This window comes from Nicotiana sylvestris, chromosome 1, assembly GCF_000393655.2.
Source record: "Nicotiana sylvestris chromosome 1, ASM39365v2, whole genome shotgun sequence".
In the NCBI taxonomy this organism is placed as follows: domain Eukaryota; kingdom Viridiplantae; phylum Streptophyta; class Magnoliopsida; order Solanales; family Solanaceae; genus Nicotiana; species Nicotiana sylvestris.
This window is the reverse complement of record NC_091057.1, coordinates 127762600-127834688: the sequence shown is the minus strand read 5'-3', so window position 1 is coordinate 127834688 and position 72089 is coordinate 127762600. Positions and strand designations below refer to the sequence as shown.

Sequence of the window (72089 nt, the reverse complement as noted above, 5' to 3'; positions counted from 1 at the left end):
GCTAAATCTTGTTATCTAAGAAGGTCTTACAACTACATCTCATTATCCAGGAGAGTCCTAAAATCAAGACTCAAGTCTTATATTAAGAGTGACAACTTTTACGGCTGAATTATACTTCCCTACGACAGAACTCTTACGGCTGAATTATACTTCACTACAACAGATCTTATGCTAAATCTTGTTATCTAATGGAAATCTTAAAGATAGGTCTCATTATCCAGGAGGGTCCTGAAAACTCCTAATTGAGTCCTATCTCAAGCGTGCAAACTTTAAAGCCAACTTATATTCTTTTGGGGTACAATAATGCTAGATCTTGCTACTCATGACTGTTTTGAATTTTAAACTAGATCCCATTTTCTAGGAGGGTCCAGAGAATTTACGGTCAAACCTGTCTGGTGCTTGCCTTTCCTTACGGAGGGTTTCTCCGAAACAAACGAAATTTTCTACCCCTGTTTCAATCAAAGAAAAATCTTGTCAGTTTAAAAATATGGTGGTTGGTTTGTGGCCTTGACTTTGAGGGCGATTGCTCCTTCACTTCCCATGATAACTTTGATTTCCACTCGAAGACCTTGCTTGTTTATTGACTAACCACTTTCTTTGTCAATCTTATCACAGAAAAATACCTTTGATTCGTTCACCTAACACCCTGCATCTATTGCATTATTCATGAATTGATATATACCAAACCTTTGTATTTCACATGGATCCCAAAGCATGTTAATTGTTACCAACTCAGTGCGCTTGTTGTTCTTTCTTGACTTATGACACTTTGATGTGCTAGCCAGATCCCGTTTTGTGCAATTGGAAAGCTGATGGAAAATTTTGAAGGCATTTCTCACTTATTTTGACCAAACAGACTTAAGAAGAGGAAGTGAACAAGACAAAAGGAACAGGGTAAAGGACAAAGGAAAGAGATGATTCCTAACAAGAAAACTATAAAGTAGAAACTTATCAGATGTGGATACCAACTCTAATGACCATGACATGCACCTGCGGCCTATTCTGTTGAGCAAGTCTGATGTCCAACTCCTGTTATACCCCTAAACCATGAAATTAGGCTTCAATGCTCCGATAATCCAATCTGATTCACAATCCTTATTCGACTTGTAGTGCCGGAAGGATTTTCACCATCAAGCCTCTCTCATTTTGTTGTTTCTCTCAACTTATCGTCGCCTTACGGTGCCCGCGAGGGTTTTCACTAATAAAACTCTCTCATTTTTGATTTCTCTCAGCTCCCGTCGCCTTACGATGCCCGTGAGGGTTTTCACCAATAAGACTCTCTTATTTTCATTTTTTTTCTACTTGGACCAGAGTGTTGCCCCTTATATGAATAACCTCTCCTTGCTTGACTTGGCATCTCTCGAAGACTGATCGGAAGGTCTTTCTCTGGACCGTAATGCGGGCTTTTGGATAGGGTTAAAAAAGAAAGGATATCAAAGGCTCAAAACAATTCACTTGGGTTCAAAATTACAACTTTCGGAATCAGATTTATTACAACAACCACAACTTTTGCCCCAGTTTCTTGCTTGGGGACTTTTGGATTTTTATTTTGATGGGACCGAACCATGAGGTTGCCTACGTATCCTTTAAAGGAATCAGGTCGAACGTAGTTCATGTCATAGGAATTACTTTGTTGTTATGATTTTCTTTCCTTTTTCTTCCTCTTTCTCTTCTTTTCTTTTCTTTCTTCTTTTTCTGTTTTTGTTGTTTTGTTTTTTTTCTTTTTCTTCTTTTTTTTACTTATCTTTTACGCTTGTGTTTCTGATATTTGCCACTGATTCCGAAAGAGGGGTATGAAAGAAAATAAATAAGGCTCAAAGGGGTAACAAAGGATAAAGTGTTTAGATAGCAGGACAAAATGTCTTCGTCATTCCAATCTCCAAAATATGCCAAGTACAATCAACACAATTAAACAAACCAAGGAAAACATTTATAACATCTTTTGATTGTACCAGACTTGATAACCATATCCACACGTTCACCTTTTACATCTGTTAACTACAAAGCACCATTGGACAACACCCTCACTCTCATTACCACGAACGGTCCTTGTTAGTTCGGGCAAACTTGCCTTTCGCTTTAACCCGATGTGGCGTGATTCATTTCAATAGGGTTTCTTTATGATCTATCTGCCCCAGTTTCACACAATTCGGGTTTGAAATGATCTCAAAATGCCTTTACTTATTTCCCTCAAATGTCCCCATCATCTTCAAAATTGTTCCATTGCTTCATTACTAGACTGACTTTTAAGACCAGGCCTAGAATTTTGCATGCATGTCATGTCACTAGAGTCAACAGTAAAAGAACTATAAAAAAATAGAACTAAACAAAAATGACTAGCAGTTACAGAAAATAGAAAATTGCATTAGACAGCTGGTGAAAGAATTTGAACAACAAAACAAGCAAACTAAACTGGGGTTACAAACCTAGAACAAACATATACAACACTAAACGATCTGCTACGACTAAACAACTAGGCAAAATAAAAGGATAGAAGGGTTTGAGTCACAAGACAATATCCGGTTTACAACCCTGGACAACAGAAATGACAACAAAATAAACTACCAAAACTCCTCCCTGGATAACCAAGAAAAGAGCGTCTTTCCAATCACCAAACTCAGCATCTTAGCCATTGACTTCTGCATCAACAATACTAGGACCTTCACAAGTCTCCATCACATTGTTCTTCAAATTGCTTTAGGGTTCCCTGTGCCTACTCGTTCTTAGGATCAACCTCTGATAACGCTGAAAGCTTTGTAGTGCGTGGACCTCCGAGGATCTCATAAAAATTCTCATATTCCTTTTCAAAATAAATCATACCCACCATATGCGTCTCATTACGCACAGGCGGTGGCCCTTGGCTAGTGTCTGTTGCATCTGGATTTTGCATGACAATGTCACCTGCATCAATAAGCTTCTAAATTGCTTTCTTCAGATGCCAACACTTCTCTATGTCATGCCCCAGGGCATCTGAGCAATATGCGCACCTTTGAGAAAAATCAAACTTCTTTGGAAGAGAATTTGGCATTTTTATCTGAATCGGCTTCAACATGTCCAATTTCCCTAGCCTCTGGAACAGACTGGCATATGACTCTCCCAATGGAGTGAAGGTTTTCTTTCTTTGCAACCTCTTATTTTTAAATGCCTGATTAGGCCGGGAACCTGATCCAGAAGAGTTTCGGTAGGCTCGTGGGGGCGGATAAGACATTTGGGGAAGTGGTGTGGACCATCGCGGGCCTTGTGGGTGTGGAGCATATGGTGGTACATTGTGGACAAGGTACTGGGAAAGTGATGTACGACTTTGGGAGTTCTGTAGAGAGAAGTAGCATTGGGGAGGGTCATCTGGTGCACAAAGATATCCACGGGGACGATGTCGAGGCTGGAAGTGTTGAGCAGGAAGGCCCATCAGATCATCTTTTCTATTTCTCTTTCTTCCACCCAAACTTACTAGGATGTTCTGAATGTCTTTTGTAGTATCTTTCAATGCCAAATAACTCATGATTTTGCCTGACTTGATTCCCTCTTCTACCATCTCTCCCATTTTTAACACATCATTGAAAGGCTTACCCAAGGCCGGGATCAAATGACTGAAGTAGGTGGGCCCCTGGGCTTGTAGGAAAAGCTCAACCATTTCTTTTTCAACAATCGGGGTACTGACTTGAGCAGCTTGCTCCCTCCATCTGAGCCCAAACTCCCTAAAGCTTTCCTCCGACTTCTTTTTTATTCTAGATAGGGAAGAGCGGTCTGGGGTAACGCTTAATTTGTATTTAAAGTATCGAACAAAATCTTGAGCCATGTCACCCAATGTATGCAACTTACCAACATCTTGACTATTATGCCATTCCAAAGCTGCCGCAGTCAAGCTCTCACCAAAATACGCCATCAACAAATCATCTTTCTCGCCAACACATCTCATTTTACTGCAAAAAACCCTCAAATGGTCTACCGGATCCCCACGCCCATCATACAAGTTAAATTTTGGCACTTTAAATCCCGCGGAAAGGCGAACGTCAGGGGACACAGACAGTTCTTTGTAAGCCATGCTACCCTGGTCTCCCATTCCTTGCTTGTTCTCTAAGGACTGTTCTATGCCTTTTAGCCTCCTGGGTATCTCATCTCGCCCTTCTCTTCCTGTGAACGTTTCATTTTCAACATGAGGCTCATCCCGCGGGCCCTGCTTGTATGAGTTGGGGACCTTGTAGGCAACCTCTGAGGGGTAATGTTGGGCATCATGAGCTTTGAGTGGGTGTTCATTGTCGGGAATAGTGGATGTGACAGAAGGGCACTTTTGGGAAAAGATAGTTGGAGGACGAGCGATGGAGCTACTAGGGTGGTTGGGAAAGCTGTGATAAGCGGGTGGATCTGGAGAGTATGGAGGATCATCTGACATTGGGTCCGGAGTTTGGGTAAGGGCAGCATCTAGGAAGCTAGGTGGTGGCGGGGGTGGTACCTTCCCAGTCATCCAAGCCTGATACATGTCCGCCATGTGTTGTCTTAACATCTTTACCTCTTCAACAAACCCATTATCCTGTTCAAACAACTGCTTCCGGGCACTGGTATCAACCAACTCAGTTCTGTTGTTGTCTGCCATTGCCTTTTGACTTTATGTTGTAGAGAAGAGTTACCACTTTAAAAATCACAAACCAACCACCCTTCTGCTACGAATATAACCAAATGAAGTCATCACGTTAGTGTTAGGGCATTTAACATAAGATAATCTCACTTTATGTGCAATGCACCTAGCCACAGTTATCGGTTCTAAAATGACTTCGAGGGTACGAATGTCAGTTGGCATTATCCCAATTTGTTCATTTCAATCCTCTCTTTTCTTTGCTTTTCTAGCACTTTCTTGATCATTTCCCTTCCTCTTTTTCTTATTTCACTCTTTTCTTTCCCTCATTTCTCACATTCCATAATTTCATCTCTTTTTTTCTCTTTTTTTTCCTTTTTCCTTTTTTTTCTTTTCTTTTAACAGTAAAAAAAATGATTCGATCGAACCCTATGTAGGTTGCCTACGTATCATGACGCCGCATGAATCAGATCTTTGCGTAGTTCTGGAAGAACGAAAATAAAGTAAACAAACTAACGTTCTTTTTTTACCTTAAGGACTATTCTTATAAGAAAAGAGGAATAAAAGAAGCAAATCTTTTTTTTTTAATTTTCTAGACTTAATGTTCTATAACCTATTGCAAACTCAAGCTTAACGAGCATATATTTTTTGCTTTTTTTTTTCTTTTTGAAACAAACAATCTATGGAAAATTATTAAGAAAACCCCTAGAAGAGAAAAAAATATTTTTTGATTCTTGTTTTTTTTAGGAAGAAGATCGAAAGAATAAACTACAGAAAAATATTTTGAATTTTCATTTGATATCCTGATGCAGGATTTTGAAACAAGCAATGAAAAAGATAAAACAACATGTTTTTGGATTTCAATTTGATTGCCTAAAGGAAGAAACTTTAAACAAAAGATAAAGTATGTTCTTTTTTCTTCTATGTACAATATCCTAAAGTTCTTGGGAAAATAAAAGAATATTTTTTTTTTATTTTTCATTTATTTCCTAAAAAAGAACCTCAAAAGAAATTTTTTTTGGATTTTTGAGATTAATGCCTTAAAGAAAACTTTTAAAAAGGTATTAAAAGAATTTTTTTTTCTTTGAATTTTGGTCCTAATATAGCAAAGGGAATATAAAAATAATTTTTATTCAAGTCCTAGATATTAATTGCCTAAAAGAAAAACCACCTCCAAAATACTTTTTTTTCATTCCTACAATTAGTATTCTAAAGAAAATTCCTAACGGAAATATAAAATGCAAGAAATTTGTTTTGTTTAGATTTTTGATTCATTACACACCCTTTCAAATGCAAAATAGAAAGTACAATAATAATAATAATAAAACTCGACATTACTATACAAAACTAAAAGGTAAAAAACGACATAAAAATAAAAAAAATAAAAAAACAGACTCAAAACATAAAAAGAAAAGAAAATCTTCTTTTAATGCACTCCTAAATGAGCGATCCTGACTAGATGTCCTGAGGCTCTATCATGCGCAAACTCCGATAAGTAAATCGGATCATGTATGAGAAAATTAAAATCAAATAGGTTAAAGACCTAGAGCGCTATGTGAGACAATAACCCTTCCTGTTGGAAACATGCAAGACATAATTTAGGTTATTTTTGCAAAATGACTTATTTGGCCAAAAGATGGCTAGAAGTGCAAAATTTGGCTAAGACCCTGCAAAGCCAAGAACCTAAGATTTACTAGGAAGATCGGACCCTATGTGGGTTGCCTACGTATCACGCCCCGAAAGACGAGAATCAGGTATGCGTAGTTCGGGCAGATTGGATACGGGCGAGAATTAAAAAAAACACTAATTTGAAAAACAATATTTTTTTTATCTTTTTTTTTTTTTGAAAAATGATGGAACATGTTAACTCTTTTTGGATTTTTTTTTTTGATTTCCTGATTTTCGGAAAATGATGAAAGAGTGCAAAATCGTTTTTTGAATTTTCAAGCTCTTTTTCCTTAAAAAGAAATGTGACAGAAAACATAATCGGGACCCACTCTCTTCACACTTCACCTTTTTTTTTTCATTTGCCCTCAACTATCATTAGTCCGCAAAATGACCCTTTTACCCTCGAAGAAATGCAACATGTAAACGGATAAAGCCAAATACAACAATTCATCTAAGCTCGAATTCTGAACCCTAAACCAGAGATTTCGGGTTTTCCCCAGCAGAGTCGCCAGAGCTGTCACACCTCCTTTTTCCTACACCCGCAAGGGTATAAGAGAGTTTTTTTCAATTTAAGTGACAATCGAAACGGGATCATTTTATTAAAAAAAAATTCAGAATCGCCACTTGGGATAATTCATGGTGTCCCAAGTCACCAGTTCAAATCCCGAATCGAGGAAAAGATTGACTCTGTTTTAGATTTCGCGAATCAGAAATCCGGGTAAGGAATTTTATTAACCCGGGAGAAGGTGTTAGGCATTCTCGGATTCCGTGGTTCTAGCATAATCGCTCAACTGTTATAATTGACCTATTATCTAATTTTAAAACACTTTTAAACCTATGTGTATTTCAACTTTAAACCGCTTTTAATTATTTTAAGAAAGATTTTAACGTCATCTAAAACACGTCTTTGGACCATGCCACATGAAATGCACCCACAGTCGAGACACATTTTATTTAACGTTGTTAAGATTTGGATTTGAGTCAAATGAAATGCACATTCGAGTTTAGGAAAGTAATTTTTAAAATAGCGCGCCTAAAGCAACTATGCACTTTCAAGTTTGCGGGGTCCATGGAAGTTCAACTAAATGGCATGCCTCGATTTCTAAGGATAAAAATAGTAATTAAGTGAGGGTCATGCGTTTTGAGATTTTATTTGGCATGGCACGCCTCAAATTATTAATAATCTAAAAGCAGGTCCTTAGTTATTTCAAAGTAGATGGGCCAACAACCTATTATCCTGTTCATTTAAGCTTTTGAGAATCAACAACCGCTTCCAATAACTTGTATATGCCAACCAAAATATTCCAAATACAAATGGCAATTGATGGGCTATAATCCCAGCAGCCCATAATTTTTGAAATCCTTACTAATATCAAATCCACCACCAAACTGATATATGTGCAAAAAATTGTTGTAAGCATACAACACAAGTTATTCATCAAATATGGATTTTAAACCATTTGCCAGAATACAGTACTATATTTCTAAAGTAATTTCCTAAAAATCAAACCAATACACAACACATAGAACAATCAACAATATCAAGTTAAAAATGAATAATCATGGTCCAACGAATCACTGCGACAAGAAACATCATAGCTACTGTAATGAGATAGTAAAATAGATGAGAAGGCAACAAAATAGAAAAACAATCCAAACACTCTACTGTAAATGTTTGGTCCATAGAATCCGAAAAGTTACGACTATTACCCAAACGAACAATTGGAGAAACATTTTATTGCCTGATGAAACAATAACAAATAACCAAATGAAGCTAAACCCAGCTTCTGAATCCAACAAAAAAAATAAAAACCAATTCGCAGAGAAAGAAACCAATTGACCAGATCAGAACCTTACCGATGACCTCGGATCTTCTAACGAAAAGTTGGTCGACTCGACCAAGACCAGACCGGAGAGCCTAAACGACGACCTCGAACAGACCTCAAATTAGAAGTTTCGAACGGATCTCACCGGATTCAACTCGACTGAGATTGGACGACGATTTTGGATGTCACAAGGGATATTTTATGCTGGATTTCAATCTTTGGCTATTGTTTGGTAGTATGCCGGATTTCTCGCCGGATCCATCACCTTCCGGCACAGCAGTAACGGTCTGAAATCGCTTGACAGAGGAGCTTCGTTTGGGTGGTGGATGGCTGGTCTAGATTAGAAATGGAGAGGGTGGAAATGGTTTGAAGAAGGAGAAAGGTTGCTGGTTTGGTTTTTGTCCAGCTGATGAAGAATGACTGCTTCTCAGGCGTTGGAGATGGATCGTTTGGGGTGGGGTGGTGAAGGAGACGATCCGAAGGGGGGGGGTCGTTTGTGAAAAGCTGCGCAGTTTTTGTCTTTTCCCCAGCCTTCTCCTCTTTCTTTTTTTAGATTTTAAGCATTACTTTATATATAGAGTCTAGGTTTAGGTGTATTTTTATGTATTTTGCCAATTAATCTCTAGGTCTTTTTGTGTTAAGTCCTTAGAGTCTTTTTATTTATTTTTTGTTCTAAAGAAGAGTCTAGAAGGGTCCATAGGATTAGCTTAATGGGTATTGGATATTGAGCTTAAGGAATGTGCTAAAAACTCGGGCCTTTATGACTAGCTATGTTTAAAATTAGCTTAATTAACTAAAAGTATTATCAAAAATATTAATTAGCTCTACTTAAGTAAAAATAATTATTAAAATAAGACTGATGAATAAAACAAAACTATTTTTTTGGTAATTTTTTCAAGATTAAAAATGACTACAAAATATTAATGAGTCTATTTTTGTAATTTTTATTTTCGTGTAATAAAATAAAAGTAAAAGAGTAAAAATTAGTTGAAATAGTTATATTATGCCTAAATTAAATATTTACATGCTAAACTATAAAATTCTTGGGGAGGGTCAAAAATCACATGTCTACAATATTAATTTTTTCTAGTGATTTTTCTTACTTTATTGACGGCTAGACTGGAGGGGAGCCTTGACATAATTGGTAAAGTTACTGTCATGGCGGGTTCAAGTTGTAAAAATAGCATTTTTGCAAAAATGTAAGATTAGACTGCGCACAATTAATCCTTGTGATTCAATCCTTTTCTAGAACCAGCACATAGGAAAAACTTAGTGCACCGGACGGTCCTTTATCAACAGCTAGACTACAGCTAACTCTTTTCCACCTTCTTGATCCAATACTATAGTAGTAAATTTTACTTCCGTAAAACAATGCGCATTTGAGTCTTATCTTCTTAAGAAAGTTCTTTTCAAATATGCATGCATCTCGTTTTCCACTTATTTCAACTTCCCACATAGAAAAAAATACCAAAAAAGAAGGGTAAGTGATGATGTATTTCTCCTTTGGCTTTTACAATGGCAGCTCTCCCCAAGTTTACACTAAAAAATTACAGAAACGTTTTAAAAAAACCTAGATTCATGTGCAAACTTCCAAGAGTAATTAATGCAGGAAACCTGCCAAATTGAACTAACAGTTGGCATCAAGCTTTTCTTGATTCTTCAGCTTTTACAACTAATTAATCACTTATCAATTCTGCATAATGACATTCCATCTATGATTAAATAATCACCACAACTACCCTTTAGGGACCTGATTTTTATGGGAACTACAAAATTTCTTGAAATAAAATTAGTCAAATGTAAACACAAAAGTCCATAATTTTAGGTTAGGAAAATTGTTAATATACATACCTTATGCAAATGAGCATCTAAAGCAAGCTTACTATTACGAGTTTACAACCTAATTTCAGTTCCCATTCAAAATTATGTAATATCATCCCAAAAACGAAACTGTGCTAATGTTAATGTATTAACAGATGATTTGTAAACCACAAAAAGTATTACGTACATTTATTATTTGTGGCCCCAGAGTGTTAGGCATTTCAGTAGATTTCAGATTCTTCTCATTCTTTACCTACTTTTTTCAAGTTATTTCGCTATAATTAATGGTATCATCTGCCAGAGCAACCAACACTGCTATAGAACAATATATGTACCCAAGAATTAATTCTACTCATCGATTCCTCATATTATTCTAACACACCAAAGACCAAATTATTCACTTCTTGAGTCTCCAATCTGAATAAAACTCTGAATTTATTACTAGAATCAGTATCCAAAAAAGTTGTCTAGAACAGAAAAAAAACATCAAAATAGAGCTGAGATACCATCACTTTGACTAGACTAATGAAATATATGTATACATACGTAGAAAGTAATTAACTGGAGAAAAACAAAATCAGCAGAGAACTTCCATTTATTTTTTCTCCTTCAGTACTAAAGTCTAAACACACCCAATTTACTACTACTTAAATCCCAAATAAACCAAAAGAACACTAAAAATAAATATTAAAAAAAAGTTTATCCTACCAGAAACAAGAAGATGAACACCCAGTAGTATAACAATTATAACTGGAATTGTGAAGTCGGCGAAAAACCCTTCTTCTTCTATAGCCAAAGATACCATATTTGAGCCTCAACCAAACCAATTTTCTGATTTTTCTTGCTGATTTGAGCTTTACCCATATCACCCTTTTCACTCTAAAGAAAGAATTTCTCATCTTCTCAGTAACACTCTGCTTCCTGCTGAATTGGTAGCTTCTCAAGAAAAGTTGCCTCTTTTCTAAATCAGTGTACCCTGTTTCTGTTCTGAACATGTTTACTGCCCCATAAGATATCTGTTTTACAGCCATATTGTCCATAGAATACATATATTGATGTACTGATCTTCTGTATATATATGTTGAGAGAGAAAGCAAGAGAGAGAAATAGGAGTTTAATTTGCAGTGGGAGAAAGAATTATAGGGTTAGCGGTATATAATGGTCGTGATATATAGGTGAAGAGAGAGGGTTAGTTGGAGTCTGAATGCTCTTTATATTTTAGGCCATGCTCCGTATTAATTAATTTAATGCCATCGTGGGGATGTGCCTAGATTTTAAATGTATTCGACTTTTTTTCTCCTTTTTTTCTTTCTTTCCTTTTCTTCTTCTTTCTTTCCTCTCGTGATTGAATTTTTAACAAGGGAATGGTGACATATTTTTAATCGGCTTAGAATCTCCCCAACAATTCTTTTTGATTCTACTTTAACTCTTTTTAGTGTCTAATAATATTATTTATCAAGATTTAAACAAATGAAAAATCGCCGTATGTTTTTAAATTAGAATTTGAACTCTAGCCTTACATGATTTTCGACCATTTCATCATTAGGTCCTACACAGGTTCAAATTAGAGGGTATTTGGCTAAGCTTATAAGCTTGTCAAACTGGCTTATAAGTACCTTTTTGCTTATCTACACGTTTGATAAACACTCAAAGTGCTTATAAGCTAAAATCAATCATTTTATAAGCACTTTTAGTTTGACCAATACTTTTATTAGTTTATAATTAATAATATTTTCTAATTCACAAAATATTTTCCCCAAAATAAATTTATTGACTTTCTCTTCATTTCTTATTCGTTGTTAATGCTTTTCTTTACAAAGAAATTTTTTAATTTATAATCTTTGGAAAAATATTCAAAGGTATTTTAGTCATTTTAACAAATATTTTTAATCAAACACATCAACTGCTTATTATCAGTTTCAGCACTTTTATCCAAATGTGTAAATACTTATTTTAAAAATTAATTTTAGCACTTAAAAAACTTTTCAGCATTTCAAGTTTATCAGCTCTTTACAATCAGCTAATCCAAACGGGCTCTTATCTCTTAGTCTTCTTTTTTCCTTTTTTTTAATTACTATATTTTTGCCCCTTGTTTTAAGTGGTCACGTGAATTTGTGGGTGTCGTGAGAAATTGGAGCAAGTTTTGGAGAGAGAATCGCGTGACTTGGAAGTAGGGCCACTTATCGGGCGGATTGAGCGGTTATTTACTCTTAACGGTTTGACTTATCGGTTATCGGCTTTTAAATGTATTAATCTGCTAGCCACCTGATAAGGTATCGGGCGAATTGGTATCGATTTAGCTTTTATCGGGCGGTTTATCGGCCTAGCAAAATTATCAATGATTCTAGATTTATAAAACTGAAAATAAGTACTAATTATCATTCGTCTCTCCCCCTACCAAATGCTAACGCCCATTCATCTCCTGCTCGCTGCCGTCCTAATTGCTTGGGAGCAAGAGGGAAATTAAAAGTGACCAACCGCCACTTCAGCCTTGTAATAGAATGAGTGCCTCCCCTAATTCGGCTTTAATATATCTTCTTAATTATTTTTTGGTGCATGCGAGATTCTTGTAAGTTATCATTTACATATACAGTACGGGAAATCATGCATAATGTACGCAATGCCTTCCTGATGTTCTTTGGAAGGGCAACGTAAGGCTAAGCAACCGATGTCAGTGCGGTTGTTGTCCGCCAATGAGGTCCCCTCCGCACGCTAGACTAGATTGTCAGTGCCGTGCGGGAAAACCAATGTCATGAGCAATTGCGGAAGCTGAGAGAGAATTGGGTTTTGAATGATGATGATGATTTTATTGATGAATGAAAATGCTGATTACAAAGATGCGGTGTCGAGGGGGAGAGACACCAGAAAATGCTTGCTTGAAAATGTTTGATTGTTTGGTCCCCCTTAATAATGCTTAAAAAAAATAAACCAACATTACATGACTAGTCCTAATAAAGCTGTAGAAGCACACTGAAATGGAAATGATGTAAACTAGCCTATGATTACAATGAAAAGGACTTAGATTATTACAAGGTAGAACTAAGTCCGATGGCAGCAACTTTGTCTTGCGGGTCAGGGTCTGCGCGCGCGTTGCTGTGGGCGCGCGCGACACTTGATGTGTTGGCCTGAGGTTGGGCATTGGCGCTTGGCATCAGGGTCTGTGCGCGAGGCGCTGCTGGAATGGGCCTGCAGCTGGGCGCTGGCGAGGCATCAAGATCTGTGTGCGCGGTATTGTTAGGGCGCGCGACGCTGTTGTCATTGGCCAGCCCTTGGGCGCTGGCGAGAGGCATCGGTGGGGCGACAGAGGCGCATGTGCGCTTGTCACTTGGCGCAGCCAAGACCACGGGGGCGACCATGGCGCTAGGCATTGTGAGGTTTGTTAGGCCGCCATAGGGCACGACCAAGTGGTCATGGGGCGTGTCTGGAAAGCAGCCCATGACATTCTCCCCCACCTGAGTTGGCGCCGTCCTCGGAGCCTTATGATGATGATGCTGATGATTCTGATGGTTGTTGGATTGGAGGTCTGCGCCCCTCTGTTCTGTGAGCTTGCTGTTGTGGCGACGCAATGATTTTATGCGGCTTACATGGAAGACTGGATGGATCTTCCACCAGGATGGAGTTTTTACCTGGTATGTGGACTTCCCAATGCGTCTTTCAATGGGCAGGGGCCCGATGTATTTTTGTTGTAGGCGAGAGTCATGAGTCCTTTCTGCAAACAAGTACCGTTTTGGGATGCATAGCATTACTTTGTCCCCTGGTTGATGTTGGGCAAAGCAAAGCTTTTGTTCGGTGAACCTTTTTGCCCGCTCTTGGGCTTTGACGAGATAGCTCTGCATTATCCCCATGTTGCGCTTCCATTCGCTCGAGAAGTTGGCAGCTCGAGGAGATTTCGGCATGGTTGATGCATTCACCGTTTGCGGGAGAAGCGGTTGTTGTCCGGTAACAATTTCAAAAGGGCTCTTGTTTGTAGGATGGCTCTTTTGAGAATTGAAACACAGTTGAGCAGCATCCAAGAGCTTCACCCAATGCTTATGTGATCCGGTTGCAAAGTTCCGGAGATATTCCTCCAGCATGTCATCGAACCGGTCTGTCTGGCCATCCGATAGTGGATGGATGTCTGAGTTGTGACTCAATGTTGACCCAAAGCACCTGAAGAGATGGGTCCAAAAGTTGCTAGTGAAGCGTGAGTCGCGCCTACTAACAATGTCTTTGGGCAGGCCCCAATGTTTGACAATGTGCGAGAAGAAGAGTCGAGCTGTATCTTCTGCTGATGCATTTTGCGGGGCTGCTATGAAGGTTGCATAGTTTGAAAAGTGATCTATGACAACCATGATGGATGCAAGATTACCGACTTGGGGCAATCCCGTGATGAATCTGAGGAAACACTTTCCCATGGTCTCTGAGGGACATGTAATGGCTGCGAGGGTCCCGTCTGTGATGAGTGATCCGACTTGTCCTTGTGGCATGGCTGACAAGTCTTCACACGATGATGAGCGTCACCAGTCTTTTGAGGCCGATGACATGATGACTGATTGTTGCTGCGAAGGGTAGCCTGAACCTGAGGTTCATGTCTGTTGACTACCTTCTCCAACTGCATGGCCGAGATGTTTTCAGCGGCCATCTTTATGGGAAAGCATGGTATGGTGCAGGGCTTGGCCCCGTTTTCTCCCATCATCAGGAGCATGTTGGCATATGGTACCGGTATGGTGTTGGTTTGCCTCATGAACTCCAAACCCACTATGATGTCGAAGTCATCTATGATTGCGATGCGCAGGTCGATGCTTCCTTTGTATGGGCCAAGTTTCACTGGGACATTTGTAGCTATTCCACCCAATGTCTGAGGTGGTGAGTTGATAGCCTTGACACGGCCTTTGCTCTTTTGCACAACAAGACCTAGGCGCTCTACTTGCGTTGACGACAAGTAGTTGTGGTTGGCACCCGTGTCTATCAAGGCGTGAAGGGGCTTGCCGTTCATTTTCAATTCGACGAACATTAGGGTCCTCGCTTGTTTAGGAGGCCTCTCGTCCATCTTTTCCTTCCCTTTCTTGGTGATTGGGACTGATGTTTTCTTAGGAGGACATGCACTGGTCCCCGCTAAGGCATGCGGGATAGAGCCAACAATTGCATTGAAGGCGCCTACCTGGTTGTCTTCTGATGTGTCTGATGCGTCTGCCTCATCCTCGACAGTCTGATGAGCATTGACCTTTATGTTTGGGCATTCATTGTTCCAATGTGCCCCGCCGCAATGACGGCATTCTGAGGGAGGCTTTCTCCCCTGATTGTTGTTGATGGATGCAGCACTGTTGCTGTTGGAGGGAGGAGTCTTAGTTTTGGATGCACTCCGATCTCCCCCACTTTTGCTTGGGCCACCATTGCTGGGATGGTGCCCGTTGAATCCCCCTCGGACAGACGGCTGGGGCCTGTCGTTCTGAGTTCCCAAATGATAATCGCCAAGGCATTCTGCAGCTTGAATGGCCTTGGGCAGGGTGTCTACCCGTTGTCGCTGTAGTTCCATACGGGCATGAGGTTTCAAACCTTCTATGAATGCGAAGAGTTTGTCTTTGTCCCCCATGTCGCGTATGTTTAGCATGAGTGCGGAGAATTCGCGCACGTACTCCCTCACTGATCTGGTGTGGCGGAGGTCCCGTAGCTTTCTCCTTGCATTGTATTCCATATTTTCGGGGAAGAACTGCAGTCGTATGGCTACCTTCAATTCGTCCCATGTCTGAAGAGTATCTTCACCGGCCTTGATGGCTTCGTATTTGACCCGCCACCAAAGTTTGGCATCGCCCTGAAGATACATGGCAGCAGTCGCTACCTTTTTGGATTCCTCCAAATGGCCCACGGCATCGAAGTATTGTTCGATGTCGAAGATGAAGTTTTCCACTTCTTTAGCATCCCGGGATCCGTCGTATGGCTTTGGCTCCGGTATCTTAAGCTTTTGTGGAATGGGGGTGAGGTTTGCTGCACCCCTGATGTGATGGTCGCCTTCTCGAAGTAGGCTCTGTAAGGCAGCATTGACAACGTTGAGCTTGTCAGTCAAGTCGTTTATGGTTTGCTGCATGGCAGTTAGTCTGTCTGCCTCATGTTGCTGATGGGCTAAATCGTCGGCACGCTCCTGTTGGAGGTCCTCAAATTTGCCATGAATATTGGCAGTTTCGATGGCTGCCGTTTGTCGGTCCTCGTCGGAGTCACGACTGATGTTTGCAATGTCATTTTCGGCCTGCCGCATTCGGCGGTCCAGGTCGTCCAACCTTTGCACTAGGTTGTTGCTTTGATCAGGCACCGTTTCTACGATGGGTCGTAATCGGTCAACCGTCTCTTCTAGGGATGCTAGACGCTCCCCATGATTCACCATGGTCAGAAATGGTGATGATGGCAAATGTTTTCCCTCGTCCGATGTCGAGCCTAGGCTCTGATACCAACTGTTACGCAACGCCTTCCTGATGATCTTTGGAAGGGCAACGTAAGGCTAAGCAACCGATGTCAGTGCGGTTGCTGTCCGCCAATGAGGTCCTCGCCGCACGCTAGACTAGATTGTCAGTGCCGTGCGGGAAAACCAATGTCGTGGGCAATTGCGGAAGCTTGAGAGAGAGAATTGAGTTTTGAATGATGATGATGATTTTATTGCTGAATGAAAATGATGATTACAATGATGCGGTGTCGAGGGGGAGAGACACCAGAAAATGCTTGCTTGAAAATGTTTGATTGTTTGGTCCCCCTTAATAATGCTTAAAAAAAATAAACCAACATTACAAGACTAGTCCTAATAAAGCTGTAGAAGCACACTGAAATGAAAATGATGAAAACTAGTCTATGATTACAATGAAAAGGACTTAGATTATTACAAGGAAAAACTAAGTCCGATGGCAGCATCTTTGTCTTGCGGGTCTGCGCGCGCGTTGCTGTGGGCGCGCGCGACACTTGATGTGCTGGCCTGAGGCTGGGCACTGGTGCTTGGCATCAGGGTCTGTGCGCGAGGCGCTGCTGGAATGGGCCTGCAGCTGGGCGCTGGCGAGGCATCAGGATCTGCGCGCGCGGCATTGTCAGGGCGCGCGGCGCTGTTGTCATTGGCCAGCCCTTGGGCGCTGGCGAGAGGCATCGGTGGGGCGACAGAGGCACATGCGCGCTTGTCACTTGGCGCAGCCAAGACCACGGGGCCGACCATGGCGCTAGGCATTGTGAGGCTTGCTAGGCCGCCATGGGGCGCGGCCAAGGGGTCATGGGGCATGTCTGGAAAGCAGCCCATGACAGTAAGTATGAACAAATTCAGACTGTGAAACTGCGAATGGCTCATTAAATCAGTTATAGTTTGTTTGATGGTATCTACTACTCGGATAACCGTAGTAATTCTAGAGCTAATACGTGCAACAAACCCCGACTTCTGGAAGGGATGCATTTATTAGATAAAAGGTCGACGCGGGCTTTGCCCGTTGCTGCGATGATTCATGATAACTCGACGGATCGCACGGCCATCGTGCCGGCGACGCATCATTCAAATTTCTGCCCTATCAACTTTCGATGGTAGGATAGTGGCCTACTGTTAGACCCCCAAAAATGGAACTCGAATAAAAAAATTTTAATCCGTTCCCCGTCCGTTAAACCGTTACCAGTAAACCATTAAGCTTCGGTTCGATTCGATTCGATTTTCGGTTTTGGATCGGTTTTGAACACCCCCGCTTGGAAGGGGTTGTTTTTGCAAGTTTTTGCATGCTTGGCAAACCGAGCAGTTAGGATCTGTTTTTTCTATTTGAGACGTGGAATGACTCACCCATGTCAGTTATTTTTGACTTCTTAATTTTGCATTTTCTTCTTTTCCCTTTTTTATATTTTTTTATAAAAAATGTAAATTCTGAGTATATATTTTCCTTATTTTGATTTATTGCAAGAGTAATGAAAGCATGATATATAGGATCTTCTCTCATTTAAGTTTTTTTCATTCATCATTTATTCAAGCATGCAATTTGAGGATGGCACACGATTTATTTGTTAGACAATAAATGTTTTAGTCTTCCAAATTAAGTCTCTATTTTCTTTTTTATATGATATATTTAAACTTTGACTTTTGCGGATAGATTCTTTATTTTTCGATTAAGTACGAACAAATATGCCATGTTATTTATTGTCAATAACTTGAAGTACTTATGACAGCAAATTAAGATCTCCCCCGTATTATAATAATCTAAATCCAATAAAACTAGTACATCGGCATCATATTCGCTTAAATATTGATATAGAAAATAAGATATAATTTAAAAACAAATTAAATTTCGATGGAGGATTACCTTAATTGTTTACACTAAGGACTGTTTAACCAAAAAGTTGAACTTCGGTCAAAACTTTAATTTAGAAGAACTCGGGTTACTGATAATCAGAAATGAATTAGGGAAATTGATTTTGCTAACAACAAAGTAAACCAGTATATTAAGATGATTTCTCGTGTCCTTACAAATGATCAATTCTCTCATTTTTATAGCTATCTCAAAAATATACGTTTTGCATTTGTCATAATAAGACCATTATAGACAATTAAAGGCATTAAATGCTACGTTACATAATTATTGTAATTTAATACAGTTTCTCTAACGTTTTTAGTATTTAATGCTTATTAAATACTGTATCTGTACTCTCTTGTGCTGTCAGATTCATTTTCCTTGATTTTTGGGTATAAATAGGTACGAACGTTGAGTCTTTTGAATAACTGCTCGTGCCTCTACTTGTACCTCTGCTCGTATCTATTGCAACTCGTGCCTCCTTGCCAATCATCACTCTTTGACCAGCCTTCGTGTCATGACACGTCATCTTCCAATCACTTCAATATGTAAACTCAATTTTCCCAATACAAGGACCTTAAAGAATTAAACAAGAAATAACTTAATTTATGATACTAAGTTTTGCTAGCGAACCAAATTCTACTTACAAAGTTCAAGCATTACATGCAGAATTCCAGACATAAAACTCCTAAACTACATCAAATTTATCTCAAACAATTAGTCACATAAAGTATAAACCAAACCATATAATTTCGTCCTATAAATAACTTTCACCAAGTCAATTGTATAAATTACATAGTCATAGGGCCTTAGATAATCCAATTAGGATAAGAAGACGAATCTTAAGGAAGAATGAGAGACAAAGGGATTCCTTAAACACACTGAACTAAGTTTCTTCCAATATAATCTAACATAAAGATAAGGTGGCGCCAGGAAATGCCATTAATTATCTTAATACGAATTACATAGAAATTCAAGAAAGACAGGTTGGAAAAATAAAGAAGTCAAATGTTAGCAATGAAAATAAATCAGAGAATTCAGATTTTATCACAATAGGTGTAACAAATCCCGTACATTTGTGTATATCTTCCAATACAAGTATTTACAATTACAGCAAACAAATTACTAACTTCTACACCAAGAATTGCAGGCGACCGCTTACCCTAAATTATTGGAGTATAGCTAAAGAGAGAAAAACTATCAAATAATGATTTATCTTCTATTAAATTAATTTCTAATTAATCTCCACCTTAATACTATAAACAAACCGGCATTTATCCATAATAATTATTTTACTATATTAGCTACATGCTGTTCCGTTCTCAACTTCTAAGAATATCTTCTTCAATTAAATTTACCTTCTTTAATATAAAAATATCCATAATTTTCTTGATGTTCCCAGTTGAATTTAAATTAAAAGACATCATAGTTTTGTTGATCCTAAACCTGAGCAAGCACTTCATGCATAGTCCTCCAACCCTTAATTATTACCATCCACATTGTCCATTAATTTGTAGAATCAAGATTGAGATTAACTTAATTATATTATATCTATTAATAAAATCTAATTATAATAAGAGTATTGAGATCTCAAGTTAGAGCTTCCTTAAGCGTGAACCATACGATTGCGAATAAAAAGTTAAAAGAAGATATCTTGAGTTATTCATTAATATTGACTAATTGAAAAATCACAAGTGGCAAATGGGCGGGTATGGCTGAATTTGGGCGGGTCAAGATGAGTTAGGTCAATAAATGGGTCATTGCCTAACCCAGCCCAAAGTGTACTTGGGCTAAGATGAGCTGAGTCAAGATGGGTTAAACAATGGGTCATAACCCAATCCGCCCAACTTGATCCATCTTTTAGAATCATGCTCATCTTGCATAAAAAAAGTCTTTTACCTTAAAATGTGTAAGTCAAAAAATTTTTTGGGGGTGGGGGAGGGGGAGGGGGTGTGGAGAGCGGGTGATGCAGAAAAAAACAGAAAATAGAAAATTAAAAATTAAAAAAAAAAAAGATTTTTCTTTTTGAAATACAAAAAAAAAGTAATTTTTTGCGGGTTGGGTGGGGGATACAAAAAAAAAAAACAGAAAATTAAAAATACAAAAAAAAAGTAAATTTTTTTTTTAGGGGTTTTGCGGGGTAGGGGGTAGGGGTAGTGTGAACTAAAAATACAAAAAAAAAGTTTTTTTTGAGGGAAGGGGAGTTTTGCGAGAAGGGAGGGAGGGGAGGACAGGGTGGGTGGATGGTGCAGAAAAACAAAAGAACATAAAATTAAAAATACAAAAAAAAAGAAGTAAAATTTGGGCAACTAAATAAATTTCTATATAAGTTGGGTTGAGATACTTTTTGTTTTGGGTGAGTTTCATGAGTTGTATTTGGGTTGCTTAATGGGTCAGGATGAGCTATAAAATATAATGGGTTAACTTGGGTTCAACCCAAATTGACCAATGAGCTAAAATATTTGTAACTCAACCCATTAATCTCTGGACGGGTTGGGCGGGTTTGGGCTCAAATTGCCACCCCTAAGTAGGGATAATCATCTAATGATTAAAGGTAGGGGTGTACAAAGGAAACCGACAAACCGCACCAACCCGATAATCCGAGTCAAACCGAGAAAAAAACCCGACTATGGTTTTGTTTGGTATTGGAAAAAAAAACCCGACCATAATTGGTTTGGTTTGATTTTAACTAAAGAAAGTCAAACCGAAACCAAACCAACCCGACATTACATATATAGAAATTTTAGATATATTTAATATATAAATATACTTATTGTGATGTAATTTATAAATATTTCTTAAAAGATTTCATAATTTTATCTTTTTGAGGTATTATTTCAAGGTTGGACTTAGAACTTTTGAATGTTCAAATAAGTTTTATAGCCATTAACATTAGTAAATTAAATAGTACTAACAAAAGCCCAAACCAAAATCAAATCAATACTAATACTAACAAAAGACATTCAATTTAATACTACGAACGAGAATGTATTGAATATTTTTTTTGTTTTGCAATAATTTAGATAAAAATGCATAACCTATTTTTATTTTTTCTTTAGCGTTTGGTCATGTAATTAATACTTCTTTATTAGTCTACTTATTTTAGCATAATTTAGTACTTTTAGATTATGTTAATTTTTATTATGGCTTTTTAATTAGCAATATTTATATTACATAATTTTATTGTTTTTATTGTTGAATATTTTAGGATAATGTCATGACATATATCATATTTTGTATTATTTTCTTGGAAAATACTTTATATAGTTATATCTTACTAGGACTAAAGAAATATTTTGAGCACAATTTATATGTTTTGTTCTACGGAAATTTTACCGGAAAAAACCGAATAACCCAAAAATTCGAGAAAACCCGAGAAAAACGAGAGTGAAAAATCCGAATTTTATTGGTTTGGTTTGATCTTTAGATTTAATAACCCGACATAATTGGTTTGGTTTGATAATTGTAAAATCTGAACCAATCTGACCTACGTAGGCCCTAATTAAAGGTATGACTAATGACTTGTTCTGGTTTATTTGTCAGTCTTTTGGTCAACCAAAATTCAAGGTGATTTATTTTTCCCAAGTGTAGAAAAACTCCACAGCACAACAATCGAAGATATATAAAATACTTTCATAATCTTTTCTCGTGCTAGAGTGGTATCTTCTAACTTATTTTTTTCACAAAAATAATATATCTTTGATTTGAAGTCCTGTACAGAACCAAATAAATAAAACAGATAAATCATCTTGAATAGATACGCGGAATGAAACTGTTGGTCAAACAAAGAGAACGAGGGAAACAAAAACGACCTATCGCATTTAAAATATGTATTTTCCGTCCTTCCCTTTTTGTTTTGTTTTTCCCTTATCTTATTTCACCTATAAAAACAAAATGTTTCGTGATTTCCCACCTTATAAATGGCCCATCATAGACGTGAAAATAAAATAAAATATATACACCTGATGACCAATATTTTTGATATATGACAACTACAAAAACAAAGGGACAACGCTTAATTCAGTGTCAATGTAAACATATAACCCTTGTTACTTTGATACGCGCGGTGAGACCTCCAACAGACGTGTTTGGCTGCACCTAAAATACAAACATTAAAATAGCAAATAAAAGACGTACGTGGGTAGAACGCGCAAGTGTGTGTATATATATATATATGGCGTTTGAGTTATATTAATCATGTTTCTAATGGCGTATGTTTTATTTTAATCATGTTTCCGATGGCATATGTTTTACATTAATCACGTTTCTGAAAAGTTTTTCGTACATGCCTCACACCTTTCATGTATCAGTTAATTAGCGCACGCCTAGCATTAGAATGAACAAAGTGCAGTAATAGTTCTTAAGAATAAATCAAAATTTCACCTTCAAAAAATCCATCTCCCTAAGATAGAATAACCCTTTTAACTAATGATTGCGATGACAACCAATAAGAGCTAATCATTATGAACACCTAATATTTTACCACACTCTGAGTTTTTTATAAGTAATATTTTTAGTGCTTAACATTTTCTAAGCTTAATTTTGATATTTTAGCTCTAATGTTTTTTACTAGGCTTTATTAGAGAATACATAATATTTTTAACACAGTCTACTAGCCCATAGAAATCATAAGCCTTTATTTTAAACATGGATAAAATTTTAATCTTGTCTCACCTGCACTCACTACACTATTCACTTGTCACATCTCATTCCCCTAATTTCACTATTTCCTTGCCCCATCACTCCATTCCCTACGCTCTTCCTCTCTTCTTTCTTTTATTATAGAGTACATAAGCTCACACACATACAACTAGACCTACACATGTATATCTTCTTCCACTGACACAATGGTTAAAGAGAAGAAGTGAGTAGACAAAAGAAGAAGACCCTCATCCATGAAATACACTAAGCTTTTCATGCCTGACTCATAAAAGATGGAGTAGCATTTTTCTTCTAGTTCCCATTGGTATTTCATGCCACTAAAGAGCATCAAATAGTAGCAGCACTTTATTTATAAAGAACACACATTTAGCCATAGAAGCTTTCATAAACTTCGGCTTCAACCGAAACACCATCTTTCATTTCCAAGAGTTCTTTCATACCGGATAGCTCTTTTTCGACATGAGTTTTACGGGAAACGGGGACGAGTTTGAGAGTTTCCGTCGATGTCACCGGTTTGGCTAAGTTCTCGTTCATCATGCTACTACGGTTGTAACGGAAGAAGCTTTTGCTGCAATAAAGGTCCAATTTTTTAAACATTTTTTGTCCATTTCATTCCCTTTTAACTTTGATATGTGATTAATTTGGTGTATGATTTTGATGTTATGTATAAGTATTAATCAGTGTGTTTTGTTAGATGATATTATCCGTTTCTCACTTTTTCAATTACCTAATGCAAGATTTTATTTAAATTTTTGGTATATATTTTCTATTTGAATGGAACTCATTCAATTTGCATTTGAATTAGTGATGTTTCGTCTCTTGTTTTATTAGTTCTTCGTAATACTAGTTAGTTTATTTGATGGGCTTTTAGTACGTGATAAAATATCAAAAGACAAATTATCTATTTGTTTGCTTGTTTATTATTTTTGTTTGTGAGTTATTAATTTATATTTGACTTAGACAAATTTATATTTAATTTATCAAAAGGCTTGGTTGATGATTGATATGGCCTTGACATGAAATAAGAAAATGGGCCGTGAAATTTTATGGTTAAAACAGAAAGGCAATTATCAGACCCAATGTAATAAAGTAGCTGGCCACTTTTGTTCCATAAACAAAGGTTGTAATATAAATAATTTACTTTAAAGTTTAGATAATTAGATGCATTTCAAATGCTAGCCCAAGTTTAATTGTTATATGTTAGTGAAGTAAAATTTAATAACATTATAGAAAATAAATTAGTCGAGAAAATAAAATCAAGACCGAAAATATTGCGACAATCGTAATATTTGATTTCAATAATATGAGTGCACAATCTCTATGAATCTTCCGATTCTTCTTTCCAATAGTAAATAAATTCAAGGGCCCTTGAGCATGATCTTGAATCTATACTTGTTGCCACGAATAATGATCTTGGATTCAACTAGTACGAACTTTGATTTGAACTCGTACTCCTTGAATCTTGATTTGTTCTTCGTTCTTGAGCTTGAACTTGATTTCTTGAACTTGAACTTGATTGCTTGAAACTTGTAGAGAAATTTGCAGCGTTTGATCCACGAGCTCTCTTTTGCTTCTTGTTATAACTTTTGGTCCATTTTCTAAGTTATGAAGACCTTATTTATAGTTGTAGAAAAAAAAGAGTTGTGATGAGAACAAACTCTTTCCGACCAATCAGAATGAAGCGTGACAAGGCCATATTTGATTGGCCAGAACATGTCACTTGCACATGTGACGCTGTTTCATTGGCCTTTTAATTTGACTTGGCAGCCTCCTAAAAGATTATAATCGTCCCATTGAAGATAACAATTTACAACAGGGGCTTGCCCCCTTTAAGTCAAATGGGATCCAAAGTTCAACAGAAGAATGGTGTTTCAGCTTGATTATTTTAAGTGCCGATTAAATGGATTGCATCTCATCATACTTCATTCGAATGACGATTGGGTCTATGTATCTTTTGAACTGATGCGTCTGAATTTAGAATGAAACTCTAAGCTGCCTACGTACTTCGGTGAGGAGGATCAAGTCATACTTTAGTTTAGAATGGGTGAGTTTTTTTTTCGTCCTAATTTTTGCCTAGGCCGCCTCTTTCGGGACTTTTTGTTTAGGGGGTCGTACATAATTTATACTCTTACGGGCCAAGAGTAACGAGCAGTTTATGCTCTTGCGTTAAGGACTATTGCAACTTCAAGGATAATACTTCTTTAAGAATTTGACATTGTTGGGTTGATTATCATGCCATCTGCATCAACCAGCTTGTAAGCCCCACTTGAATAAGCTTCTTGCACGATATATGGCCCATCCCATTTTGAAGTGAAATTCCCTACAGGTTTATGAGGAAGTAATAATGGGTCTTCGTATAACAAGGACTTGATCTCTTATTTGAAAGGATCCTAGGCAAACTCTTTTATTGAGGGCGCGAGACACACGAGCTTGATAGCATTCAAAACTCTGTTGAACTTCTAATCTCTTCTCATCAAGAGCCTCCAACTCTGCCAATCGAAGTCGAGCATTTTCTTCATCAGTGATCCCTTCTTGAATAGCTAATCGCAGTGAAGGTATTTGACGCTCGAGTGGCAAAATGTTTCGAATCCATAGACATGTGAATAAGGGGTCGCTTGTGTTGGCATGCGGTGAGTTGTCCTGTATACCCACTGAGCTTCTTCTATACGGTCATGCCAATCTCGTTTGGATTTGGAGACAAATTTCTTTAACAAGTCGCATATAGTCTTGTTGAATGGATCAGCTAGACCATTGGCGACAGTATTGTACATTGAAGAGTTGCGTTGCTTGAAACCAAGGAGATCACAAATCTTGTTCATCAACCTATTGTCGAATGGCTTGCCATTATCTATTATAATGTAACGAGGAATGCAAAAGCAATAGATTATGTTTACTCGGATGAAACTTGTAACATTTTCCTTCTTTACTTCCTTAAAAGAAATAGCTTCATCCCATTTTGAGAAGTAGTCAGCTGTAACCGAGATGTACAGGTGCCCACTAGAGGACTTTGTTAGTGGTCCAACAACATCCAATCCCTAAGCGTCAAAAAGCCAGGAGGCAACAGTGGGGTGCAATACTTCAGGAGGCTGATGAATAAATTCACATGGAATTGACAAGCCTTACATCTTCGAGCATAGTCCAAAAAATCTTTTACCATCGTTGACCAATAATATCCAATCTTTTTTATATGAAAGTGGAGCTTTGGTCCAGACTGGTGTGACCCACATACCCCAGAATGTGCTTCTTACAAAGCTTGGAGTGTTTTATCTTCCCCTAAGCATCACAAGAGTACTCCCTTGAATGACCTTCTGTATAGAGTATCTTTGTAGTAAAGGAAGCGCGATGCACTATGACGGATTTCAGTCCTTCTCCTCGGATTTTCTGGAAGTATCCTATAGCTTAAGTAGTCAATAATGGATTGTCGCCATTCTTCCTTCTCAGCTTCAGAAACCGCGACCAGATGCTCGAGTTCATTTTCTTCACTTTCCTCCTTGTTTGGTGGATGTACTTGTTGCTCTCAAACGCACATGCAAGTATGCATGATCGTACAAGTAATAAAATGATAAGTTGAGTGTCAAACCCACAAAGACTTGTATTAACTACCCACTAAATTCACCAAGATTGTTATTCAATAGAGCCAATTCGAGTTCAAAAGTGTAATTATATTAAACAATAATTCTAACTAGAAACTAAATTATCAAGCAACCAAAATGATTGTTGTGTATTCAGTAGAGACAAATATTCCAATGTCTTTCCGCAATCATCTTTACACACTCAGCTTGAAACACCACCTCGTGTAACTCAGTTGTCCCATGTGGATCACTATAATTTACATATGGCCTTTGCTCTATCCCCTTCAATTCTACCACGGTAATCATGCACAAGTCCTCATAATGCTTAGGGAGTTTAAGTGGCTTGTACACATTAAAAGTGATTTCCCCATCATTAACTCTCATCTTCAACTTCCCTTCCCTCACATCAATAATTGCTCCATCAATAGCTAAGAATGGTCGCCCCAAAATAATGGGCACTTTCTCATCTGCCTCGTAATCAAGAATAATAAAATAAGTAGGAAGAATAAACTTTCCCACTTGAACTAACACGTCCTCAATAATTCCTTCAAGCTTAACTAGTAATCTATCTGCTAACTGTAAATTGATTATAGTAGGTCTAAGCACCCCCAATCCGAGTTGCTTAAACAAAGAGGATGGCATCAAATTTATACTAGCTCCTAAATCACACAGGGCTCTACCAACCTCTTATTTTCCAAGAGATAGAGGAATTGTGAAACTCCCAGGATACTTTGAAATCTAGCACTGCACGCTTCAGTAAGTGCAAACTATTTCAAACTCTGTATGTCCTCGCTTGTTCGCCACAATATCTCTGAGATACCTTGCATACTTAGGCACTTCCTGCAAAATTTCCACCAGAGGCAAATTCACACGCACTTGGCTCTGATCCTTTGCTCTCTTTCTCATTCTCTTCAACTAGCTTGGGAACTAATTCTCATTTAGGACTAGTTGTATACTTCTTTTTCTTTTGAACCTAGGATTAGGCTCAGTTTCACTAGGAAGGGTCCCAACTGGTCAAGTATTTTGGGCACTAGCAAGTTGTCCCATTCGTCGCTCCAAATTTCTCATTGCTACTTCTTGGCCTGCTGGTCAACCATTAATTTCTTCATCATCTCCTCAAGGTGACTTGTCGAGTTTGCATTTTGTTCAGCCTGATGTGGTCTATATTGTTGTTGAGGTGCTTGTGGACTGTACTGATTCTGAGCACCTTGGTTTCCACCCTAAGAGAAGTATGAGTTGTTCCTCCAGTTAGGATTGTAAGTGTTCCCATACTGGTTTGTCTGGCCCCTATTTGCATTACCCATAAAACAGACAGACTCTGGATTAACTGGGCATAAATCGCTCGTGTGACCCTCTCTACATACTTCACAAAATAATTGAACCTGGTGCACTGGCTGGGCTTGTTAATAATTAAGGTCATCTGATTGATTTGGTTGGTCAATGTAGAAATTTGCGCTAATAATACAGAGATGACATCTAACTCCAGAACCCCTGTAGATTTTTGCATTATGTCTCTGCCCATCTCTCCTTGCCAATCAGGATTGCTTTTGGAGAATTTATTCAATAATGCATATATCTCATCAAAGTTTTTCTCCAACACTTGACCTCCAACTACAACATCTACCACAATCTCTGTCTCGGGATGTAGCCCTTCTATGAAAGTGTGAGCTAACACTTTGTTTGTCTGATTGTGATGAGGAAAGTCTCTGAGAAGCCCATTGAATCTCTCCCAAGCTAAGTATAAAAATTCCCCTGATTTCTATTTGAAGGTGACTATCTCACTTCTCATCTTTGCAGTTTTTCCTGAAGGACAGAACCTTACCAAAAATTTCCTTTCCAGATCATTCCATGATGTAATAGAATTAGTTGGTTCTGCCTTCAGCTGTCGCTTTGCTTCGCCTAACAAAGAGAACAGGAATAGTGTGAGCCTCACATAGTTTGGAGTTACTCTGTTAGTGATATATGTATCACTAATCTCCAAGAAGTTCCGGATAAGATGTTGTGGATCCTCGTGTGGAAGACCCATGAACTTCCCATTCACATGTAGTAGCTGGACCACGCTTTGTTTTAGTTAAAAGTGCCAAGTGATTTTGTGCTTCACAATGTTGGAGGTAACATTTGCAATGCTGGGCATCGTCACCTCCTGAACCGCCATATGTTGCTCATCTTCCAGGCCCATAGGAAATTGAACAAGTGCCTGAAGATTATTTGTGTCCCATGCGTCCCTCAACCTCATGTAAAATGTTCTCTCAAGTTCGAGGTTAAAGCCTTAAATTCTATCCTGTCTTCTGACCCTTTGCATCCAATCAAGGTTCCTGGGAGCAGAGCAACAATTAAGTAACATTAAACTTGACAAAATAAACAATCAATATTCACCTTCATCATTCTTCTTTCTAAGGACATATTGGAGCGTATAAGTTACTTTCTTGCCATGAGACAAAATGTTCCCTTTATGAGATTTTTTGGGGTTAGGGTGTACCTCCTCAATAACAACTTTGGTTTTGTCGACAACCACCTTAGCTCTCTTAGTCGTGGACTCATCATTCTTGCCATTCATGACATCATCAGGTTTTAGCTCCTTCACAATGCGGTTCTTCAAGTAGAACTTTGCATCGATGAAGTGTGACTCAGTCTCGGTGAATGGCTCGTTATCATCAACTATCTTCTTCTCGGCTTCGCCCTAGTAGTACTTCAAATATTAATGGTAGGTAGATGGAACCACTTTATTCTCATGTATCCAAGGCCTTCCAAGTAAGACGTTGTATGAAGTCTTTGCATCGATCACATGAAGCTATGCACTTGATTGCATATCTTCAATGGTGATCCCTAACCTGATCACGACTATGCATCTTTGCCCCCTTTGGTTGAATCTTTGATCACATGACTTTCCGAGAGTTCGTTCATAGGAATGCCATGTTCTTTCATAGTGCGAATTGGCAAGATGTTCATTGAGGATCCTCCATCAACCTAAATTCAATTTACTCTTTCATCGCGCATATAGCCAACTAGGTACAACGGGCGGTTATGAGGAGTGTCACCTATTAGAAGATCGTTGTTTGTGAACGTAACTTTTTCCTCACAAGTATTAACTTCTTTAGGAATGGACTCGATGAGATTTTCCGAAGATGGTGTCAATGGTAATTCATCTCTCTTTTCTTCCCCTTTGTCAGTATGGCAACAAGAGGCATCAATACCCTCATGGGAAATCTTCGTGTGGAACCAACTTGGTAAGAACTCCTCCAAGTTCACTGGATATCGTGGCTTTCGAGGGTGGTGCACCTCCATTTTTGCTTTCTTCAAATGCTTAACTGGATTCCATTTCCTTGGTCTTTTCACCATTATTTTCCTTGTTGGTTGTTCTATTAATCCTTTCTGTGGGCTTCTTTTGTGGCGTTGACGAGTCACCAACATCCAACCTTCATCATCATCAGGTTGATCGTCTTCATTTTTGTTGTTCTTCAGTAATTCTTCATCTTTATTTTCTTTAAAACTACATAATTCACCTAGACTAAATGAGCCAAAGGTAATATAGACTTGGTTTGCGCTTGCTTTCTCATCTTCAAGCATGATCTTCTTTTCACAAGCCAAGTCCATAAATTTGTCCTTGAAGACAAAGCATTTCTCCAGAGGGTGGCTCACAAGTTGATGGTATTAGCAGTATTTTGGGTCATTTGTTTTCCCAGTTTTATTTGTCCGTTCCATCTCTGGAAGCTCAATGAGATTTAACTTGAGGAGTTCTTCAAATATTGTTGGTATATCAGAATTCAGAAATGGGTACTCCTTCTTTTGAATTTCTTTTAGAGTCAACTTTCCACTTGATTTATCTTGAAAAGAAGTGGATTTCGTACTCTGCTTCTTGCTCACCTTCGTTGTGAACTTCAAATGTGATATGTTGACATTCGTAGCTTCTTTGTTTTCAGACTTGGGTACAAACTTGCTCCATTTCCTGACTTATTTCTTGTCGTTCCCTTTGCGAGGCTCATAGATAGGCAGCCTTTCGTTTCCAGCGGAGGCCATGATCAACTCTATATCATGGGCACGAGTCGCAAGTTATTCAAATGTGCTAGGCTTGATACCTTGCAAGATGTAGTATTGTCCCCAATGCATACCTTGGATGCATATCTCTATGCCAGAAACTTCACTAAGCCTCTCTTTGCAGTTGAGGCTTGCATTCCTCCAACGATTGATAAAGTCGATAACAGGCTCACCCTTTCCTTGACGAGTATTTGTAAGTTCTATCATGCTAACAGTATGTCTCGTTCTATAAAATTGATTGAGTAACTCTTGCCCTAGTTGATTGCACCTATCAATAGATCCAGCCTCGAGGTCTGTGTACCCGTCAAAAACATTTCCTTTTAGCGAGCGGACAAACTACTTGACAAGGTAATCTCTATAAGTCCAAGCATTATTGCATGTCTCAACGAAGTGCGCCACATGTTGCTTTGGATTACCTTTACCATCAAACTATTAAATTTTCGGAGGTTGATAGCCAACGAGCATCTTCAACATATCGACCCTTGCAGTGTACAACTTTGTGTATGTAAGGGAGGACTTGGCATCAACTTCATACTTGTTCTTAATAGTTCCTTCAATGAACTCCTTCAGTTGATCGATTGGAACCGTCCCTTCAGATGAGACATGGATAGCCTTAGCGGATGCTACTTGTCTTGGGGGAGAATCACTCTCTAGAACTTCTGGGAGCTTGCCAGGTGCGTGGGTGGATTCTTCTTCCATCAAGATTCCCACCCTATATGTTGTCTTGTTGATTCTAGTATCTTGATTTTGCATGCACTTGGTCAAGCCAGTGATTGTTTCCATCAAGTTTTCCAACTGCTCCTCCACAGATAACTGTTTGTCACCATGGCTTGCATGATTGTTGTGGACGATGGATAGTAGCATGGATTGTCACACAGATTGATCCTCGATTGGCTCACGCTACGTGGTGTAAGTGGGGAGGATCCATCACTTGAAATATCATCATTTTCTTTCACAACAAAATTCTTGGATCCGGAGAGGTTAAACAGAGCTAGAGTTTTCTTAATCTTTTCAGCAACATCGCTTCCTTCTTCAGGTGTGTTTGTAGAAGATCTTGCTCCTTTTGAGGACAAAGATCCAAAAATAAGGGTTGATGCGGACGTCACTTGGGGTGCTTGTTGTCCTAATGAGCTTGCTTTGCTCCTCGTAACTGGTCCAAAACTTCCAAAGATAATTGTCACGACCCAATTCCATCATAGGCCGTGATGGCACCCAACACCATTGCTAGGCAAGCCAATACTAATCGAACTAATGATTTCCCATTTAATTAAATTACTAAGTGGATAATAATTCTTCATTTCTTAAAAGATTTAAAAGTTTACCAATGGAACAAAGTTAAACGGAAGCAACGAATACATGCCGTAATCATGTACACAATACCAAAATCATAAATCTACTAGTGTGTGTGCCAAGACCTGGTGTCACAAGTAGTAAAATGTATAAAAGAACACTACCCTAATGTCTGAAAGAAAATAGATAGAAAGATAAAGCATAAGAGAGACTCCAGCTGTTGTAGAACGGCTCAGAAGGAAGCTCATCGTGAAGTCTCGGGATAGGGATCAAATCTGCACGCCGGACTGGTAGCCAGATGCACCTTCCTCAAAGCATGTACAATTAAGTACAGAAGTGTAGCTTGAGTACATAAAAATATGTACCCAGTAAATATCTAGTCTAACCTCAAAGAAGTAGTGACGAGGGGTCGACTCCGACACTTACTAGGGCTAACAATATAATAATATGAAATTCTAATTAAACAAAATATATATAGAGATAGAAATAGAACTCAGAACAGGAAATAACTGAACAATTCCTTCATCTTATTTAAGAACCCAAAACACTTCCTTCATTTAAAACAAATGATCTCTCAATGATGAACTTATACAAGTTATAAAAGGGACTTCCAGTTCTATTATCACACACAAATTTCACCGAGGACGTTCGGCCCGATCCAACATAAATGTAAAATGTGCACTGTCGAGGGTCGTACGACCCGAACCATAAATACATCTATTAACATGCCGAGGCGAGCAACCCGCTCCCATGAGAGTAGTGGAAATAGTCACCCCCCTCGCAGAATATACTTGCGACACGGTTAAATATAAATATAATGTAATTTTTCTCAATTACTTTCAAAATAAGAATTTACTTAAAACCTTTGAAATCTTAACATCCTCAACTGTCACGACCCGGATTTTTCACCGTTGTGATCATGATGGCGCCTAACCTTTCAATTGCTAGGCAAGCCAGGATATAGAAATTAAATACGCTAACCCGTTAAGAAATTCACTAGATGACAATAATCTAAAACATAACAAATTAATAAAGTGCGGAAGTTTATAATTAACTAAATATTTATATACGACTACCCAAAAGCTGGTGTCACAATTCACGAACTTCTAAGATTCACTACAAATATTGGCTGAAAGGAAATACAACTATCTTTGAATTAAAGTGAACCAGTAAACTGGGATAATTGGAAGGGGACTCAAGGATCTGCGAACGCCGGCAGATCTACCTTGGGTATATTGTAGGACTGAAGGCAACATCTCAACTCGGGCCGGTACCAAAATCTGCAGAGAAAGTGCAAAGTGCAGTATCAGTACAACCGACCCCATGTACTGATAAGTGCCGAGCCTAACCTCGTCGAAGTAGTGACGAGGCTAGGACACGACAATAACATGAACCTATGTAGTCAAATCATATACGAGAAAATAACAACAAATGGAAATTAAGCAAATAATAACGGGAAGGAGGAAAAACATGCTGAGGGGAATATCAAATCCTGAAAATAGTACAGTAAAGGAATGCAGTAAATAACATGCTTTGTACCAACGAATGTAATAACATAGCAAACAAGCACACGACATCACCCTTCGTGCTTTTACTCCTGTCCTCACCATAAGAAACAATATAAACGGCATGACATCACCCTTCGTACATTAACTCTCTCATAACATGGCACGACATCACCCTTCGTGCATTATCACTTGTAGAATATGGCACGACATCACCCTTCATGCATTATCACTCACAAAATATGGCACGACATCACCCTTCGTGCATTATCACTCACTTACAAAACATTGCACGGCATCACCCTTCGTGCTTTAACACTCCCCTTACCAAAATAATGAACAATAACAACAAGGAGATAGAAATATTAAGAACCAGTCTTACTTCAACATTTAATTCCACAATACCAGTCTCAACTCTGAGTCAATACTCAATCAGTACCAAATCCGTAAAACATGATAAGAGTTGCTCAACACATGGAATAACAAGTCTAACATGAAATGTATGATCAAAGAGTACAACAGTTACAAGAATAAGACTAACTCGCACGCTATGACTCGACAACAATACATAAGTACTCGTCACCTTACCTATTCATTGTACTCAATATCAAAACACGTAGAAAATAGGCAAGTAATACATAATCCCTCAAGCTAGGGTTAGACCCAACACTTACCTCACCTCCGCAGGCCACTCAAAGCTCAAACACAGCTTTTCCTTCTACCCAAGCCTCCAGACCAATAGAATCTAGCAAATTACCAACCAAACAATTCAATTTAAGCCTTAGGAACTACCCCCGACAGAAAGGAATTCAATTTAGGCCATTTTTGAAAAAGTCAACAAATGTCAACACCCAGGCTCACTTGGTCTAACACACGAGATTCGGACCAAAAATCGATTACCCATCCACCCCCGAGCTCGGATATACAACTGGTTTTGGAATCCGACTTTAATTTGAGGTCTAAATCCCCAAATTTTAAAATTCCTAAGTTCTACCCAAAATCCCCAATTCCACAATAAAAATCCTAAATTTTAGGATGAAATCTTGTAAAAAGAAGTAAAAGAGTGAAAGAAATGAGTTAAGAATCACTTACTTATGATTTGGGGAAGAAGAAATATTTGGAAAATCGCCTCTTATGTTTTAGGGTTTGAAAAATTGAAGAATGAATAAAAAATCCCACTTATATAGCACCCTCTGATCCTCACTACGCGATCCGCGAAATTGCAAGTGCGGCCACAAATCTCCACCACAGTCCGCAAAATTCCCATCGCAGCCCCTTTCTCTACCGCAGTCCGTAAATTTCCTACCACGACTGCACTTCCAAGATCCGAGACCTGCAACTTTGGAACTATCCATCACAAGATTTTTCTAAGTCTAGACATCCCGTAGCCTATCTGGAACTCACCCGTTCCCTTGAGGCTCCAAACCAAACACGCACACAACTCTTAACACATCATATGAACTTGCTCAGGTGATCAACTTGCCAAATTAATACCTATAGCTATGAATTTAGCACCAAATTGCATGAAAATTTCAAGAAAGTTTCAAAACTTCTATTTTCTCAATCAAAGGTCCAAATCACGTCAAATCAGTCCTGTTTCTCACCAAATTTCACAGATAAGGTATAAATATCATAACGGACCTGTACCGGGCTCCGGAACTAAAATACGGACCCGATACCAACAAGATCAAATTCTTTGAATTATTACATTTTCAGCCTTTTCAATTCTCTTCAAAAATTCATTTCTCGAGCTAGGGACCTCGGAATTTGATTCCGGGCTTACGCCCTGGTCCCATATTTTCCTATGGACCCATCGGGATCGTCAAAATACGGGTCAGGGTCTGTTTACCCAAAACGTTGACCGAAGTCAACTAAAATCACCTTTTAAGCCAAAAATTATTATTTCCTCAAATTTTCATATAAAAGCTTTCCGGATATACGCCCGGACTGTGCACACAAATCAAAAAGAGATAAAATGAGGTTTTTAAGGCCCTAGAAAACGGAATCAAGTTCCAATACAGAACCACTATAAAATAATCGTTCGTCCTCAAACGGACATAGAAAAGTACCTGAGCCGGAGAAAAGATGGGGATATTTGCTCTGCAAATCAGACTCGGACTCCCAGGTAGCTGCCTCAATAGGCTGACCTCTCTACTGCACACGAACCGAAGGATAACTCTTCAATCTCAACTGATGAACCTGCCGGTCTAGAATAACTACAGGCTCCTCCTCGTAGGTCAAATCCTTGTCCAGCTGGACAGTGCTGAAATCTAACACATGGGACGGACCGCCGTGATACTTCCGAAGCATGGACACGTGAAACACTGGGGGCACTACTGATAAACCATGTGGTAATGCAAGTCTGTAGGCCACCTCTCCTACTCAATCAAGGATCTTAAAAGGCCTGATGAACCTAGGGCTTAACTTGCCCTTCTTCCCAAATCTCATTACGCCCTTCATGGGAGACACCCGAAGAAACACTCTCTCTCCGGCCATGATTGCTACATCACGAACCCTACGGTCAGCATAACCCTTTTGTATGGACTGCACTGTACGAAGTCTATCCTAGATGATCTTAACCTTATCCAAGGCATCCCATACTAAATTTGTACCCAACAACTGAGCCTCCCCTAGATCAAACCACCCAACCAGCGATCAACACCGTCTACCATACAATGCCTCATATGGAGCCATCTGGATGCTCGACTGATAACTGTTATTGTAGGCAAACTCCGCTAACGGCAAGAACTGATACTAAGAATCTCCAAAGTCAATAACACAAACGTGGAGCATATCCGCCGAAATCTGAATAGTACGCTCGGACTGTCCGTCCGTCTGAGGATAAAATGTTGTGCTTAACTCGACCCACGTAGCCAACTCAAGCTGTACTACCTTCCAAAAATGTGAGGTAAACTGCGTACCTCGATTATAAATGGTAGATACGGACACACCATGAAGACGAACGATCTTACGGATATAAATCTCCGCCAATCGCTGCGAAGAATAAGACACTGCCATAGGAATGAAATGTGCTGACTTAGTTAGCCTATCCACAATAATCCATACTGCGTTAAATTTCCTTTGAGTCCGTGGGAGCCCAACAACGAAATCCATAGTGATACGCTCCCACTTCCACTCAAGCATCTCAATCTTCCGAAGCAAACCACCAGGTCTTTGATGCTCGTACTTTACTTGCTAACAATTTAAACATCAAGCTACATACACAACAATATCCTTCTTCATCCTCCTCCACCAATAATATTGCCGCAAGTCCTGATACGTCTTAACAACGCCCGGATAAATAGAATACCGAGAACTATGGGCCTTTTCTAAAATTAACTCACGAAGCCCATCCACATTGGGCATACAAACACGACCCTGCATCCTCAAAACTCTATCATCTCCAACTGTAATCCGCTTGGAATCACTGCCGCACTATGTCCCTAAGGACAAGCAAATGAGGGTCATCATACTGCCGATCTCTGATGCGCTCAAACAAGGAAGACCGGGCGACTGTGCAAGCTAAAACACAGCTGGGATCAAAAACATCCAACCTCACGAACTGATTGGCCAAAGCCTGAACATCTAATGCAAGCGGCCTTTCACCGACTGGAATATACGCAAGGTTTCCATACTAGCTGACTTCCTACTCAAAGCATCGGCCACGATATTTGTCTCCCCAGGATGATACAAGATGGTGATATCATAGTCTTTCAATAGTTCCAACAATCTTCTCTGCCTCAAATTGAGCTCCTTTTGTTTGAAAAAATACTGCAAACTCTTATGATCCATGAACACTTCATATGACACGCTATATAAATAATGCCTTCAAATCTTCAGCGCGTGAACAATGGACGCCAACTCTAAGTAATGAACCAGATAATTCTTTTCGTGAATCTTCAGCTGCCGCGAAGCATATACAATAACCTTGCCACCCTGCATCAATACTACGCCAAATCCTATATGAGATGCATCACAATATACGGTATAAGGTCTTGAACCTGTAGGCAACACTAACACTGACGCCATAGTCAAAACAGTCTTGAGCTTCCGAAAGCTCACCTCACACTCGTCTGAACATCTGAACGGGGCACCTTTCTTGGTCAACCTAGTCATCAGAGCTGCTATAGATGAAAACTCCTCCACAAACCGGCGGTAATAGCCCGCCAATCCCAAGAAACTACGGATTTCTATAGTTGATATGGGTCTGGGCCAGTCCTCGACTGCCTCAATCTTCTTCGGATCCACTTGAATACCCTCTGCCGATAAAACATGGCCCAAGAAAGCAACTAAACTCAACCAAAACTTATATTTCGAAAATTTAGCGTATAACTGGATGTCTCTCAAAGTCTGAAGAATGGTCTGAAGATGCTGCTCATGCTCCTCCCGGCCGCGAGAGTATATCAAGATATTGCCAATGAAGACAATCACAAAGGAATCCAAATAGGGCTTGAACACTCGATTTATCAAATCCATGAACGATGCTGGGGCATTTGTCAGCCCAAATAACATCACTAAGAACCCATATTGCCCATATCGAGTCCGAAAAGCTGTCTTAGGGACATCGGATGCCCTAATACTCAACTGATGGTAATCAGATCTCAAATCAATCTTCGAAAACACTTTGGCACCCTAAAGCTGATCAAATAAATCATCAATCCTCGGCAATGGATACTTGTTCTTGATGGTGACTTTGTTCAACTGCCGATAGTCTTTGCACATCATCATCGACCCATCCTTCTTCTTTACAAACAACACCGACGCACCCCAGGGAGAGACACTAGGTCTAATAAAGCCCTTATCAAGTAAATCTTGCAACTGCACCTTTAATTCTTTCAACTCTGGTGAGGCCATACGGTATGGCGGAATGGAAATGGACTGAGTGCCCGGAGCCAAGTCAATGCAAAAGTCAATATCCCTGTCAGGTGGCATCCCTGGCAGGTCTACAGGAAATACCTCTGGGAACTCCCGAACAACTGGTACCGAATCCATGGAAGGAACCTCTACACTGGAATCACGAACATAAGCCAAATGAGCTAAACACCCCTTATCGACCATACGTCGAGCCTTCATATAAGATATAATCCTACTGGAAGAATGGCCAGGAGTCCCTCTTCACTTTATTCGAGGAAACCCCGGCAAGGCTAAGGTCAATGTCTTGGCATGATAGTCCAATATGGCATGATAAGGTGACATCCAATCCATACCCAAAATGACATCAAAATCGACCATATCGAGAAGCAAAAGATCCGCACGAGTCTCAAGACCCCAATGACAATCACATGCGAATGATAGACACGATCTACAATGATAGAATCTCCCACAGGCATGGACACATACACAAGGGCACTCAAAGAATCACGAGGCACCACCAAATATGAAGCAAAATAAGATGATACATACGAATAAGTAGATCCTAGATCAAATAATACTGAGGCATACATATTGCAAACTGACACCATACTTGTGATAACCGCATCAGATGACTCAGCCTCAGGCCTGACTGGAAAAACATAACATCGGGGTTGGGCCCTACCACTTTGAACCACCTCTCGGGGACGGGCCCTGTCTGGCTTCCCTCCATCTCTAGCGGTCTAACCTCCACCTCTAATACCTCGACCTCTACCTCTAGCTGCCTAACCCCTAGCTCTAGCTGGATGAGTGGGCGGTGGAACGCCTGGTGCCAGGACCATGGCATGAGAACCCTGATATTGAGAACTGCTCGATGCTCGAGGGAAGAATCCAGCAATGTGCCTCAGGTCGCCATAAGTATAACAAGACCTCGACTGCTGAGACTGTTGACCCTGAAACTGACCATGTCGGCCTGAATAACCACCATGAAAACTCTGGAGCGGAGGCGCACTAATAATAGCTGGTAGTGCACTATAGGCTGGCTTATCGAAATACTATATATGAGGGCCACGACCACTTGGAGCACCATAGGATGCCTGGAGTGCTGAATGAAACGGCCTGGGAGGGTGGCCTCTACCAAAAGAACCCCTGCATCCAAATGAGGCACCACTAAATCCACCAGAATGACGAGGCCTCTTGTCAGACCCCTGACCACTCCCCTAAGCTAAAACCATCTCAACTCGTCTGGCCACATTGGCTGCATCCTGGAAAGAAATCTCACTCCCAGTCTCCTTATCCATCTGTAACGTGATAGGCTGAGCAAGTCCCTCAATAAACCTCCTCACCCTCTCTCTCTCTTGGTAGGAAGTATAAGAAGAGCATGACGGGCCAAATTAACAAACCTAGTCTCGTACTGAGGGACAGTCATAGAACACTACTGAAGATGCTCGAACCGCCTGTGATAGTCCTCTCTCTGAGTAACAGGAAGGAACTTCTTGAGAAATAGCTGAGATAACTGGTCCCAAGTTAAGGCAGGCGACCCAGATGGTCTAGTCAACACAAAATCATTCCACCATCTCTTGACGGACCCTATCATCTGGAATACCGCAAATTCGACCCCATTGGTCTCTACTATCCCCATGTTCCGCAACACCTCATGGCAGCGGTCAAGATAATCTTGTGGGTCCTCAGAAGCTGCCCCACTATAATGAACCGGGAAAAGCTTGGTGAACTTGTCCAACCTCAACAAAGCCTCAGAAGACATAACTGATCCACCGGCGGCTTGAGCCGCAATAACTAGCTGAGCTACTCCCGTTGGCTGAGCTGTTGGAGGCTAAAACTAAGGAGCCATCTGCTCCGGAGTATGGGTAGCAGGAGTTTTGGGATCCTCTCCCAGCCTGAGAGATGGCTGGTGCTACCGGAAATGTTCCCATCTGAGCTACACTCTCCATAAGGCCCACTAGACAGATCAAAGAATCATGTAGCACTAGGGTGGCTATGAACCCCTCTGGGACCTGAGCTGGTCCTGCTGGGATGGTCTGGGCTGGAGCCTCCTCATAAAACTCTACCTGAGGCTCTGCTGCTGGTACTGCTTCTCAAGCTCTAGGCTGAGCCCTGCCCCTGCTTCATCCTCGTCCTCTGTCCCTCAAAGGAGCTGCTACTCGGCTGAAGATGCAGTACGTGTCCTCACCATCTTTGAGAGAACAAGAGTATAAGAGTTTAATTAGCAATGAGAGAACAACATCGCACGCCAGAGAAGAATAGAAGTGAATTTGTTCCTAAACTCTGTAAATTGTGGGAGATAAGTACAGACGTCTCCGTACCGATCCCCCAGACTCTACTAAGACTGTTCGTGAATCGTGAGACCTAGGTAACCTAGTGCTCTGATACCAACTTGTCACGACCTGGATTTCCCACCCGGATTAAGCAGATAATAATGGGAAGGGGAAAAACATGCTGAGGGGAATATAAAATCCTGAAAATAGTACAGTAAAGGAACGTAGTAAATAACATGCTTTGTACCAACAAAGGTAATAACATAGCAAACAAACATACGACATCACCCTTCGTGCTTTTACTATCGTCCTCAGCATAAGAAATAATAGAAATAGCATGGCATCACCCTTCGTGCATTAACTCTCTCATAACATGGCACAACTATCACCCTTCGTGCATTATCACTCGTAGAATATGACACGACATCACCTTTCGTGCATTATCACTCACTCACAAAACATAGCATGGCATCACCCTTCGCGCTTTAACACTCCCCTCACCAAAACAATGAACAATAACTACAAGGAGATAGAAATATCAAGAACCGGTTTTACTTCAATATTTAATTCCACAATGCCAGCCCTAGCTCTGAGTCAATACTCAATCAGTACCAAATTCCGAAAAACATGATAATAGTTGCTCAACACATGGAATAACAAGTCTAACAAGAAATGTATGATCAAAGAGTACAACAGTTACAAGAATAAAACTAACTCGCATGTTATGACTCGACAACAACGCATAGGTACTCGTCACCTTACCCATACGTTGTACTCAATATCAAAACACGTAGCAAATAGGCAAGTAATACCTAATCCCTCAAGCCAGGGTTAGACCCAACACTTACCTCGCCTCCGCAGGCCACTCAAAGCTTAAACACAACTTTTCCTTCCACTCAAGCCTCCGGACCAATAGAATCTAGCAAATTACCAACCAAACGATTTAATATAAGCCTTAGGAACTACCCCCGATAGCAAGGAATTCAATTTAGGCCATTTTTGAAAAAGTCAACAAAAGTCAAAACCCGGGCCCGCTTGGTCTAAACCCGAGATTCGGACCAAAACCTGATTACCTATTTACACCGAGCCCCGATATACTATTGGTTTTGGAATCCGACCTCAATTTGAGGTCTAAATCCCCAAATTTCGAAATTCCTAAGTTCTACCCAAAATCCCCAATTCTACAATAAAAATCCTAGATTCTAGGATGAAATCTTGAAAAAAGATGTAAAAGAGTGAAAGAAATGTGTTAAGAATCACTTACTTATGATCTGGGGAAGAAGAAATGTTTGGAAAATCGGCTCTTATGTTTTAGGGTTTGAAAACTTGAAGAATGAATGAAAAATCCCGTTTATATTGCACCCTCTGTTCCTCACCACGCGGTCCACAAAATCCTAAGAGCGGGCACGAAATCTCCACCGCGGTCCGTGAAGTTTCCACCGCGGACGTGTTTCTCTACCGTGGTCCGCGAATTTCCTACCGCGGCCGCACTTCCAAGATCCGAGACCTGCAACTCTGCAACCATCCAACACCAAATTTTTCTAAGTCTAGACATCCCGTAGCCTATCCGAAATTCACTCGAGCCCTCGGGGCTCCAAACCAAACTCTCACACAACTCTTAACACATCATATGAACTTGCTCGGGCGATCAAATCGCCAAAATAACACCTATAACTATGAATTTAGCACCAAATTGCATGAAATTTCAAGAAATTTTCAAAACTTCTATTTTCTCAATCAAAGGTCTGAATCACGTCAAATCAGTCTTGTTTCTCACCAAATTTCACAGATGAGGTATAAACATCATAACGGACCTATACCGGGCTCCAGAACCAAAATACGGGACCGATACCAACAAGATCAAATTCTTTGAATTATAACATTTTAGCCTTTTCAAAAAATTCATTTTTAGGGCTAGGGACCTCGGAATTCGATTTTGGGCTTACGCTCAGGTCCCATATTTTTCTACGGACCCATTGGGATCGTCAAAATACGGGTCCGAATTTGTTTACCCAAAATATTGACCAAAGTCAACTGAAATTACTCTTTTTAGGCAAAAATTATTATTTTCTCAATTTTTCACATAAAAGCTTTACGGGTATATGCCCCGAACTGCACGCAAATTGAGAAGAGATAAAATAAGGTTTTTAAGGCTTCGAAATATAGAATCGAGTTCTAAAATAGAAGATGACCTTTTGGTTTATCACATCAACTTAGTTCCATTCAATGCAAATCAACAAATATGATCAGGCAATAGTGTCCACAAAGCATCGTGTAAGCCTAAAACTACCAGGACATAATAGGAATAGTAGCTACGTATGGACTCTCGTCACTTCATGCGTACGTATTCCACACAATTAGTCACATATTAATTAAGTTCACCTATGGGGAAATTTCCCTCTTACAAGGTTAGAAAAGAGACTTACCTCGTCTAAAGCCTACTTCCAAACTCGAGAATGCACTCAAACCCTCAAATCAGAGCCGAACAATCCAAAACTACTCAAATAGTGTAAAAACTAATCAATATATGTTCAAAGGTTGATATTCTAACAATTAAAGTGATTACCCAGCCCAAAAGGCAAGATTCCTAAAACTCACCCCCGGGCCCAGGTGCCCGGATTTCGGAAATTTTCGAAGAAAATTGTTACCCATAACCTTAGGAACATAAATATATGATTTTCACTATGTTCCATAATCATTTTCGTGGTAAAATCTCATTTTTATCAATACCCTAGATTTTCACATAAACCCATGATTTCTAACAATTCAAATGTTATAATCTACCCATAAACTATGTATTTAACTCACATTATGTAAGAATCACTTACCTCAAAGTTTTGGTGAAATCCCCTATCTAAGAGCTCCAAGAATCGCCCAACAATGGAATAAAATGAGTCAAAAATGCCTAAGTCTCGTATTAAATGAAGGCCACTGCCCCCAGCAATTTCCGCATTTGCGATCATAGGGTCGCATCTGCGGTCCCGCTTCTGCAGACAAGGGTCTGCTTCTGCGAAAATTCCCCGAGCCGGTTGGGTCGCATTTGCGGTCGGGTAACCGCTTCTGCAGTCCCGCTTCTGTGGAGGAGGGGCCGCATCTGCGAAACCTGGGATGCCCTTCCTTCGCCGCTTTTGCGATACGGAGCCCGCACCTGCGAGCTCGCACCTGCTGCTGACCAATCGCAAGTGCGGTTATGATAGATCTTGGGAGCTTCAACTCATGCTCCAAGTTTTCAACTTGGTCCGAGCCTCGTCCAATTGACATTCGGGGCCCCGGGGGCCCTGCCCGTACATACCAACAAGTTTGAAATCATAAAACGGACTCGCTCGAACTCTCGGAATGTCCGAAACAACATTTAAACAAAGAATCACACCCTAAAACCAATTGAATCAAACTTAAGAACTTCAAGTTCTTCAATTTACTTCCAATACGCCGAAACATACTTATACTATTCGAACACCAAATTTTGCGTGCACGTCTTAAATGACATTATGGAACTATTCTCAGTCTCGAAATTCAATTCGAACCTCGATATCACCAAAACCTGCTCCAAACCAAATTTAAAGAACTTCAAAATCCTTCAAGAACCAACTTTCACTCTTAGGTGCCAAAACGCTTCCAGGTCATATAAAACTCGATCTAAGCATACGCCCAAGTCCGAAATCATCATACGAACCTATTGGAACCGTCAAATCCTAATTCCGGGGTCATTTGCTCAATATGTTGACCTAAGTCAAACTTGCCCTTTTAAGCCAACCTTATGGAACCAAGTGTTTCGATTTTAACTCGGACTCTCCTAAATCCTGAAATAACCATCCCTGCAAGTCATAAATCAATAAAAGCAAGTACGAGAAGTCTTATTCAGAGGAACAAGGTTCTAGAAAGCAAAACGACCGATCGAGTCATTACATTCTCCATCTCTTCAACAAACATTCGTCCTCGAACGAGTTTAGATTCATACCTAAACTGCTGAATAAGTTTGGATATCTTCTCCGCATGTCCTCCTTGGACTCCCAGGTCACCTTCTCAACTGGTTAGCCCCTCCACTGAACCTTTACTGCGGAAATCCTCTTGGATCTCAACTGGCAATCCTGTCTAGCAACAATAGCAACTGGCTTCTCCTCATAACCCAAGTTCTCATCTAGCTAAATAGTGTTGAAGTCTAACATATGTGACAAGTCGGTGTGATATCTCCAGAGCATAGACACGTGAAAATTGGATGAATCCCTGATAGACTAGAAGGTAAAGCAAGTTCATAAGCAACCTCTCCAACTCTCCTCAACACCTTAAATGGGCCTATAAAACTTGGGTTCAACTTGCCTTTCTTTGCGAATCTCATAATAGCCTTCATCGGCGAGACTTTCAAGAGAACCTTCTTGCCAACCATAAATGATACATCACGTGCCTTCTAATCCGCGTAACTCTTCTGTCTGGTCTATGTTGTGTGAAGTCGCTCCTGGATCAACTTTACCTTTTCCAAGGCATCCTTTACCAAATCAATGCCATATAACTTAGCCTCACTGGGCTTAAACCACCCGATGGAAGAACGACATCGCCAACCATATAAAGCCTCTAATCGAGCCATCTCGATGATGGACTGATAACTATTATCGTAAGCAAACTCGGGCAAAGGCAAGAACTGATCCTACTATCCCCCAAAGTCAATCACACATGCTCTGAGCATGTCCTTCAATATCTGAACTGTCCGCTCTGACTGCTCGTCGGTCTGTGGGTGAACGAGTGCTGAGCTCTACACGAGTACCCAACTCACTCTGTACGACTCTCCAGAAATGCGAAGTGAACTGAGGGCCTCTATCTGATATGATGGAAATAGGCACACTGGGCAACCGAACTATCTCCCGAATATAAATTTGGGCTAACCTCTCTGAAGTATAAGTAGTTGCAATAGGAATGAAGTGTGCTGACTTCGTCAACCTGTCGACGATGACCCAAACTACATCAAACTTCGCAAGGTCCAAGGCAACCCAACTATAAAGTCCATAGTAATGCGCTCACATTTCCACTTTGGTATAATCATCTGCTGGAGGAGGCCACCTGACCTCTGGTGCTCATATTTAACCTGCTGGCAACTTAGGCACCTAGCCACATACTCAACTATGTCTTTCTTCATCCGCCGCCACCAATAATGCAGCCTCAGGTCACAATACATCTTCATAGCACCTGGATGAATGGAATACCGAGAACTGCGCGCCTCTTCTAGAATCCTCTCCCTGAAGCCATCGACATTAGGAACACAAGGATGACCCTGGAGTCGCAGAACACCATCCTCGCCCATAGAAACCTCCTTGACACCACCCTGTAGTATCGTCTCTCTGAGGACTGCCAAGTGCGCATCATCAAATTGTGGAGCCTTGATCTGCTCTAATAGGGAAGATTAGCAACAACATATGTAAGAACTCGATTGGGCTCTAAAATGTCCAACCTCATAAGTTTGTTAGCCAAAGGACTGAATGTCCAAAGCTAGTGGCCTCTCCTCTGCTGAAATGAATGCCAAACTACCCATACTCTTTGCCTTCCTGCTTAAGGTATCCGCGACCACATTTGCCTTACCCGGATGATAAAGAATGGTGATGTCATAATCTTTCAGTAACTCAAGCCATCTATGGTGCCTCAAATTGAGAACCATTTGCTTGAACAAATGCTTTAAGTTATGACGATCAGTGTAAACCTCACATGACACCCCGTACAGATAATGCCTCCAAATCTTAAGAGCATGAACAATCGCGGCTAACTCTAGATCATGCATAGGGTAATTCTTCTCATGGATCTTCAGCTAACGCGAAGCATACGCAATAACTCGCCCCTCCTGCATTAATACACAACCCAGGCCAACACGTGAAGCATCGTAATACACCGTATACATCCCCGAACCCAAAGGCAACACTAGAACTTGTGTTGTAGTCAAAGATGTCTTAAGCTTTTGAAAGCTCGTCTCACAATCATCGGACCAACGGAATGGAGCACCCTTTTGGTTCAATCTAGTCAGAGGTGCTGCGATGGAGGAAAAACCTGCAGAAACCAACAATAATAACTTGCTAACCCCAGGAAACTCCTGATCTCAGTCACCGAAGTGGGATGAGGCCAACACTGAACTCCCTCAATCTTCTTAGGATCCACCTTAATACCCTCTCCGGATAAAACATGCCCCAAGAATGCCACCGACTCTTGCCAAAACTCACACTTGGAGAACTTAGCATATAACTTTTGTTCTTGCAACGTCTGAAGTACTACTCTCAAATGTTGCTCGTGCTCCCCAGGCTACGTGAGTAAATCATGATGTCATCAATGAAGACAATAACAAAGGAATTAATATAAGGCCTGAACACCCAGTTCATCAAATCCATAAACGCAGCTGGTACATTAGTCAAGCCGAAGGATATCACTAGGAACTCATAATGGCCATATCTAGTACGGAAAGCGGTCTTCAGAACATTTGAGTCCCGAATCTTCAACTGATGTTATCCCGACCTCGAGTCGATCTTAGAGAACACTCTAGCACCCTGCAACTGGTCAAATAAATCATCAATACATGGCAACGGGTACTTGTTCTTGATGGTAACTTTGTTCAAATAACGGTAATCAATGCACATCCGTATAGTTCTATCTTTTTCTTCACAAAAAACACTGGTGCACCCCAAGGTGATATACTTGGTTTGACAAGCCCCTTTGCTAACAACTCCTACATCTACTCCTTCAACTCTTTCGAATCCATACGGTATGGTGGGATAGATATAGGTTGGTTACCTAGGGCCAAGTCAATACAGAAATCAATATCACGAATCTGGTGGCATACCTGTAAGGTCAGAAGGAAACACATCGGCGAACTCCCGAACTACTGGCACTAAATCAGTCGTCGGAAACTCTACGGTGGTATCCCGAATATAAGCTAGATAAGCCAAACAACCCTTCTCGACCATACGTCGAGTCTTCAAAAAAGAGATGACCTGACTAGCTATACTAATAGAGAAACCCTTCCACTCCAATCTAGGTAACTCTGGCATCACTAAGGTAACAATCTTGGCATGACAATCAAGGATGGCGTGATATGGGGATAATAGTCCAAGCCAAGTATGACCTCAAAGTCGATCATATCAAGTAACAGAAGGTGCGCTCTAGTCTCGTAACCATAGAATATGACCACACTAGACCAATAGATCCGATCCACAACCATAAAATCGCCCACAGGAGTGGACACATTAACAAGAGTACCCATGAACTCACGAGGAATATCTAGGAAATGAGCAAACAGAGATGATACATATAAATAGGTTGATCCTGGATCAAATAACACCGAAGCATCCCTACCGCAAATTGAAATAATACATGTGATCACGGCATCTGAGGCCACTACATCTGGTCTGGCCGGAAAAGCATAGAATCTAGATGGAGCGCCAGCTGACTGGCCTCCACCTGGATGACCTCCCCCTCCTGGCCTCCACCTCTAGGATGGCCCCTACCTACTTGTCCCTCACCTCTAGCCCAAATACTGGGGTGCAACCCCACAACAAAGCTTCGCACTCTCTCTACGTCCGTAGGAAGTATCATGAGTACATGGCAAGACAACTCAGAAAATCTCGCCTCATAATTTGTCACTGACATCTGACCCTGTTCGAGCTGCTCAAACTAACACTGTAACTCTTCCCTCTGGGAGGGTGGAATATACATATCTAAGAAAAGCCGCGTAAACTGGTCCCAAGTCATGGGAGGAGAACCCACTGGCCTACCAAGAAGATAAAACTGCCACCATCTACGGGCCCTGCCCTCCAGCTGGAAAGTAATGAAATCCACCCCATGCGACTCTAATATTCTCATATTGTGCAGTCTGTCCCTGGACCTATCAATGAAGTCCTAGGGGTCCTCATGTTATTGACCTTCGAAGACATGAGGGTGTAGCCTGGTCTATCTGTCCAAAAGCTTCTACGGTTCACCTGCCACAGCTGGTCTAGGGTCAGGTACAGTCGCTACAACTGGCTGGGCTCCACCCATGGGTAGTGTACCCCGAGTCTAATTTATTGTAGCTGCACGCCCAGGAGCCTGAGTAGTTGGGGTCTATGCTCCCCCTCCCGCTAGAGATCTGGTTGGGTTTGCTGGAAATAAACCAGCCTGAGTCATAGAATCCATGAACCGCAGCATACGGCCCATGGCCTCCTGGAAGCCCGGTGCTGACATGAAATCAACCGGGGCTGGCTCTACTGTGGGCACCTCGTCGTGCTCCTCAATAATGGGATTCTCTACTTGATCCGCTGGTGGTGCAACTGTAGCAATTCTGGGGCATCCTCGTCCCCTACCTCGATCTAGTGCCCTCCCTTGGCCTCTAAAAATGGGGGGAGCAGCTCCTTCCGGGTCCAGAACATTTGTTGCGCGCGTTCTCACCATTTGTGAGAGAATAAGAGAGAGAATTTAGTGTACCATCAATTGCACGATAGAAGATGAATAAAGAGTAGTTTCCTAACACCCCATAGCCTCTCGAAGATAAGTAAAATGTCTCAGTACCAATACGCATGACTCTATTAGGTTTACCCATGACTTGTGAGACCTACGTAAACCTAGTGCTCTGATACCATACTGTCACGACCCAATTCCATCATAGGCCATGATGGCGCCCAACACCATTGCTAGGCAAGCCAACACTGATCGAACTAATGATTTTCCATTTAAATAAATTACTAAGTAGATAATAATTCTTCATTTGTTAAAAGATATAAAATTTTACCAATGGAACAAAGTTAAACGAAAGCAACAAATACAATCTATAATCATGTATACAATACCAAATCATAAATCTACTAGTGTGTGTGCCATGACCTGGTGTCATAAGTATGTGGGCAATCTAGTAGAATGTATAAAAGAACACTAGCCAAATATCTGAAAGAAAAAAGACAGAAAAATAAAGCATAAGAGAGACTTCAGCTATTGTAGAACGGCTCAGAAGGCAGCTTACCATGAAGTCTCGGGATAGGGATCAAATCTGCGTGCCGGACTGGTGGCCAGATGCACCTGCCTCAAATCCTGTACAATTAAGTACAGAAGAGTAGCGTGAGTATATAAAAATATGTATCCAGTAAGTATCTAGTCTAACCTCGAAGAAGTAGTGATGAGGGGTCGACTCGGACACTTACTAGGGCCAACAATATAATAATATAAAATTATAATTAAACAAAATATATATAGAGATAAAAATAGAACACAGAACATGAAATAGCTGAACAATTCCTTCATCATATTTTAGAACCCAAAACACTTCCTTCATTTAAAACAAATGATCTCTCAACGATAAACTTATACAAGTTATAAAAAGGACTTCCAGTTCTATTATTACACACAAATTCCACCGAGGACGTTCGGCCCAATCCAATATAAATATAAACTGTGCACTGCCAAAGGTTGAACATCCTGAACCATAGATGCATCTATTACCCTGTCGAGGTGAATGACCTACTCCCATGAGAATAGTGGAAATAGTCACCCCGCTCGCGCAATATACTTGCGACGCTGTTAAATATAAATATAAGTAATTTTTCTTAATTACTTTCATAATAAGAATTTACTTGAAACCTTTGAAATCTTAACATCCTCAACTTAGTTCCATTTAATGCAAATCAACAAATATGGTCAGATAACGGTGTCCACAAAGCTTGGTGTAAGCCTAAAACTACCCGGACATAACAGGAATAGTAGCTATATACAGACTCTCATCACTTCGTGCGCGTAGCCCTCACAATTAATCACATATTAATTAAATTCACATATGGGTAAATTTTCATTTTACAAGGTTAGAAAAGAGACTTACCTCATCTCAAAGCCTACTTCAAAACTTGAGAATGTGCTCAAACCCTCAAATTGGAGCCGAACAATCCAAAACTACTCAAATAGTGTAAAAACTAATCAATATATTTTCAAAGGTTCATATTCTAACTATTAAAATGATTACCCAACCCAAAAGGCAAGATTCCTAAAACTCACTCCCGGGCCCACGTGCTCGGATTCTAGAAATTTTTCGAAGGAAATTGTTACTCATAACCTTAGGAACATAAATATATGATTTTCACTAAGTTCCATAATCATTTTCATGGTAAAATCTCATTTTTATCAAAACCCTAGGTTTTCACCTAAACCCATGATTTCTACCAATTCACATGTTATAATCTACCCACAAATTATGTATTTAACTCACATTGTGTAGGAATCACTTACCTCAAAGTGTTGGGTAAAATACCCTCTCAAAGAGCTCCAAGAATTGTCCAACAATGGAACAAAATGAGTCAAAAATGCCTAAGTCCCCTATCTGTTAGCTTTTCGATCCTAGTATCTTGAATTTGCATGCACTTGGTCAAGCCAGTGATTGCTACTGCTCCTCCACAAATGAAGTGTTTGTCACCATGGCTTGCATGATTGTTGTGTACGATGGAGAGTAGCATGGATTGTCACAAAGATTGATCCTCGATTGACTCACGCTACACGGTGTAAGTGGGGAGGATCCATCACTTGAAATATCATCATCTTCTTTCACGGCAGAATTCATGGATCCGAAGAGGTTAAGCAGAGCTAGAGTTTTCTTAATCTTTTCAGCAACATCGCTTCCTCCTTCAGGTGTGTTTGTAGAAGATCTTGCTCCTTTTGAGAACGAAGATCCGAAAATAGGGGTTGATGCGGACGACACTTGGGGTGCTTGTTATCCTAATGAGCTTGATTTGCTCCTCGTAACTGGTCCAAAACATTCAAAGATAACTGTCACGACCCACTTCCATCATAGGCCGTGATGGCGCTCAACACCATTTCTAGGCAAGCCAACACTGATCGAACTAGTGCTTTCCCATTTAAATAAATTACTAAGTGGATACTAATTCTTTATTTGTTAAAATATTTAAAATTTACCAATGGAACAAAGTTAAACGGAAGCAACGAATACAAGCCGCAATCATGTATACAATACGAAAATCATAAATCTACTAGCGTGTGTGCCAAGACTTGGTGTCACAAGTATGTGGGCAATCTAGTAGAATGTACAAAAGAACACTAGCCTACTGTCTGAAAGAAAATAGACAAAAAAATATAGCATAAGAGAGACTCCAACTGCTGTAGAATGGCTCAGAAAGTAGCTCACCGTGAAGTCTCGGGATAAGGATCAAATCTGCGTGCCAGACTGGTGGCCAGATGCACCTGCCTCAAATCATGTACAATTAAGTAGAGAAATGTAGCATGAGTACATAAAAATATGCACCCAGTAAGTATCTAGTCTACCCTCGAAAAAATAGTAACGAGGGGTCGACTTTGACACTTACTAGGGCCAACAATATAATAATATGAAATTCTAATTAAACAAAATATATATAGAGATAACAATAGAACCCAGAACAGGCAATAACCGAACAATTCTTTCATCATATTTAAGAACCCAAAACATTTCCTTTATTTAAAACCAATGATCTCTCAACGATGAACTTATACAAGTTATAAAAGGGACTTCCAATTCTATTATCACACACAAATTCCACCGAGGATGTTCGGCCCGATCCAACATAAATGTAAATTGTGCATTGCCGAGGGTTGAACGGCCCGAACCATAGATGCATCTATTAACCTGCCGAGGCGAACGCCTGCTCCCATGAGAGTAGTGGAAATAGTCACCCCGCTTGCGGAATATACTTGCGACGTGGTTAAATATAAATATAATGAAATGTTTCTCAATTCCTTTCAAAATAAGAATTTACTTGAAACCTTTGAAATCTTATCCTCAACTTAGTTCCATTCAATGCAAATCAACAAATATGATTAGATAACGGTGTCCACAAAGCATGGTGTAAGCCTAAAACTACCCGAACATAACAAGAATAGTAGCTACGTACGGACTCTCATCGCTTTGTGCGTACGTAGCCCCCACAATTAATCACATATTAATTAAGTTTACCTATGGAGAAATTTCCCTCTTACAATGTTAGAAAAGAGAATTACCTCGTCTCAAAGCCTTCTACCAAACTTGAGAATGTGCTCAAACCCTCAAATCGAAGCCGAACAATCCACAACTACTCAAATAGTGTAAAAACTAATCAATATATGTTCAAAGGTTTATATTCTAACTATTAAAGTGATTACCCGAAGGCAAGATTCCTAAACGTGATGACCCGATAGGTCATCTATGAATTAAAACCAAATTCCATATTCCAAGGCCTTAAAACCTCATTTTATTCCTCCTTAGTTTATGTGCGCAGTCCATGTGTTTTCGGAAAGCTTTTGTGTTAAAAGTTGATAAAAATAAGAAATTTTTATTAAAAAATTTATTTGAGTTGACTTCGGTCAATATTTTTGGAAAACGGACCCGGATTCATATTGTGATAGTATCGGTCGGTCTGTATCAAAAAATGAGACCTGGGCGTATGCCCGGAATCGGAAGTCCCTAACTCGAGCTATGAATTTTTATTGAAAACTGAGAGCCTGAAAATTCAATGGTTTTTAAGAAATTCTTAATGTTTAATCTTGTTTGTATCTGATTCGTATTATAGTTCTGGAGCCCGGTTCAAGTTCAACATAATATTTAAGACTTGTCTGTGAAATTTGATGAAAAACAGAATTGGTTTGACGTGATTCGGACGACCGGTTGATAAAATAAAAATTTCAAAGTGTTCTTGAGAATTTCATTTAATTATGTGCTAAATTCGTGATTGTAGGTGTTATTTTGGTGATTTGATCACGCAAGCAAGTTCGTATGATGTTTTAAGACTTGTGTGCATCTTTGGTTTGGAGCCATGAGGGCTCGGGTAAGTTTCAGATATGCTACGGAGTGTTTTGGACATAAGAATCATAGCTGGTGTGCTTCAGGTCTGCAGACTCCGCATTTGCGAGATCTGGCTTGCAAATGCGAGCCTCGCATTTGCGACCAAACCACAATATTGTATAGCTTAGGAAAACATGCTTACGTGCCTTAACTGTCTTAATTGCCTTAATTGTCTTTCTGAACATTGTGCAGCATGTTTTAGTGAAATTTCATGTTCTTCTTTGACTCGAACTTAGTCTAAATAGTGGTTTCTTGCTGTAACTGTTATCTCTGTTTGGTCGAGCTGCATATTTATTTAGGGACTACGGAACAGTATTTCGGGAGATTCCCCTGTACTGCATAGTTACTTTGGGACTACAGAACGGTATTCCGGGAAATCCCCCAGCACTGCAAATTTACTTTAGGACTACGAAACTGTATTCCGAGAGATCCCCCTACACATTTACGTTTGGGACTACGGAACGGTATCCCGGGACATACCCTTGTTGCTATTACTGTATTTTGAGCGGTTGGTTTCCAGTGAGTTCTATCCCTGTTAGATTTCCATATTTACTTTACTGTAATATTCTTTCTATCTTATTTCATTATATTTATACCAGTAGGGTCCAGACTTGATATCATCACTACTCGACCGAGGTTAGGCTTGGCACTTACTGGTACCGTTATGGTGTACTCATGCCCTTTCCTGCACATGTTTTTCATGTGCAGATCCAGGTACCTCACATCAGCTGCACTACTAGTGAGACAAGACGACTGTAGAGACTTCAAGGTTTATCTACCGCGTCCGCCGACCTCGAAGTCCCTATCTATTCCACCACATGTCAACCCTTCTTATATTTTCTTCTTTTATTAGACTCTGGAGTATATAAAGACTGTTTCTATCTTTAGCTTGTGACTTATGGCATTCCGGGTTTTGGGAGAGTTTATGTACTGTCCGGAAGTGATTATTGTATATGCCGAGCGACATTGCATTTCCTTGTTTAAATTTACTTATTAGTTGATAGCTTTTATGTTTTTGTTCCTTTATTCGCAAATGTTAGGCTTACCTAGTCGTAGAGACTAGGTGCTATCATGATGGTTCACGTAGGGAGAACTAGGGTCGTGACTGTCACACCTCTCTTACCCCGGAAGGGGTATAAGGGAGTTTTTCCAATTTAAGAGACAATCGAAACGGGATTATTATTTAAAAATTAGAGTCGCCACTTGGGATAATTTATGGTGTCCCAAGTCACCTGTTAAAATCCCGAATCGAGGAAGATGACTCTTATTTATGGTCTGCGAACACAGAAATCCGGGTAAAGAATTTTGTTAATCTGGGAGAAGGTGTTAGGCATTCCCAGGTTCCGTGGTTCTAGCATGGCCGCGTTGATCATACTTGGCTTAACTAAATTTTCTAATTACTCATTTTAAAACCTATGTGCATTTGCCTCTTTTAATTAGGAAATTACCCTAAAACGAGTCACGCGTACGTGTACCTATTTGTTTGGCCGAAGTTGCGCGAACGCATACTCTGGTTTTGTTTTTAGAACCGTAATTATGTCACGCGAACGTGTACACAACCACGATGGTATATTAAACGTGCCTAAAAGCAAACTACGAACATCATTTTAAATGTCTAAGTCGTAAAATTAATACGAGGACCATAGGGATTCAATTATGAATGGCACATATTGGCTCAGAGAACTACATTTAATTTAGCGGCCTATTAACAAGAATTTTATTATTAAGAAAGTTTGATCGATGTTGCGCGAAGGCATACTCCGAATTGATTTTTCGAATCGTAAGCATATTACGCGAACGTGTACACAATCACAATTGTATTTTAAACGCGCCTAAAGCCAGCTATGATGTTTATGTTTAATAACGGCCTAGGCATGCTCCTAACGTCAAAATAATAGAGTAAAATAATTAACATAATAAACTCAACTTTCATTCTTTTTTAAGAAAAACCAACTCCCAAGCCCGTTTTGCACGAAAGAGTGCAAGAATAGTGATCCAATAGAAGAACTAAGAAATAGGAATTCCATCAAACCAGCAACAAGTATTCGAGGGATCAAACCAGGCAAATAACCAAAACTATAAAAAATACTAGACAACACATAATCAGTGATGACTAGACCAAGCTATGAAAGAAAGTGCTAACCAACATCCAAGCACATCCATTTTCACTAATTTATGTATCATTCCAGACATTTAAATTCACACCAACAAGCACACTTTAGGAACTATACAAACGAATTACTCAAATCTGAACACTTATCAAATGCAATTAGGTAATAGACAAACTAAATACTAACAAAACACATCAGAGAATAAGGAGTGAAGTATATCGATTAGAAAAAGAAATAAACCTCAACCAAAATGTCGTCTTCACTATTATAACTAAAACAGCCTCCTCAAATAGCAAATCTGGATCCGAGAATTGGAAAGAAAGAAAATAGGGACCACAAAATCAGAACTGGAACCACAATCCACGACACACAATGGCCGGCCCTACTGACTTGAACTCCCGCAGAACGATAGAAACACGGACGAAACTGAAATGGAACCCATGAACAACGATCACTGACAAACCTGAAGCTCGCTAGAATTTCAAACTCGAACCCAAAATCGAAATTCTGAGAGCTGTTGGTTCCCCCTTTTCTTTTGTGAGTGTCGCTGCTCTTCGAAATTCAGAGAATGGGGATCGGCTGATGCATTTTTTAGGGGTCTGCTGGTGTTTTTGGTCTTATGGAGAAGGAGGTGATGGATTCCCTTTGTTGGTTTTGTGAGGGTGAAAGAGGAAAGGGTGTTGGTGTTTGTTCAGAAAAAACCCATCGAAGGCTGCTTCATTTCTCTGAAGAAGAAGGTCGATAGGGGTGGGGGTCTCTTATTTGCTGAAAACGACGTTGTACTCTCGGGTGTGTAGGTCTCTAGGTCTAGGTAGTTTTAGACTAGTTTTTGGTTATATAGAAAGGTTTTTAGGTTAAGGAGGTATGGGTTTGATATTATTGGGCCTTAAAATTGGGCCAAAAATTAAAAAAATGGGCTACAAGATTAAAATGGGATAAATTAACCCAAAACTAACTCTTCCTTCTAAATATACAATTTATAATATAAAAATATAAAACTATTCTTAATTAATTGAACTAAACTATATTAAAACATGAAACTATTTTTGTGTTTTCAAGATTATATAAAAATAAAAATAAGGTACTATTTTTGTATATTTTTTATTTAAATTTATGAAAGATACGTAACTAAAATATTTTTGTAATTTTTATTTTTTGTGATGAATAAAGTAAAAGAGTCAAAATTAGTTGAAATAAAGATATTAGGCTTAAAATAAATATATACATGCTAAAATATAAAAATCTTGGGGAGGGTCAAAAATCACATGTCTACAACTGCCCCTCTTTGACTGGGAACGTGAAGAGTTTTCAGACAAAGAACGACTAGACAGGTTTTTTGACCCGACCCTTATTTGGAGAGACTAAAACTAAGAGAAAAGGGGAATGTGACCAAGCTCTGGTATCTGAGCTGCCTACATATCCTTAACTATAAAGGAATCAGGCCACGTGTAGTTCAGAAGTGAGTAAGATGATGGAGTATACCGAGGTGGAGAGCCGGTCGAGGTGTCGTTCCGTCGAGGTTCCAGTCCGCGGTCCTGTTATTACATCAAAAAATGAAAAAGACTAGCTAAGCCTATCAACTATGAGTTACAAGATTCCTATCTATAAGTCTTCTGAAGCTTGATCTTGAGTCTTGAATGGCTCTTCATGTAGACTCTAGATTTGAACCTTGGCGCTTGTTAGCTGCAGGTGCTAGCTCGCTCTTCTTCAGCTTTTCGGATCAAGATCGGACATGTGGTGCTTGTGACTTCAACCACGTCTTGAGCAGCTCACATCTTTCATCAACTTCTGCATTTGGATTCACTTCTTGCCTTACTTTTTTTTTTATTCTGGATTGTGACCAACTTCCGTTGATCATCTCGGACTGTTGACTCACATTCTTGCTGCGAGCTTCTTTTGTTGCTAACTTGAATTACATTCTGAAGTGGATTCCCTTGTGTTCCATGTGGGTGCCTGATTGCCAAAACTTGAATTGTCTTCCTTCGAAACTTGAACTGTCTTCCCTTGTTCTCCAGGTGGGCGCCCGATTGCTGAAACTCGAACTGCTTTCCTTGAAACTTAAGCAACTTTCCCTTGTTCTCCAGGTGGGCACACGACTACTGAAACTCGAACTGCTTTTCCCTGAAACTTGAGTTGCTTTCCCTTGTTCTCCAGGTGGGCGCCTAAATGCTGAACTTGAACTGTCTTCCTTTGAAACTTGAGTTGTTTTCCCTTGTTCTCCAGGTGGGCGCTTGATTGTTGAACTTGAACCACTTTCCTTTGAAACTGCTTTCCCTTGAAACTTGAACTGTCTTCCCTTGTTCTCCAGGTGGGCGCTTGATTGCCAACACTAGCACTGTTTTTCCCTGAAACTTGAACTGCTTTTTCTTTTTCTCCAGGTGGGTGCCTGATTGCTGAACTTGACCTATCTTTCCTTGAAACTCGAATCATTTTCCCTTGTTTTCCAGGTGGTCGCCTGACTGCTGGACTTGACCCATCTCCTCTTGTTACTTAAAACTGTTTTTCCTTGAAGCTTGAACCATTTTTCCTTTTTCTCCAGGTGGGCGCCTGATTGCTGATCTTGACCCGCTTTCCTTTGAACTTGTGCCGTCTTCCCTTATTCTCCAGGTGGGCGCCTAATTGCAACAAAACAGACAAAACAAAGAAATCTTTCTGCCCCAGTTTGATATTGGGAACATCTATGAGTGTTAACCAATTCTTGTTATCAAAATAAGTTCTAAGTTGAATTCCCATATCCTGAAAAATTTCAAACCAAGTGTCATCTCAAAAGTGAAAAACTTAAATGCTAAATTATCCTTCCCAAAAGTAAAACTCTCGTCAGACCTTGTCACTTGTGAGGGTCTTAGAACTTACTAAATCCCGTTATCCAGAAGGGTACTAGAAACTTACTGTCGAGCCTGTCTGGCACCTGCTTTCCTCACGGAGGGTTTCTCCAGAACAAACAAAATTTCCTGCCCCTGTTTCAATCAAAGAAAACTTGTGAGTTTAAACATGGTGGTTGGTTTGTGGCCTTGACTTTGAGGGTGATTGCTCCTTCACTTCCCATGATAACTGTGATTTCAACTCGAAAGACCTTGCCTGTTTATTGACTGACCACTTTTTCTGTCACCCTTATCACAGAAAATACCTCTGATCCGTTCAAACCCAATATCATTCATTTGTTGCATTGTGCTCATGCATTGACATATACTGAACCTTTGTGTTTCACATGAACCCCAAAGCACGTCAATTGCCACCCACTCAGTGTGCATGTTGTTCTTTCTTGACTTAAACCACTGACCTTGGCCTTGAGGTCTATTGCTCCTTCACTGGCCATGATAACTTTGATTTCCGCTTGGAAGGCCTTGCTTGTCATTGGTTAACCACTTTCTCTGTCAACTTTATCACAAAAAATATCTTTGATCCATTAACCCAACATCCTCGATCTGTTGCATTGTTCATGAATTGACATATACCAAACCTTTGTATTTCACATGAATCCCAAAACACGTTGATTGTTACCAACTCAGTGAGTATGCTATTCTTTCCTGACTTATGCCACTTTGATGTGCTAGCCAGATCCCGTTTTGTGCAATTGGAAAGTTGGTGGTAAATTTTGAAGTCATTTCTCACTTGTTCTGACCAAATAGACTCAGGAAGAGGAAGTAAAAAAAAGAATAGAGTAAAGGACAATGGAAAGAGACGATTCCTAACAAGAAAACTACAAAGTAAAAACTTATCAGATGTGGATACCAACTCTAATGACCATGACATGCACATGTGGCTAATTTGTCAAGCAAATCTGATGTTCAACTCTTGTTATACCCCTAAACCATGAAACTAGGCTTCAACGCTCTGATTATCCAATATAATTCACGATCATTATTCGACTTGTAGCGCCCGAAGGGTTTTCACCATCAAGCCTCTCTTATTTTTCTCTTTCTCTCAACTCTTCGCCTCCTTATGGTGCCTGTGAAGGTTTTCACCGATAAGACTCTCTCATTTTTTTTTCTTCTTATTTCCTCTGATTCTGCAGATGACAAGGCATTAACCATGGTACAAATATCATATGCTCTTGGACTGTAATGTGGCTTTTGGACAGGGTTAGAAAAAAAGGATATCATAAAGGCTCAAAACAACTTGAATGGGTTCAAAATTACAACTTTTGAAATCATATTTTTTATAAAATCGCGACCTCTTCCCCCGTTTCTTTGCTTGGGGACTTTTGAATTTTTATTTTGATGGGACCGAACCGTGAGGCTTCCTACATATCCTTAAAAGAAATTAGGTCGAACGTAGTTCACAAGACTACTTTTGTTACTACTTTCCTTTTTTTTTTTCTTTTTTTCCTTTTTTTTCCTTCTTCTTTTTTTTTCTTTATCTCTATTTTTCTATTCTTTTTTTTGTTGAATTTTCCTTTTGGAATGAACTTTCTAAATAAACCTATGGGGACATGAACTTTTTTTTCGTATGACTCTAACTTTATTCCAAAAGAGGAGAGGTCAAAGAAATTAGTACAGGCTCAAAAGGGTCTCGAATGGGATAAGTGTTCGGGTAGCTAAAAGAGGGCATCCCAATCCCTGAAAATGCCAAGTACAACACGTTCAACTTGAGAATGAAAAAGAAGATCATGCACAATATTTCTTTTTGCAGCTTTGTCATTGATATCACTAATATGCCTTCCACTTTTCTTTAGCGCCTTATCAAGTACAGAACTCTCGTTGTGTAATTTTTTTTCCACAATAGATACCCTCCGTTAGTTCAGAGCAAACTCCCTTGGCTTTATCTTGTTACTGGAGGTACACTTGAATTCAAAACTGCTTGCTTGAAGTTGTCTGGGATGCACTCTCCTTTAATGAATCCTTGTCATCCTATTAACTTCCCAAATTATCTGCCCCAGTTTCACACAGTTCGGGCTTCAAATGATCTCAAAATGTCCAAATCTGTACTTATTTCCCTCTAGTGTCCCTATCATCTTCAAAATTACTTTATTTCTTCATGACTAAACTAACTTTTAAGAACAGACCTAGAATTATGTGTGCATATCATGTCACTAGAGTCAGCAGGAAAAGAACTATAAAAGAAAACGAGAACTAAACAAAAATGACTAGAAATAACGGAGGATAGAAAATTGTATTAGACAGACAGTGAAGGGGTTCGAACAACAAAACAAGCAAAATAAACTGGGGGAACAAACCTAGATAATACTAAATGAATTACTACGACTAAAGGAACTAGGCAAAATAAAAGGATAGAAGGGTTTGAGTCACAAGACAATATCCGGATTACAACCCTGAAATAACCCGGACAATAGAAATGATAACAAAATGAACCACCAAGACTCCTCCCTGGCTAGCCAAGAAAGGAGCTTCTTTCCAATTACCAAGCTCAACATCTTAGCCACTGAGTTCTGCATCAACAATACTAGGACCTTCGCAAGTCTCCATCACATTGACTTCAACAAATTGCGTTTGGGTCCCTTTTGTCGGCTCGCTCTTAAGATCAACCTCTGATAGCACTAAAAGCTTTGCAGCACGTGGACCTCTGAGGATCTCAGAAGAATTCTCATATTCCTTTTCAAAACAAATTATACCCACCATATGCGTCTCATTATGAATAGGCGATGGACTTTGTCTAGTGTCTACTGCATCTGGATTTTGCACGATAATGTCACCTACATCAATAAGCTTCTGAACTGCTCTTTTCAGATGCCAACACTTTTTCGTGCTGTGACTCGGGGCATTAGAGCAATATGCGCACCTTTGAGAATAATCTAAATTCTTTGGATGCGGGTTCAACATTTTTATCTGAATCGGCTTCAATATGTCCAATTGCCTCAATTTTTGGAACAAACTGGCATATGATTCTCCAATAGGAGCGAAAGTCTTTTATTTTTCTGTTGCCTTTTCATTTTGTACTCTGGCCTCGGTTGGAACCATTTGCAGGCAGGTGGTTGATATGCTTGAGGGGGCGGGTAAGACATTTGTGGAAGTGGTGCAGGCCATCACGGGTCTCGTGGGTGTGGAGCATATGGTGGTGCAATGTGGACGGAGTACTGGGAAGGTAATGTACGACTTTAGGGGTTTTATGGAGGGAAGTAGCATTGGGGAGGATTATCTGGAGCACAGGGATATCCATGGGGTCGATATCGAGGCTGAAAGCATTGAGCAGGAATGCCCACTGGATCCTATCGTTGGCGCGGCTCAACAACATCTTTTCTATTTCTCTTTCTTCCACCCAAACTTACTAAGATGTTCTGAATGTCTTTTGTAGTATCTTTCAATGCCGAATAACTCATGATTTTGCCTGACTTGATTCCCTCTTCTACCATCTCCCCTATTTTTACCATATCATTGAAAGGTTTACCCAAGGCCGGGATCAAATGACTGAAATAGGTGGGCCCCTGGACTTGTAGGAAAAACTCAACCATTTCTTCTTCACCAATCAGGGGACTGACCTGAGCAGCTTGTTACCTCCATTTGAACCCAAACTCCCTAAAGCTTTCCTCCGATTTTTTTCCATATTAGATAGGGAGGAGCGGTCTGGGGTAATGTCTATATTATATTGAAAGTGTCTAACAAAATATTAAGCCATGTCATGCCAGGCATGCCAGTTATTGACATCTTGACGAGTATACCATTGCAAGGCTGCCCCAGTCAAGCTCTTGCTGAAATATATTATCAACAAATCCTCTTTCCCGCCAACACTTCTCATTTCACTGCAATAACCCCTCAGATGGGCTACTGGATCTCCACGCCCATCAAACAATTTAAACTTTGGCATTTTAAACCTCGGAGGCAGTTGAATATCAGGGAACATACACAAGTCATTGTAAGATATGTTAATCTGATTTTACATCCCTTGCATGCTCCTTAAGGATTGTTTTATACCTTTCAGCTTCCTGGATATCCCATCTCGCCCTTCTTTTCCTGTGAACTTTTCATTTTCAACATGAGTCTCATTTTCCTTGTGGGCAACCTCTGATGGGTAATATTGGGCATCATAAGCTTTGAGTGGATGTTCATTGTCGGATCTATGAAGGGAAGATTGTTGAGAAGTTGTGATCATGGGGATAGTGGATATGACAGGAGGGCAATTTTGGGGAGAGATAATTGGAGGATGAGTGATGGAGCTACTAGGGTGGTTGGGAAAGCTGTGATAAGCGGGTGGATTTGGAGAGTATGGGGGATCATCTGGCACTATGGCCGGAGTTTGGGTAAGGGTAGCATCTAAGAAGCTAGGTGGTGGCGGGGGTGGTGCTTTCCCAGCCATCCAAGCCTGATACATGTCCGCAATGTATTGTCTTAACATCCTTACCTCTTCAACCAACCCATTGCCCTGTCCAACCAATTGTTTTGGGCACCAGTATCAACCGGCTTAATTCTATTGCCGTCTTCCATTGCCTTTCGACCTTATGTTGTAGAGAAGAGTTACCACTTTGAGAACCACAAACCAACCACCCTTCTGCTATAATGAAGATAACAAAAGAAACAAAATGAAGTCATAACGTTAGTGTTAGGGCATTTAACATAAGATAATCTCACATTATGTGCAATGCACTTAATCATAGTTATCAGTTCTAGCATGACTTCGAGGGTATGAAGCTCATATGACATCATCCCAATTTATTCATTTCAATCTTCTCCTTCTTTTCTTTTCTAGCACTTCTTGGCTTGCTCATTTTCTTTCCTCTTTCTTTTCTAATTATCACTCTTTTCTTTCCTCTCATTTCTCACTTCCCATAATTTCACAACTTCTCTTTTTTTCTTTCTTTTTTTCTTTCTTTTTTTCTTTCTTTCTTTCCTTCTTTTTTTCCTTTTTCTTTTAATAATAAAAAAATAATTCGATCGGACCCTATGTAGGTTGCCTACGTATCACGATGCCACATGAATCAGATCTTTGTGTATTTCAGAAAGATCGGGAACAAAGTAAACAAACTAACATTTTCTTTTTTCTTTTTTTCTTTTTTACCTTAATGACTACTCTGATGAGAAAAGAGAAATAAAAGAAGCATATCTTTTTTTTTTGAATTTTCTAGACTTAATGTTCTATAACCTATTCTAAACTCAAGCTTAACGAGCATACATTTGTTTTTTCTCTCCTTTTTTCTTTTTGAAACAAATACTCTATGGGAAATTATTAAGGAAAAAATTCTAGAAGAGAAAATTATTTTTTGATTCTTTTTTTTAGGAAGGAAATTTAAAGAATAAACCAAAGAAAAATACTTTGATTTTTGTTTGATATCATGAAAGAAAGATTTTGAACCAAGAAATGAAAAGATAAAAAAAATATTTTTGAATTTCAGTTTGATTACTTAAGGGAGAAACTCTGAAGATAAACCAAAGATAAAGTATGTTGTTTTCTTTTTCTTCTACGTACAATGTCCTAGAGTTCTAGTAAAAATAAAAAAAATATTATTTTTTTTTGTTTTATTAATTTTCGAAAGAAGAACCTTAAAGGAAAATATTTGGCATTTGCATTTTAAAGAAAACTTGTAAAGAGATATCAAAAGAGAAAAATCACTTTTTTTTTGTTTTTAGTCCTAGTATCCTAAAGGAAATATAAAAGCAATTTTTTTTTGAGTTCTAGATATTAATTTTCTAAAGGAAAAACCACCTCAAAATTTCTTTTTTTTTTTAATTTCTAGGAGTAGTATTTCTAGAGAAAATTCTAATGGAAATACAAAAACGCAAAATATCTTCTTTTTTTTTGGATTTTTGATTTATAACACACTTTTTTTAAATGCAAAATAGAAAGTATAATAATTATAAAAAAAACTCGACAATACTATACAAAATTAGAAGGTAAAAGACGAGAGACTCAAAACAAAAAAAAATCTCCTTTTAATCCACCCCTGAATGAGCGATCCTGACTAGATGGTCCTGGGGCTCTGTCATGCTCAAACTCCGGTAAGTAAATCCAAATCTGTATAAGAAAATTAAGACCAAATAAAGTTAAAGACCTAGAACACTATGTGAGACAGTAACTCTCTCTGTTGGACACATGCAAGACATGATTGTGACTATTTTTCTAAAATTAACCTATGTGGCTAAAAATGCAAGATTTGGCTAAGACTCCGCGAAGCCAAGAACCTAAGACTTACTAAGAAGATCGGACCCGATGTGGGTTGCCTACGTATCACGTCCCGAAAGACGAGAATCAGGTATGCGTAGTTCGGGCAGATTGGATACGGGCGAGAATTAAAAAAATAACTAATTTAGAAAAAATATATTTTTTTGTCTTTTTTTTGAAAAATGATGAAACATGTAAACACTTTTTGGATTTTCTTTTCCTTTTTTTTTTTGATTTTTTGATTTTCGGAAAATGATGAAAAAGTGCAAAATTTTTTTAACTTTTTGAATACTTTCATGTTTTTTTTTTCTTAACAAAAATGTGAAGGAAAACATAACTGGACCCTACTTGCTTTATTTTCACACTTCACCCTCTTTTTTTGCTTTTTTTTAATTTGCCCTCAACTATCATTGGTCCGCCAAATGACCCTTTTACCCTTGAAGAAATGCAACATGTAGCACATAGGATGCATTAAGATGGTCTGTTATTTTGGGTATACCTGTCCCAGACGGACCCAACCCCTGTGTTGAGTCCCCAAAGTCAAATACACGTGATGCAAACGTTCCTGCTAGGGATCCGACATGAGGTTATGTTATTCTAAGTTTAAACCTGGGGTTGTGTTCTTGACCTGGCTTACCCGAGCGGACAACTCAAGCCGAAGAGGGGGCAACGTATCGGGAGCACTAAAGTCTACCTGTCCTTGTTGCTGGCCCAACCTCGTTATATTTGGTATAACTTTTACAGAAAAAGCGGGCAACGCGAACGTGTTCACCATTTTTAGAAGACTCAAAGGGGTGGCGAAAGAAGATAGTTTAATACAATTCAAATAATATCAAAGCGGTAAATAAACAGCATTTAGCACATTAGTTCCACAAATAAGATAATATAAACAATAAATAAAGCCAAGTAAAAAATCATAAAAACAAGCTTGAATTCTTGAACCCTGAACCAGAAGTTCTGGGCTCTTATCCCCAGCAGAGTCGCCAGAGCTGTCACACCTCCTTTTTCTACCCCCGGAAGGGGTATAAGAGAGTTTTTTCCAATTTAAGTGACAACGAAACAAGATTATTATTTAAAAATCAGAGTCGCCACTTGGGATAATTTATGGTGTCACTAGTCACCGGTTAAAATCCCAAATCGAGGAAGATGACTCTTATTTATGGTTTGCGAACACAAAAATCCGGGTAAGGAATTCTGTTAACCCGGAAGAAGGTGTTAGGCATTCGCGGGTTCTGTGGTTCTAGCACGGTCGCTTTGATCATACTTGGCTTAACTAAATTTTCTAATTACTCATTTTAAAACCTATGCGTATTTGCCTCTTTTAATTAGGAAATTACCCTAAAAACGAGTCACGTGTACGTGTACCCATTTGTTTTGCGCGTCAAAAATTATGTCACACAAACGTGTCCACAATTAGTAACGCTTTGTTATTATTAAGAAAGTTTGGCCGAAGTTGCGCGAATGCATACTCCGATTTTGTTTTTAGAACCGTAATTATGTCACGCGAACGTGTGCACAACTACGATGGTATATTAAACGTGCCTAAAAGCAAACTACGAACATCATTTTAAACGTCTAACTCATAAAATTAATACGAGGGCCATAGGGATTCAATTATGAATGTCACACCTCGGCTCAGAGAACTACATTTAATTTAGCGGCCTATTAACAACAATTTTATTATTAAGAAAATTTGGTCGAAGTTGCACGAACGCATACTCCGAATTAGTTTTTCGAATCGTAATCATGTCACGCGAACGTGTACACAATCACAATTGTATTTTAAACTCGCCTAAAGCAAGCTACGATGTTCATGTTTAATAACGGCCTAGGCAGGCTCCTAACGTCAAAATAATAGAGTAAAACAATTAACATGATAAACTCAACTATCATTCTATTTTAAAAAAAACAACTCCCAAGCCCGTTTTGCACAAAAGAACGCAAGAACAGTGATCCAATAGAAGAACTAAGAAATTGGAATTCCATCAAACCAGGCAAATAACCAAAACTATAAAAAATACTAGAAAACACATAATCAGTGATGACTAGACCAAGCTACGAAAGAAAGTGCTAACCAACATCTAAGCACATCCATTTTCACTAATTTATGTATCATTCCAGACTTTTAAATTCACACCAACAAGCACACTTTAGGAACTATACAAATGAATTACTCAAATCTGAACACTTATCAAATGCAATCGGGTAATAGACAAACTAAATACTAACAAAACACATCAGGGAATAAGGAGTGAAGTATATCAGATTAGGAAAAGAAATGAACCTCAACCAAAATGTCGTCTTCACTATTATAACTAAAACAGCCTCCTCAAATAGCAAATCTGGATCCGAGATTTAGAAAGAAAGAAAACAGGGACAACAAAATCAGAACTGGATCCACGATCCACGACACTTAATGGCCGGCCCTACTCACTCCAACTCCCTCAGAACGACAGAAACACGGACAAAACTGAAACGGAACCCATGAACAATGACTACTGACAAACTTGAAGCTGGCCGGAATTTCAAACTCGAACCCAAAATCGAAGACTGAATAATGACGACCCAAGCTCTGAAAAGGCGCTGAGAGTTTTGGAGTGTGCTGCTATTTTTTTTAAGATGAAGAGAGGACGAGAGCTGATGGTTCCCCTTTTTCTCTTCTGAGTGTCGCTGCTCTTCGAAATTCAGAGAATGGGGATCGGCTGATGCATTTTTTAGAGGTCTGCTGGTGTTTTTCGTCTTATGGAGAAGGAGGTGATGGATTCCCTTTGTTGGATTTGTGAGGGTGAAAGAGGAAAGGGTGTTGGTGTTTGTTCAAAAAAAACCATCGAAGGCTGCTTCATTTCTCTGAAGAAAAAGGTTGATAGGGGTGGGGGTCTCTTATTTGCTGAAAACGGCATTGTACTCTAGGGTGTATAGGTCTCTAGGTCTAGGTATTTTTAGACTAGTTTTTGGTTATATAGAAAGAGTTTTAGGTTAAGGAGGTATGAGTTTGGTATTATTGGCCCTTAAAATTGGGCCCAAGACTAAAAAGATGGACTACAAGATTAAAATGGGATAAACTAACCCAAAACTAACTCTTCATTCTAAATATACAATATATAATATAAAAATATAAAACTAATATTAATTAATTGAACTAAACTATATTAAAACATGAAACTATTTTTGCGTTTTGAAGATTATATAAAAATAAAAATAAGGTAATATTTTTGTATATTTTTTATTTAAATTTACGAAAGATATGTAAACTAAAATATTTTTGTAATTTTTATTTTTTGTGACGAAATAAAGTAAAAGAGTCAAAATTAGTTGAAATTATGATATTAGGCCAAAACTAAATATTTACATGCTAAAATATAAAAAATCTTGGGGAGGGTCAAAAATCACATGTCTACAGTGACAAGTTGGTATCAGAGCTCTAGGTTCATAGGAGTCGTGAGTCATAAGCTGGTTTAGTAGAGTCTCGCGGATCGGTATGGAGACGTCTATACTTATCTTCGGGAGGCTATGGAACTGTTAGGAAAAAAATTTCACTTCATTTGTATCACGACCCCGGTTCGCCCTCCATGAACCATCGTGACGGCACCTAGTCTCTACGACTAGGTAAGCCTAACAAGTGCGAAACAAAGGGAAAACAATAGATAAAACAATAAAGACTACAGAATAAACAAAATGAAGGTTTAAAATGCCGCTCGGCATATACAAATATAAACTCTCAAACTGAACAACTTTTCCCAAAACCCGGAAACCCATGAATCACAAGCTACGAATACAATAAAAATGCTCTAACTCCGGAATGTCTACATCAACAGAAAAGATAGAAGGGCTATCACTACAAGATAGAATGGAAAGGGATTCCTCGGTCTGCGGACGCGGCAGATATACCTCGAAGTCTCTGGAGCAGTCACCTCGCCTCAAGGGTGATAGGATTGAGTCGAAGTACCTGGATCTGTACATGAAAAACATGCGCAGAAAGGGCATGAGTACACCACAGCGGTACTCAGTAAGAGCCAAGCCTAGCATCGATCGAGTAGTGATGAGGAAGGTCAGGGCCCTACTGAGATTAAATAAAATATAAGGTTCAACAACGTAGAAATAAATAGTATAAATAAATACAACAGCAGGATATAAAAGATAGCAACAACTACTACAGAGGCAAAGTAAACACAGAAAGAGATACAATTCAACACACAAGGTAACAACCGGGGATCTCCTAGGATACCGTCCTGTAATCCCAAATGTAAATATCCAGTGGGTCTTCCGGGATACCTTCTTGTAGTCCAACTCATAATGCGAGCGGATCTCCTGGGATACTGATCCGTAGTCCCAAATGTAAATACTCAGTACAGGGGGAATCTTCCGGGTGCAGTCCTGTAGATCCAATGTAAATATGCAGGGGGATCTCCCAGAAAACCGTCCATAATCCCAAAGTAAACAAACAGGGGGGGTCTCCCGGGATACCATACCGTAGTCCCAAAGTAAACACACAGCAACAGCAAGAAGATGTACACAGTTCAATTCAAGTTCCATACCAAGGTAAAGTAGGTATTTCTAACCTAGCATGTTGCACATAATCCAAAAAAGGCAGTTTGAACAAGTAAGGCAGTTAAGTCAATTAGACATGCTTTCCTAAGCTAACAACAGGCTAAAATTGCAAGTAATATAAACAGGAAAGGAAACATACTAGTAATTACTTAATGAAAACTGGATTTCCAACAATTAGCACAAGTACGCACCTGTCACCTCACGTACAAGGCATTTCAATTATCAATAATACCAAATCCTAAGGGGAAGGTCCCCCACACAAGGTTAGGCAAGCCACTTTCCTCGAACCAGCTTAAAATCAACCAGAAACCACGCTCTTGCCACGAGTACTCAACTCCAAATGGCCCAAATCTATTCAATTCAATTGCATATGTAAATAACACTTCAAGTAACTGATTCTACAATTAAATTCTAAGCTAATACGCGAAATTAGGTAAAATGATCAAAACGCCCCTCGGGCCCACTTCTCGAAATCGGATAAAATTTACATTTCCAGAATCCTCACACTCTCATGAGTTCAGTCATACCAAAAGTACCAAAATCGGACCTCAAATCATCACTCAAAAGGTCTCTAATTAATCAAGCCCTAACCCCCAAATTTTCACTGATTTTCCTTAAATTTTCATGCTTATAATCATAAAAAATCACTCCAATAACGAGTTTAGGGACCAAAGACCTTACCCCAATGAACTCCTCTGAAAATCAACCTTGAAAATGCTCCCCAAGGCTTCTTCCCGTTTGAAAAGAGGTGAAAAATAGCTAAATTTCGCGAAGGCGAGTATTTATATGTTCAGCCCAGCGAATCCGCTTCTGCGTCTCTGGGACCACATCTGCGGTCCCGCTTCTGCGAGGACATGGTCGTATCTGTGACATTCACTTAATGGGCTGGGTGTGCATCTGCGGTCTCTTGGCCGTATCTGCGGCACCACATTTGCGAAAACCCAGCCGCACCTGCGGATCCTGGAGCTTTGGGCCAAACTTGCTTCTGCGGACACATAGTCTCTTCTGCGGAGCCGCACCTGCGGTCCCACACATGCAGGTGTGGTTATGACAGGTTCAGCAAATTTCCAATTCTTCCTAAGTCCAATTCCACTTCCGTTAAGCACCCGAAACTCACCTGAGGCCCCCGGGACCTCAACCAAATATACCAACCAATCCTAAAACATCAAACGAACTTATTCCAACCCTCAAATGACATCAAGCAATGCTAAACCAACAAATCACTCTTCAATCCAAGCCTAAGGATTTCCAAAACTTTCAAATTATGCTTTCGATCAAAAAGTCTATCAAACCTCGTCTGAATGACCTGAAATTTTGCACACACGTCACATTCAACCCTATGGAGCTACTCCAACTTCCGGAATCCCATTCCGACCCTCGTATGAAAATCTTACTATCGAACCGGAAACTTCAAAAAATTCGATTTTCGGCATTTCAAGCCTAAATTAGCTACGGACCTCCAAAACATAATCCAAACACGCCCCTAAGCCCGAAATTACCCAACGGAGCTAACGGAACCATCAGAATTCCATTCCAATGTCGTCTTCATACTGTTCCGACTATGGTCAAATTTTCAAAACTTAAGCTCCCATTTAGGGACTAAGTGTCCCAAAACTCTCTGAAACTTAAAACCAAACATCCCGGCAAATCAAAATAGCAGAAATAAACATGAGGAGAGTAGTTAATAGGGGATTGGGGCATTAGTTCTTAAAACAATCGGCCAGGTTGTTACAATTTGATTACTTATCGTGCGAGATTAGTGACTTCGAAATTCTAAACCTCTGTCTTCTATTCTCTCACAGATAGTGAGGACACGTACTACAGGAGATGACCATACACCCCCACCTCCTACTAAAGTCGCCCGAGGTCGGGGCTGGGGTAGAGGCCGATGATGTGCACGTGGTGCAACTGGAGCCCCCAGGCGAGCTACTATAAAAGATCCACCAGTAGCACCAGCCGGAGCATAGGCACCTGATACGCCTACCACTACTACTACTTCAACTCTTCAGGAGACCCTTGCACAGTTCATGAGCATGTACCGCACTCTAGCTCAGGCAGGGTTGATTACCCTTGCTGCAGCCACATCTCAAGCCAGGGAAGGAGCATAGACTCCTACCGCCCGCACCTTAGAGCAGCGAGTTCAGGTTGATCAGATCCCGGAGGTTATACCGGTATAACCTGTAGCCCCAGTTCAGCCCAAGGGTAGGGAACTGGCTTCAGAAGAGGAGTAGCGGAGGCTTGATAGGTACAAAAAGTACGACCCTCCTACATTCAATGGTCTAGCATCATAGGATGCTTAGGGGTTTATGGAGGAGTGACACCGTATCCTCCACACTATGGGCATAGCATAGTCGAGTGAGGTTTCTTTCACTACCTTCCAGCTTCGAGAAGCAGCCTATCAGTGGTGGCGTACTTATGAGTTGGACATTTTGGCTGAGGGAGCTTCCCTTACATGGACGCAGTTCTCTGACATGTTTTTAAGGGAATATATCCCTCAAAGCCTCAGGGACGCGTGGCGCGTGGAGTTTGAGCAATTGCGCTAGGGTACTATGACAGTTTCAGAGTATGCAGTCTGTTTCAGTGACTTGGCTAGACATGCACCAGCCTTGGTTTCTATAGTTCGAGAGAGGGTTCGCTGGTTTATTGAGGGACTCATTCCCAACATCATGTCTAGCATGGCCCGGGAGTTATAGATGGATATCGCGTATCAGCAGGTGGTGAGTATTGCTAGAAGAGTGGAGGACATGCTTGCTCGGGATAGGGAGGAGAGAGATGCCAAAAGGTCTCGAGAGTCGAGTCATTATTCTGGTGACCGTGCCCCAGCTGCAGTTCGTCATAGTAAGGGTTATGTGAGCCGCCCCGCTCATTCAGCTCTTCCAGCAGCCAGTGGTATTCCAGCTCCTCCTAGACCTCAGGAGCCTTATTATTCACCTAAAGTATCTAGTGTGCCTCCTGATCGGGGTGCTCTCAGTGGTCAGTCTAGCAAACTTGGCCCGAGTCAGCTACATCAGTCACGCCCCCAAAGAGCTTGTTTTGAGTGTGACGACACTCGCCATATGGTGAGGAATTATCCTAGACTTAGGAGGGGTGTACCTCCATAGACTTCTCAGCCACATCGTGCTCTATAGGGTTCCTAGGCTATGATTACTGCACCAACTACCACTCCACCTACTCATCCAGCTAGAGGTTGAGGTCGGGGAGGTAGACGCCGCCCTAAAGGGGGAGGCCAGGCCAGATACT

At 39.8% G+C, this 72089-nt stretch overlaps 1 protein-coding gene across 1 annotated transcript; it reads right to left on the bottom strand.

The window, feature by feature from the left end:
• Positions 1–45300: 45300 nt before the first annotated feature.
• LOC138874495 (uncharacterized) lies at positions 45301–47368 on the bottom strand. Its single transcript, XM_070152988.1, has 3 exons — positions 47161–47368; positions 46186–46376; positions 45301–45723 (listed from the first exon to the last, which is right to left on the bottom strand). The coding sequence occupies exons 1-3, from the start codon at positions 47366–47368 to the stop codon at positions 45301–45303; spliced, it is 822 nt and encodes a 273-aa protein (XP_070009089.1).
• Positions 47369–72089: the final 24721 nt, after the last annotated feature.

Bases quoted from the DNA above. Each gene is read 5' to 3' on its own strand.
- LOC138874495 (XM_070152988.1), bottom strand. From the start codon at position 47,368: ATGCCAGAGTTACCTAGATTGGAGTGGAAGGGTTTCTCTATTAGTATA. The intron at 46,377-47,160 runs GTATGCCACCAG...TGGTTTCTGCAG, and splicing joins GTTTCCTTCTGACCTTACAG to GTTTTTCCTCCATCGCAGCA. The intron at 45,724-46,185 runs GTATTAATGCAG...CTATTAGAGCAG, and splicing joins CACGTGTTGGCCTGGGTTGT to ATCAAGGCTCCACAATTTGA.